Source organism: Cetorhinus maximus, chromosome 21 (genome assembly GCF_964194155.1).
Source record: "Cetorhinus maximus chromosome 21, sCetMax3.hap1.1, whole genome shotgun sequence".
Classification (NCBI taxonomy): domain Eukaryota; kingdom Metazoa; phylum Chordata; class Chondrichthyes; order Lamniformes; family Cetorhinidae; genus Cetorhinus; species Cetorhinus maximus.
The window spans coordinates 28,201,831-28,273,919 of NC_135899.1; the positions used below are offsets into that span (position 1 = coordinate 28,201,831).

The 72,089-nt window shown below is 50.0% G+C and overlaps 1 protein-coding gene across 2 annotated transcripts; it reads right to left on the minus strand.

The window, feature by feature from the left end:
- Positions 1–1,237: 1,237 nt before the first annotated feature.
- LOC144695797 (retinoic acid receptor RXR-beta-A-like) lies at positions 1,238–59,764 on the minus strand. Of its 2 annotated transcripts, none has more exons than XM_078566781.1 (10): positions 59,744–59,764; positions 55,518–55,744; positions 48,012–48,168; positions 44,690–44,869; positions 42,540–42,703; positions 19,729–19,858; positions 18,284–18,416; positions 10,850–10,941; positions 7,366–7,471; positions 1,238–4,190 (listed from the first exon to the last, which is right to left on the minus strand). In XM_078566781.1, exons 2-10 carry the CDS (start codon positions 55,689–55,691, stop codon positions 4,043–4,045), a joined length of 1,284 nt encoding a protein of 427 aa, XP_078422907.1. In that variant the 5' UTR covers positions 55,692–55,744; positions 59,744–59,764; the 3' UTR covers positions 1,238–4,042. The 2 variants fall into 2 exon arrangements, with proteins under 2 accessions (XP_078422907.1, XP_078422906.1); XM_078566780.1 differs by lacking the exon at positions 59,744–59,764 and adding an exon at positions 32,737–32,814.
- Positions 59,765–72,089: the final 12,325 nt, after the last annotated feature.

Genomic DNA, 72,089 nt, shown 5'->3' on the forward strand with positions numbered 1-72,089 from the left:
CAGATGGAATACAATGTGCAGAAATGTGAGGTTACCACTTTGGTAGGAAAAACAGAAATATAAAGTATTTCTCAAATGGTGAGAGGCTGGGAAAGTGTTGAACTTCAAAAGGACTTTGGGTGCCCTTGTTCATGGGTCACTGAAAACTAACATGCAGGCACAGCAAGCAATTAAGAAAGCAAATGTCCTTTATCACAAGAGGTTTTGAGTATAGAATTAAAGATGTCTAACTGCGATTATATAGAGCCTTGGTGAGACCGCACCTGGAGTGCTGTGTGCAGTTTTGGTCTCCTTACCGAAGGAAAGATATACTTGCCATAGAGGGAGTGCAACCTAGATTCACCAAACCAATTCCTGGGATGGAGAGACTGTCGTATGAGGAACGATTGAATAGACTGGGCTTTTATTCTCTGGGGTTTAGGAGAATGAGAGGTGATCTCATTTAAACATACAAAATTCTTACAGGGCTGGTCAGGGTAGATGCAGGAAGGATGTTTCCCCCTGGCTGGGGGAGGGTGTTGAGAACCAGGGGACACAGTCTCAGAATAAGGGGCAGGTCATTTAGGACTGAGATGAGGAGGAATTTCTTCACTCGAAGGGTGATGAATCTTCGGAATTCTCTACCCCAGGGAGCTGTGGAGGCTCAGTCATTGAGGATGTTCAAGACAGAAATGGATAGATTTCTAAATGTTAAAAACATCATGGGATACGGGGATAGTGTGGGAAAATGGCATTTTGAGATAGATGATCAATCATGATCTGGTTGAATGGCGGAGCAGGTTTGAGGGGCCGAATGGCCTACTCCTGTTCCTATGTTCATCGTTGAATACGCCCCCTATCAACATCCTGGGTGGGGGTTACCATTGACCATAAACTGAAGTGGACCAGCCATATATATACTGTAGCTACAAGAGCAGGTCAGGGGCTGGGAATTCTATGTAGAGCCTGTCCACCATCTACAAGGCACAGGTCAGGAGTGTGATGGAATACTCTCCACTTGCCTGGATGAGTGCAGCTTCCCACAACACTCAAGAAGCTCGACACCGTCAAGACAAAGCAGCCCGCTTGATTGGCGCCACATTCATCACTTTAAACGTTTTCTCCCAATCTGCTAATAAATCCTAGTTTTTACAGTAAACCCCTCACCCTGAGAATGAGTAACAGATGCAGAAAGGAGCAAACAATCAGGCTCGCTTTTAAGCTACTAATGAACATTTGCAGCACACGGGTAAACTGGTCGAGGTGCAATGGTTTTCTTTTTAATGGGTTTGATAGCAAAATACAAATCTTAAAACATTACAATGTGATTATTTTGTAAAACATGCTTTAAATATACTCTGAGCTGCAGCAAATCAAAGCTACCTGCAAATATGTAAAGAGCAGCTGATGTAACAGCTTGAAGGAGTGTAGCTTTAAAGGAAAAGTCAGCCCATTTCTCCCTAATTTACCCAACTAGGGGTTTTGTTTTCAGTCACTGGCTTGAGTATGTGAGGCTGCGGGACTTGTCCAGTGACCCACTGGATTAAAGCCACTTTGATAAACTATGCCGAATGTGGGGTGTCAGTGTTGAGGGAAAGAATCTGACTCATTTCAAGCAGCAACAATGGGGGTAGTTACAGCACAGGGTTAGATACAGAGTAAAGCTCCCTCTACACTGTCTCCATCAAACACTCCCAGGACACGTACAGCACAGGGTTAGATACAGAGTAAAGCTCCCTCTACACTGTCCCTTCAAACACTCCCAGGACAGGTACAGCACGGGGTTAGATACAGAGTAAAGCTCCCTCTACACTGTCCCTATCAAACACTCCCAGGACAGGTACAGCACAGGATTAGATACAGTGTAAAGCTCCCTCTACACTGTCCCTATCAAACACTCCCAGGACAGGTACAGCAAAGGGTTAGATACAGAGTAAAGCTCCCTCTACACTGTCCCCATCAAACACTCCCATGACAGGTACAGCACAGGTTAAATACAGAGCAAAGCTCCCTCTACGCTGTCCCCATCAAACACTCCCAGGGCAGATACAGCACGGGGTTAGAGACAGAGTAAAACTCCCTCTACACGGTCCCATCAAACACTCCCAGGACAGGTACAGCACAGGGTTAGATACAGAGTAAAGCTCCCTCTGCACTGTCCCATTAAACACTCCCAGGACAGGTACAGCACGAGGTTACATACAGAGTAAAGCTCCCTCTACACTGTCCCATCAAACACTCCCAGGGCTGATACAGTACGGGGTTAAATACAGAGTAAAGCTCCCTCGACACTGTCCCTATCAAACTCTCCCAGGGCAGGTACAGCACGGGGTTAGATACAGAGTAAAGCTACCTCTATACTGTCCTCATCAAACACTCCCAGGGCTGAAACAGTACGGGGTTAATTACAGAGTAAAGCTCCCTCTACACTGTCCCATCAAACACTCCCAGGGCTGATACAGTACGGGGTTAAATACAGAGTAAAGCTCCCTCGACACTGTCCCTATCAAACACTCCCAGGGCAGGTACAGCACGGGGTTAGATACAGAGTAAAGCTACCTCTATACTCTCCCCATCAAACACTCCCAGGGCAGGTACAGCACGCGTTAGATACAGAGTAATGCACCCTCTACACTGTCCCATCAAACACTCCCAGGGCAGGTACAGCACGGGTAAGATACAGAGTAAAGCTTCCTCTACACAGTCCCATCAAACACTCCCAGGACAGGTACAGCATGGGTTAGATACAGAGTAAAGCTCCCTCTACACTGTCCCCATCAAACACTCCCAGGGCAGGTACAGCACAGGGTTAGATACAGAGTAAAGCTCCCTCTACACTGTCCCATCAAACACTCCCAGAGCAGGTACAGCACGGGTTAGATACAGAGTAAAGCTCCCTCTACACTGTCCCCATCAAACACTCCCAGGACAGGTACAGCACAGGGTTAGATACAGAGTAAAGCTTCCTCTACACTGTCCCCATCAAACACTCCCAGGACAGGTACAGCACAGTTAGATACAGAGTCAAGTTCCCTCTACATTGTCCCCATCAAACACTCCCAGGACAGGTACAGCACAGGGTTATATACAGAGTGAAAGTCTATATTTTAACCCGCCAATACACCTCAGGTGCGTCTGAAGCATGACTTTTACTGATATCTTGACTTTCTCCCACTCGCTCCCAATACTTAAAATGATGACCATCCATGGGCCACGGAGCATCATGGCTGGAGCTTAATCAGACCCGCTCCCCTCGGCCCCTCACACCCACAGAGGGTGTCTGCCTATTGCTCTGGGTATAAGGCCAGCTGCCAGGCGCTAGCTTGTGCAGAGAGCTGCAGGTTCTAAGTACTATCAGCGCTTACCGCTAACACATACAGGCGGCTCCTTATTCATCAATCAGCACCGTGCCACCAGGCCTCCCACCACCCCCCACCCTCCCTCAACCACACAATGTCCCACAGTCTGTGCGAGCCAAGCACGGCTCAGTTTAAATAAATAAAAAAGGACGAGGTTGCACCCACCGATCTGAAGAGCGGCAAGCCCCTCCCCTGGCCGCTGGAAATCCTCGGAGGACAGCGAGCGAGCCACCAGGCGGGCTGAGTGAAGGGGAGAGGGAGAGAGAGGCAGAGAGGAGTGCGGGGTTAGCCAAAGCAGCGAGATGGGTACAGGTGGCGGCCAGGGGAGCACCTCACCAGAGCCTGGGCTGGCGATGGGTCAGCTCGGCCCTTGGGCTGCAGGGCTCCCTTTCCCCTCTCTCCAACGGGAGCGTCTCCACCATCACTCTGCCCGACGATGCGCTTGCTGAGTTCACCAGGTCAGGGCACTGCCGTATCTTCACGATGGCGGACTTGACGAGAGTCAATGCCGTGGCCAAGCGGCCGCAAGGCTTGTAACGACGCATCTCGGAGGCCAGGCATCCGCCCAGCTGCTTTCCTCCCGGACCCCCTCGTGGCGGGAGGGGCAATGCTGTTTTGTTCCGTTCTGGATCCATTGAGAAGCGCCTCCCCCCACCCTCCCCCACTCCCCCGCCCACCCCCACCACCCCTCACCGCCCCCACCCTCAGGACATCTGGTGTGGCGCCTCCAGCATTTCCATGAGGAAGGTGTCGATGGGAGTGTCTCCAATCAGCTTGAAGAAGAAGAGATGCTCCAGGCACTTGAGTCCGATGGAGCGCAGGGCAGGCAGGCGGAGAAGGAGCTTCGCAAACCTGGCGGAGGGGAGGGGGGGAGGGAGGCACGAAGGGGACAAGCAAGGAGTCAAGGTCAGCACTCAGGACAGGTCAGGCACATTCACCTCCCACATTCTGTACCAGAAAACGCTCCGCTGTTTCAGGCCCTCCGCCATTCCACAATACTCATAATAACCCCTTCATCCCAGCTATAACCCCCCCCACCCGCCCACATTACCCCCCAATAAGCCCAGTCCCCCTATAACCCCCATTAATGCCCCATCTGCACCCAATAACCACTATTCCCCTTTATAACCCCATTAACTTGCCCATGAATCCCCCAATTTACCCCCTCAGTAAACCATCCTCCCCTCAATACCCCTCCAGCCCCAATCGCTCTCCCCATAAACCCTTCCAAATCTCATGAACCTTGTCCCACTTCACTCAGTAACAACCTCAATAATCCCAAATAAATCCCTCCTCCATAAGTGCCCTGTCCTGAATCCCTCCCCCATAATCCCTCCCAACTCGCCTTTAATAACCCCTTTCTTCTCAAAAATCCCTGCCCTCCCCCTCAATAATCTCTCCTCCCCATATCCCCTCCCCAAAAAACCCCACCCCTGCATTTCTCTCCCCAAGAACACATCTCCACCCTTTAATAACGCCCCATTAATAAACACTTCCCACCCCCTCAATAATCCCTCTCCCTCCATCACAATAACCCATGCCCTTTAATAATCCCACCCATTCCCCCTCAATATTCCCTACCCTCCCACTCATGCCTTAATCACCCCTCCCACAATCCTGACCTGGACATCACCTTCCTCCACACCTAATGTCTCAGTCAGCCCCAGATCCCACAGCGAAGCCCGGCAGAGCTAAGCATACCAGCCGAGGCTGTGGGGGGACAGGCTTAAGGTACAGCTAACGATTGGGTGGGTAATCCAACCAAGAGCCAAGCACGACTCAGAAATAACTGTCCGAGCACACTGTCCACCCCACACCCTGCCCCCGGGGTACAGAGCTGTCCAAGCATAGTGTCGACTCCACACCCTGCCCCGAGGGGGAGGGAACTGTCCAAGCACACTGTCCACCCCAGACCCTGTCCCGAGGAGAGAGAATTGTCCGAGCACACTGTCCACACCACACCCTGCCCCAGGGGGAGAGAGCTGTCCGAGACACTGTCCACTCCACACCCTGCCCCGAGGGGAGGGAGCTGTCCGAGCACACTGTCCACCCCAGACACGGCCCCGATGGGAGAGAACTGTCCGAGCTCACTGTCCACCCCAGACACTGCCCCGATGGGAGAGAACTGTCCGAACACACTGTCCAGCCCAGACACTGCCCCAAGTGAAGAGAAGTGTCCGAGCACACTGTCCACCCCACACCCTTCCCCGGGGGGAGAGTGCTGTCCGAACACACTGTCCACTCCACACCCTGCCCTGAGGGGGAGAGAACTGTCCAAACACACTGTCCACCCCACACCCTGCCCCGAGGGGGAGAGAGCTGTCTGAACCCACTGTCCACCCCAGACACTGCCCCAAGGGAAGAAAAGTGTCCGAGCACACTGTCCACTCCACACCCTGCCCCGAGGGGAGAGAACTGTCCAAACACACTGTCCACTCCACACCCTGCCCCGAGGGGAGAGAACTGTCCAAACACACTGTCCACCCCACACACTGCCCCGAAGGGGAGGGAACTGTCCAAACACACTGTCCACACCACACCCTGCCCCAAGGGGGAGAGAGCTGTCCGAGCAACTGACCACTCCACACCCTGCCCCGAGGGGCAAGAGCTGTCCGAACACACTGTCCACCCCAGACACTGCTCCAAGGGGAGAGAGCTGTCTGAACCCACTGTCCACCCCAGACACTGCCCCAAGGGAAGAGAAGTGTCCGAACACACTGTCCACTCCACACCCTGCCCCGAGGGGAGGGAGCTGTCCGAGCACACTGTCCACCCCAGACACGGCCCCGATGGGAGAGAACTGTCCGAGCTCACTGTCCACCCCAGACACTGCCCCGATGGGAGAGAACTGTCCGAACACACTGTCCAGCCCAGACACTGCCCCAAGTGAAGAGAAGTGTCCGAGCACACTGTCCACCCACACCCTTCCCCGGGGGGAGAGTGCTGTCCGAACACACTGTCCACTCCACACCCTGCCCTGAGGGGGAGAGAACTGTCCAAACACACTGTCCACCCCACACCCTGCCCCGAGGGGGAGGGAGCTGTCTGAACCCACTGTCCACCCCAGACACTGCCCCAGGGAAGAAAAGTGTCCGAGCACACTGTCCACTCCACACCCTGCCCCGAGGGGAGAGAACTGTCCCAAACACACTGTCCACTCCACACCCTGCCCCGAGGGGAGAGACTGTCAAACACACTGTCCACCCCCACACTGCCCGAAGGGGAGGGAACTGTCCAAACACACTGTCCACACCACACCCTGCCCAAGGGGGAGAGAGCTGTCCGAGCAAACTGACCACTCCACACCTGCCCGAGGGGCAAGAGCTGTCCGAACACACTGTCCACCCCAGACACTGCTCCAAGGGGAGAGAGCTGTCTGAACCCACTGTCCACCCCAGACACTGCCCCAAGGGAAGAGAAGTGTCCGAACACACTGTCCACCCCACACCCTGCTCTGAGGGGAGGGAGCTGTCCGAGCACAATGTCCACCCCACACACTGACCCGAGGGAGAGAACTGTCCGAACACACTGTCCACCCCACACCCTGCCCGAGGGGAAGGGAACTGTCCAAACACACTGTCCACCCCACACCCTGCCCCGAGTGGCGAGAACTGTCCGAGCACACTGTCCACTCCACACCCTGCCCCGAGGGGAGAGAACTTTTCAAGCACACTGTCCACCCCACACCCTGACCTGGGGGGAGAGAGCTGTCCGAGCATAGTGTCGACTCCACACCCTGCCCGAGTGGGAGGGAACAGTCCAAGCACACTGTCCACCCAGACCCTGTCCCAAGGGGAGAGAGTTGTCCGAGCACACTGTCCACTCCACCTCCTGCCCCGAGGAGAAAGAGCTGTCCGAGCACACTGTCCACACCACACCCTGCCCCAAGGGGAGAGAGCTGTCTAAACACACTGTCCACCCCAGACACTGCGCCAAGGGGGAGACAGCTGTCCGAACCCACTGTCCACCCCAGACACTGCCATGATGGAGCTGCTCAGCGTGTGACTCAGAATGCAATCTCATTCACCTGCCTAGCTGGTCCGGGTATTTCTGTTTGCAGTAAGATTCGAGCGAGGCGTAAACCTTCTCTCGGAGAATTTCCACCTCTGCTGGGTTCGACAGCCCCTTCGCATCTGCAGGACACAAGTAGGTTTGATTAGGCATGGGTCCACAACCTTACTACCACTTTATCCCCTTTTGAGCCCTGCACAGGCTCCAAGTCCCTTCAGAGGGGGCTTGACAGGGTAAACACTGAGAGAATGTTTCCTGTTGGGGGAATCTGGAGCTGGGAACAACACGTGTCAAAATAAGTTGTGTCTCATTTAAGGAGAAGTGGAGGAATTTTTTTTCTCTCAGAAGGTCATTAATCTTTGGAATTCCGTTCCCCAGCAAGCAGTGAAGGCCGGGTCGCTGAATATATTCAGGGATGAGTTAGACAGGTTCTTGATTTGCAAGGGAGTCAAGAGTCATTGGAGACAGGCAGGAAAGTAGAGTTGAGGCCACAATCAGTTCAGCCATGATCTTACAGAATGGCTGAACAGGCTCGAGGGGCTGAGTGGTGTGCTCCTGCTCCTATTTCATATGTTCTTCTGTTCCACCTCTATTTCCAACGGGATCGTAACTGGTTCCAGTGTCGCACACAATGTGTGCGCGCGTGTGTGCTTTTGCATGTGCGTGGGGTGTTGGCGTGTGCGGGGGATGTGTGCGCACGCAGGTGCGTAGGGTCTATGCGCCTCCCGCTGCACGCGTCTGTGCTTGTGTGTGTGTGTGTGGGGCATGCGTATGGGACACGCGTGTGCATGTGACTGTTTGTGTCGGTGTGTGCGTGTTTTATTCCTTTACAGGATATGGGCCTCACTGGCAAAGTCAGCATTTATTGGCGATTCCAAATTGCCCTCTATAAGGTAGTGGTGAACTGCCTTTTGAAAACCGAGTGTCTCGCTCGGCCATTTCAGAGGGCAGCTAAGAGTCAACCACATTGCTGTGGGTCTGGAGTCCCATGTAGGCCAGACCAGGTAAGGACGGCAGATTTCCTTCCCTAAAGGGAGATTAGTGAACCAGATGGGTTTTCGCAATTTATTCTCCGTGAGACTCGCCGAGACCAGATTTATTTAAATAATCACATTTAAACTCCCCCTGTTGTGGGGTTGGGATTTGAACCTCCATCTCCAGAGCATTAACCTAGGCCTCTGGATTACTGGCCCGGTAACAGAGCTACTTTGCAGCCACTCCCACCCTCTAACCATGCCTGTGCTCACTGACCTACACTGGGTCTCTGTCAAACAATGTCTCGATTTTAAATTCTCATTTTTATAGAATAATACATGTGGGACATCTGGCCCATGACTGTGCCAACTCCTTCAAAGGGCAACACAATTTGCCCCACTCACCCGCTCCTCCCACATATCTGTGTGATATTTACTCCTTCAAGTCATTATCCAGTTCCCTTTCAAACCAATCTGTATCCACCTGCTTGTCTGTTTCCAATCCCTCCGTGGCCTCTCCCCTCCCCATCTCTGTCACCTCCTCCAGCTGCACAGCCCTCTGCGACAGCTGTGCTCTTCCAGTTCTGGCCTCTCATGTATGCCCAGTGTAGCTGGCTCACTGAATGATGTTCGTGCTTTCAGTTGCCTGGGCCCTGGAATTCCCTCTCTAAACCTCTCCGCCTCTCTAACCCTCCCTGCAGACCCTCCCTCGGTCCAGTCCTAATGCCCCATCTGCCTCGGTGTCAAACATTGTCTGACTATGCCCTACGGCAGCTGGTGGAATTTAAATTCAGTTAATAAATCTGGAATGTAAAGTTAATGGTGACCATGAAACTCTCGCCGATCGTTGTTAAAGACCCATCTGGTCCACTAATGCCCCTTTAGGGAAGGAAATCTGCCGTCCTTACCTGATCTGGCCGTCCTTACCTGGTCTGGTCTGGTCAACCACAGCAATGTGGTTGATTTTGAACAGCCCTCTGAAATGTCCCAGCGAGATACTCAGTTCAAGGGCAATTAGAATTGGGCAACAAATACTGGCCTTGGCAGTGATGCCCACATCCCATGAAAGAATAAAGAAAATATATTTATATTTTATGTATATTTATACACAGGGACCTGTCCTCTGCAGGCAAAAGGAACCTGTGCAGGCAAAATGCATGGAGGACAATAGTTCCCTGGTGCATTCTCCATGGTAATGTCTTCACCAATCAGAGCTGACCTGCCAGCCAATCAGCACCCTTTTCTGATGCGGTATAAATTGTTGCTCTCTTTGAGATTTGATATTCTTGCATTTGTCCTGGTGAATGCAAGACGGAAAGCTTTGACAGCAAGTCCCTTCAGATACTGAGTATCGGATGTAGCACCTCTGAAACTTAGCCTTCCGAACACTCACCGTTACAAATCAATTCAAGGAGCTCACACAACAACGAGGCTGACAGTGAGAAACACACCAAGGATGAGCCGGCTCACCCCGCCCCCCACCTCGGGACGGGCCGGCTCACACCCCCCCCCCCACCGGCGAGACAGGCCAGCTCACCCCCCCCACCCCCCCGCCTCCTCAGGACGGGACGGCTCACCCCCCCCCTCCCTCGGGACGGGCCGACTCACCACCCCACCCTCGGGACGGGCCGACTCACCCCCCTGACCCTCGGGACGGGCCGGCTCACCCCCCCCTCCCTCGGGACGGGCCGACTCACCACCCCACCCTCGGGACGGGCCGACTCACCCCCCTGACCCTCGGGACGGGCCGGCTCACCCCCCCCCACCCTCAGGACGGGACGGCTCACCCCCCCCCAACCCTCAGGACGGGCCAACTCACCACCCCACCCCCTTGGGACAGGCCGGCTCACCCCCCCCTCCCTCGGGACGGGCCGACTCACCACCCCACCCTCGGGACGGGCCGACTCACCCCCCGCCCCCTCAGGAACGGGCCGACTCACACCCCCACCCTCAGGACGGGCCGACTCACCCCCCCACCCTCAGGACGGGCAACTCACCCCCCACCCTCAGGACGGGCCGGCTCACCCCCCCACCCTCAGGACGGGCCAACTCACCCCCCCACCCTCAGGACGGGCAACTCACCCCCCCACCCTCAGGACGGGCAACTCACCCCCCCACCCTCAGGACGGGCAACTCACCCCCCCACCCTCAGGAACGGGCCGACTCACACCCCCTCCCTCATGACGGGCCGACTCACCCCCCCACCCTCAGGACGGGCCGACTCACCCCCGCCCCCCACTTCAGGACGGGCCAGCTCACCCCCCCACCTCAGGACGGGCCGACTCACCCCCAGGATGGGCTGACTCACTCTGACCTGCTCATAACCAGGTTTGTTTCCACAGTCTTGACCTGCACTGAGCAGTGAAGTGCTGTTTAATGAGGCAGACAGGCCTCAGACTTGCTGCCCTGCTCTGCCTGGCTCTCTGACCTAATCCTACCTCACACCGTCAGGTAGAGATCACTGTCTGTGCTCATTCACTAACATTGACTACCCGAGCTGGGCTTGGCTTTGAGGGATCCACGTACCGGGATTGAAGAGAATAATCGCTCGAAGGCAACCAAGCTCCGTCTTGTCCATCTCCATGTCTCTCATCTTGGAGACCAACTCGGTCAGAACCCTGCATGAAGGAGAAAGAGAGGGATATATAACAGTTATAATCTATGGAGAGATGTATCCACTGACATGCAAGTTGAAGCATGTGGCACCGTTAACCACAAACTGCCCCATCAAATACTCCCAGGACAGGTATAGCACAAGTTAGATACAGAGTAAAGCTCCCTCTACACTGTCCCCATCAAACACTCCCAGGGCAGGTACAGCACGGGGTTAGACACACAGTAAAGCTCCCTCTACACTGTTCCCATCGAACACTCCTAGGACAGGTACAGCACGGGATTAGATACAGAGTAAATCTCCCTCTAAACTGTCCCATCGAACACTCTCAGGACAGGTACAGCACGGGTTGGATACAGAGTAAATCTCCCTCTACACTATCCCATCAAACACTCCCAGGACAGGTACAGCACAGGGTTAGATACAGAGTAAAGCTCCCTCTACACTGTCCCCTTCGCATAGTCCCAGGACAGGTATAGCACAGGGTAAGATACAGAGTAAAGCTCCCTCTACACTGTCCCCATTAAACACTCCCAGGACAGGGACAGCACGGGGTTAGATACAGAGTTAATCTCCCTCTACACTGTTCCCATCGAACACTCTCAGGGCAGGTACAGCACGGGGTTAGATACAGAGTAAAGCTCCCTCTACACTGTCCCCATCGAACACTCCCAGGACAGGTATAGCACAGGGTAAGGTACAGAGTAAAGCTCCCTTTACACTGTCCCCATTAAACACTCCCAGGACAGGGACAGCACGGGGTTAGATACAGAGTAAAGCTCCCTCTACACTGTTCGCATCGAACACTCCCAGGACAGGTACAGCACAGGGTTAGATACAGAGTTAATCTCCCTCTAAACCGTCCCCATCGAACACTCCCAGGACAGGCACAGCACGGGGTTAGTAAATCTCCATCTGTATCTACTCTCCAAAAATGTGCTTTACTTACTGAGTCGAGCAGCCTTTTGCTGTATTAACTCAACATTCAGCATTTCCCACACCCAGCAACATCAGGCTGAGGCCTCCCAGTGAGATTGCTCAATCAGAGACAAATTATGGACATTTATATTTGGTGGATAGAATATAGAAACTGAGTCTCTATTAGCTCTGGAGAGTCAAGAGGCACCGACTTACAAACACATCAGGGGTTAGATCCAGAGTAAAGCTCCCTCTACACTGTCCCTATCAAACACTCCCAGGACAGGGACAGAACGGGTTAGATACAGAGTAAACCTCCCTCTGCACTGTCCCCATCAAACACTCCCAAGGCAGGGACAGAACGGGTTAGATACAGAGTAAAGCTCCCTCTACACTGTCCCATCAAACACTCCCAGGGCAGGTACAGCATGGGGTTAGATACAGAGTAAAGATCTCTCTACACTGTCCCCATCGAACACTCCCAGGACAGGGACAGCACGGGATTAGATACAGAGTAAAGCTCCCTCTACACTGTTCCCATCGAACACTCCCAGAACAGGTACAGCACAGGTTGGATACAGAGTAAATCTCCCTCTACACTGTCCCATCAAACACTCCCAGGACAGGTACAGCACGGGGTTAGATCCGGAGTAAAGCTCCCTCTACACTGTCCCCATCAAACATTCCCAGGGCAGGTACAGCACGTGGTTAGATACAGAGTAAAGCTCCCTCTACACTGTCCCCTTCGAACACTCCCAGGACAGGTATAGCACAGGGTTAGATACAGAGTTAATCTCCCTCTAAACCGTCCCCATCGAACACTCCCAGGACAGGCAAAGCACGGGGTTAGATACAGAGTTAATCTCCCTCTAAACTGTCCCCATTGAACACTCCCGGGACAGGTTGGATACAGAGTAAATCTCCCTCTACACTGTCCCATCAAACACTCCCAGGACAAGTACAGCATGGGGTTAGATACAGAGTAAAGCTCCCTCTACACTGTCCCCATCAAACACTCTCAGGGCAGGTACAGCACGGTGTTAGATACAGAGTAAAGCTCCCTCTACACTGTTCCCATCGAACACTCCCAGGACAGGTACAGAACAGGGTTAGATGCAAAGGTAATATCCCTCTAAACTGTCCCCATCGAACACTCGCAGGACAGGCACAGCACGGGGTTAGTAAATCTCCATCTGTATCTACTCTCCAAAAATGTGCTTTACTTACTGAGTCGAGCAGCCTTTTGCTGTATTAACTCAACATTCAGCATTTCCCAGACTCAGCAACATCAGGCTGAGGCCTCCCAGTGAGATTGCTCAATCAGAGACAAATTATGGACATTTATGTTTTTGGTGCTTAGAATATAGAAACTGAGTCTCTATTAGCTCCGGAGAGTCAAGAGGCACCGACTTACAAACACATCAGGGGTTAGATCCAGAGTAAACCTCCCTCTGCACCGTCCCCATCAAACACTCCCAGGGCAGGGACAACACGGGTTAGATCCAGAGTAAAGCTCCCTTTATACTGTCCCCATCAAACACTCCCAGGGCAGGTACAGCACGGGGTTAGATCCAGAATAAAGCTCCCTCTACACTGTCCCATCAAACACTCCCAGGACAGGTACAGCACAGGGTTAGATACAGAGTAAAGCTCCCTCTACACTGTGCCCATCAAACACTCCTAGGACAGTTACTGCACTTGTTAGATACAGAATAAAGCTCCCTCTACACTGTTCCATCAAACACTCCCAGGACAGGTACAGCACGGGTTCGATACAGAGTAAAGCTCCCTATACACTGTGCCCATCAAACATCCCCAGGACAGTTACAGGACGGGTTAGATACAGAGTAAAGCTCCATCTACACTGTCCCCATCAAAAACTCCCAGGACAGGTACAGCACAGGGTTAGATACAGAGTTAATCTCCCTATACACTGTGCCCATCAAACATCCCCAGAACAGGTACAGCACGGGGTTAGATACAGAGTAAAGCTCCCTCTACACCGTCCCCATCAAACACTCCCAGGACAGGTACAGCACAGGGTTAGATACAGAGTTAATCTCCCTATACACTGTCCCCATCAAACGTCCCCAGAACAGGTACAGCACGGGTTAGATAAAGAGTAAATCTCCCTCTACACTTTTCCCATCGAGCACTCCTAGGACAGGTAGAGCACGGGGTTAGATACAGAGTTAATCTCCCTCTACACTGTCCCCATCAAACACTCTCAGGGCAGGTACAGCACGGGGTTAGATACAGATTAAAGCTCCCTCTACACTGTCCCCATCGAACACTCCCAGGACAGGTATAGCACAGGGTAAGATACAGAGTAAAGCTCCCTCTACACCGTTCCCATCGATCACTCCCAGGGCAGGTACAGCACAGGGTTAGATACAGAGTTAATCTCCCTATACACTGTCCCCATCGAACACTCGCAGGACAGGCACAGCACGGGGTTAGTAAATCTCCATCTGTATCTACTCTCCAAAAATGTGCTTTACTTACTGAGTCGAGCAGCCTTTTGCTGTATTAACTCAACATTCAGCATTTCCCACACCCAGCAACATCAGGCTGAGGCCTCCCAGTGAGATTGCTCAATCAGAGACAAATTATGGACGTTTATATTTGGTGGTTAGAATATAGAAACTGAGTCTCTATTAGCTCTGGAGAGTCAAGAGGCACCGACTTACAAACACATCAGGGGTTAGATCCAGAGTAAAGCTCCCTCTACACTGTCCCCAACAAACACTCCCAGGTCAGGTACAGCACAGGGTTAGATCCAGAGTAAACATCCCTCTGCATTGTCCCCATCAAACACTCCCAGGGCAGGGACAGAACGGGTTAGATACAGAGTAAAGCTCCCTCTACACAGACCCCATCAAACACTCCCAGGACAGGTACAGCATGGGGTTAGATACAGAGTAAAGCTCCCTCTACACTGTCCCTTCAAACACTCCCAGGACAGGTACAGCATGGGGTTAGATACAGAGTAAAGCTCCCTCTACACCGTCCCCATCAAACACTCCCAGGACAGGTACAGCACGGGGTTAGATACAGAGTAAAGCTCCCTCCACCCTGTCCCCATCAAACACTCGCAGGACAGGCACAGCACGGGGTTAGTAAATCTCCATCTGTATCTACTCTCCAAAAATGTGCTTTACTTACTGAGTCGAGCAGCCTTTTGCTGTATTAACTCAACATTCAGAATTTCCCAGACTCAGCAACATCAGGCTGAGGCCTCCCAGCGAGATTGCTCAATCAGAGACAAATTATGGACGTTTATATTTGGTGCTTAGAATATAGAAACTGAGTCTCTGTTAGCTCTGGAGAGTCAAGAGGCACCGACTTACAAACACATCAGGGGTTAGATCCAGAGAAAAGCTCCCTCAACACTGTCCCCATCAAACGCTCCCAGGGCAGGTACAGCATGGGGTTAGATACAGAGTAAAGCTCCCTCTGCACGGTCCCCATCAAACACTCCCAGGGCAGGTACAGCATGGGGTTAGATACAGAGTAAAGCTCCCTCTACACCGTCCCCATCAAACACCCCCAGGACAGGTACAGCATAGGGTTAGATACAGAGTTAATCTCCCTATACACTGTGCCCATGAAACATCCCCAGAACAGGTACAGCACAGGGTTAGGTACAGATTAAAGCTCCCTCCACACTGTCCCCATCAAACACTCTCAGGAGAGGTACAGCTCGGGATTAGATACAGAGTAAAGCTCCCTCTATACTGTCCCCATCAAACATTCCAAGGGCAGGTACAGCACGGGGTTAGATACAGAGTAAAGCTCCCTCTACACTGTCCCCTTCGAACACTCCCAGGACAGGTATAGCACAGGGTAAGATACAGAGTAAAGCTCCCTCTACACTTTTCCCATCGAACACTCCTGGGACTGGTACAGCACAGGGTTAGATACAAAGTAAAGCTCCCTCCACACTGTCCCCATCAAACATTCCCAGGACAGGTACAGCACACATTAGATACAGAGTAAAGCACCGCTAAACTGTCCCATCAAACACTGCCAGGGCAGGTACAGCACGGGTTAGATACAGAGTAAAGCTCCCTCTACACTGTCCCATCAAACACTCCCAGGACAGGTACAGCACGGGGTTAGATACAGAGTTAGTCTCCATCTAAACTGTCCCCATTGAACATTCCCAGGACAGGTACAGCACGGGTTGGATACAGAGTAAATCTCCCTCTACCGTGTGTCCATCAATCATCCCCAGGACGGGTACAGCACGGGGTTAGATCCAGAGTAAAGCTCCCTCTATACTGTCCCCATCAAACATTCCCAGGACAGGTATAGCACAGGGTAAGGTACAGAGTAAAGCTCCCTCTACACTGTTCCCATCGAACACTCCTAGGACAGGTACAGCACGGGGTTAGATACAGAGTTAATCTCCCTCTAAACTGTCCCCATTGAACACTCCTGGGACAGGTTGGATACAGAGTAAATCTCCCTCTACACTGTCCCATCAAACACTCCCAGGACAGGTACAGCATGGGGTTAGATACAGAGTTATTCTCCATCTACATGTCCCCATCAAACACTCTCAGGGCAGGTACAGCACGGTGTTAGATACAGAGTAAAGCTCCCTCTACACTGTTCTCATCGAACACTCCCAGGACAGGTACAGCACAGGGTTAGATGCAGAGTTAATATCCCTCTAAACTGTCCCCATCGAACACTCGCAGGACAGGCACAGCACGGGGTTAGTAAATCTCCATCTGTATCTACTCTCCAAAAATGTGCTTTACTTACTGAGTCGAGCAGCCTTTTGCTGTATTAACTCAACATTCAGCATTTCCCAGACTCAGCAACATCAGGCTGAGGCCTCCCAGTGAGATTGCTCAATCAGAGACAAATTATGGACATTTATGTTTGGTGCTTAGAATATAGAAACTGAGTCTCTATTAGCTCCGGAGAGTCAAGAGGCACCGACTTACAAACACATCAGGGGTTAGATCCAGAGTAAACCTCCATCTGCACTGTCCCCATCAAACACTCCCAGGGCAGGGACAGCACGGGTTAGACCCGGAGTAAAGCTCCCTCTATACTGTCCCCATCAAACACTCCCAGGGCAGGTACAGCACGGGGTTAGATCCAGAGTAAAGCTCCCTCTACACTGTCCCCATCAAACACTCCCAGGGCAGGTACAGCATGGGGATAGATACAGAGTAAAGCTCCCTTTACACTGTCCCATCAAACACTCCCAGGACAGCTACAGCGCGGGGTTAGATATAGAGTAAAGCTCCCTCTATACCGTCCCCATCAAACACTCCCAGGACAGGTACAGCACAGTGTTAGATACAGAGTTAATCTCCCGATACATTGTGCCCATCAAACAACCCCAGACCAGGTACAGCATGTGGTTATATGCAGAGTAAAGCTCCCTCTACACTGTCCCATCAAACACTTCCAGGACAGATACAGCACAGGGTTAGATACAGAGTAAAGCTCCCTCTACACTGTCCCCATCAAACACTCCCAGGACAGGTACAGCACGGGTTAGATACAGAGTAAAGCTCCCTCTACACTGTCCCCATCAAACACTCCCAGGGCAGGTACAGCATGGGGTTAGATACAGAGTAAAGCTCCCTTTACACTGTCCCCATCAAATACTCCCAGGACAGGTACAGCACGGGGTTAGTAAATCTCCATCTGTATCTACTCTCCAAAAATGTGCTTTACTTACTGAGTCGAGCAGCCTTTTGCTGTATTAACTCAACATTCAGCATTTCCCAGACTCAGCAACATCAGGCTGAGGCCTCCCAGTGAGATTGCTCAATCAGAGACAAATTATGGACGTTTATATTTGGTGGTTAGAATATAGAAACTGAGTCTCTATTAGCTCCAGAGAGTCAAGAGGCACCGACTTACAAACACATCAGCGCAGGCTGCATTGTGATGTGCGTCTTGAAGGTGACGGATCAGCGTCTGACCCAGTGCAGCCTGAAAGTACCTTCTGCAGTCCCACCCCACAGCCAACACTTTTGGTGGGTAACCGAGCCTAATGGTAACATCACTGGGTTAGTAATCTAGAGTCCCAGGCTAAGGTTCTGGGGTCACTGGCTCAAACCCTGCCACAGCAGCTAGTGGAATTTAAATTCGATGAATATAAAACTGGTCTCAGTAATGGTGACCATGGAACAAACCATCATCGCTTGTGGTTAAAACCCATCTGGATTACGAGTGCCCCTTTAAGGAAGGGAAACTAACATCCTCAGCTGGTCTGGCCTACATGTGACTCCAGACCCGCAGCAATGTGGTTGACTCTTAACCACCTTCCGAATTGGCCCAGCAAGGCACTCAGTTCAAGGGATGGACAACAAATGTTGGCCGTGTCAGTGACGCCCACATCCCAAGAGTAAACAAAGTCAGTGAAGCCAAGGGAACCAACTTTACCCCTTCCCCACCTGTCGAAGATGGCTCCAACGCCGGCGCTGTGCGCACTGTTGCGGTGCACGTGGAGTCCGGTGGCAAGCAGGATCCCATCCCTCACCGTTATCGACCGGTGTGAGAACGAGGCGATCAGGAGCTCATTCCAGCCTGAAGGGAAGAGACGAGGCACATCGTCAGGAAGCACCAGACACCGGGGTGGAGGGGGGGAAGCGCGTGCATTTGGAATGATAATGTCAGTGGACTAGTAATCCAGAGGGGTGAACTAGCGCTCTGGAGACATCAGTTCAAATCCCACCACAGCAGCTGAGGGAATTTTTTTTTGTTCTTTATTCTTTCATGGGATGGGGCATCACTGGCAAGGCCATCATTTGTTGCTCATCTCTAATTGCTCTTGAACTGAGTGTCTCGCTAGGACATTTCAGAGGGCTGTTCAGAGTCAACCACATTGCTGTGGGTCTGGAGTCAGATGTAGGCCAGACCAGGTAAGAACGGCAGATTTCCTTCCCTAAAGCGCATTAGTGAACCAGATGAGTTTTTACAACAATTGATGATAGTTTCACAGTCACTATTACTTTATATTACAGATTTATTAATTGAAATTAAATTCCACCAGCTGCCTCGGTGGGATCTGAACCCACGTCCCCTTGTTAGCCTGGGCCCTCTGGATTACTAGTGCAGCGACATTACCACTACACCATTTTGGAGCCAAATACAATGAATTAATCTGGACTAAAACACTAGTGTCATTAACCATGATCATGAAACTACCAGGTTGTTGTAAAAACCCAGCTGGTTCACTCACATCCTTTAGGAAAAGAAATATGCCGTCCTTACCTGGTCTGGCCTCCAGACGCACAGTAATGTGACCGACTCTAAAGTGCCCTCTGAAATAGCAAGACGCTCAGTTGCAGGTGCCTCACCATCACCTGCTCAAGGGCAATTAGGGATGGGCAAAAAAAAAAATTAGATGCTGGCCTTGCCAACGACCTGCTCCGATCCAGACTCAATCCCGCCCGGGAGGTCAGAAATCCCTCCCACCAACCTACCATCTTCACATCTTTTCAAAACTAACCTTGGGGCAAACGCTACCTTTGTGTATAGCTGCCCTTCCCGGTCTTGTCAATCTCAGCGGTGTGTCCTGTGCCACAGGCCATAAGATTTTCACCTCAGGCTCCCCCACTTGGGAACTCTCTCACCGTTCCTTCACTGTCGCAGGGTCGGAAAAATCCGGAACCTGCAATGTGGTTGACTCTTAACCGCCCTCCAAATTGGCCGAGCAGGCCATTCGGTTCAAGGGCAATTACAGGCGGGCCACAAACGCCTGCCTTGCTAGCGCGTTTTGACCCCCTTACCCACACCCGCCAGTGCCGGGCGCAAAGGGCAGCCGGCCCCACTGGCGGGTTGCGCTCGGTGTGAAGCAGTCCCCCACCCCTCACCCTCATCCCAACCAAATCCTCACCTGCTCTCAGCAGGATGACCTGATCGTCCAGTGGGAGCTCGGAGAAATGCGGGATCCGCTTTGCCCACTCCACCAGCGTGAAGAGCTGCTTGTCCGCCGCCTGGCAGATGTTTGTCACCGGGTCGTTGGGCTGCAGGGGAGTGGAGGAGGGGTATGGGGTGGGTGGGGGAAGAAAGATACTCCTGGTTATACAGCGTTTCGTGCATTGAGTGACCTTTCGCCTCAGGAACGACCCAAAGCACTTTGCAGCCCATTCAGTGCTCTCTCGGAAGTGTAGTCACCCGCTATAGCGTGGCGGGCCAATATGTGCACAGCAAGGTCCCACAAACAGCAACGTAACTGCGACCAGATCATCCGGTTTTTTTTCCTCCTCCTTAGGCGATGTTGGCTGAAGAGATGAACATTGGCCAGGAACTGGGGAGAACACCCACCCCCAACCCTCACAACAGCACCCCCAACCTGGTCTTCTTAAAAATTCTGGTCATGGGATCTTTAACATCAGGCCTGATTGACCGCCTCGGTTTAACGCCTCATCTGAAAGACTGTGACAGTGCCGGGCTCCCTCAGTGCTGCACTGGGAGTTGCTAGCCCAGATTCCACGCTCCCATCTGGAACTCGGACCCGCGCCCACAACCTTCTGGCTTGGAGGGAGATTGGGGGGGGGGGAATGCTACCCGCCAAGCCATGGCTATCGCCTGACAATATGAGGAAACATTCCCCTTCAACATTCGTCCGGCCTACCTTCAGGTTCGTGGCCTATGGGACTTGAAGCTACAATGTTCGGCTTCGGAGGCATCAGTGTTAGCCACGATCCCACAGTTCAGAGTTAGCTGATTCCCAAGGACCAACACACCCTGGCATGTTAACCCCAGAGGCTTGCCGGAAAGGCAGCGAGGTGAATAACCGGCCGGTCCGGTTGTAGCTTTTGGAGGTGTTGGCCAAAGCAGGTGTGAGGGACTAAGACCTCACGCTGTATCTTTTTTTAATATAAAATATATATATATAGATATGGTCATTGCTATCTCTGAAAATTTGAAACTGGGCAAAGACCTAAAATGGCTGAATCCATGTCTCTCTGTGACCCTCGAACAAAAGAAGCTACCTGGCAGTATCAGGGAAACTCACACATCATTTTGTCTGAAGAGACACTGACGACACGTTGTGGGCTGCACAGACCACATTCAAATAGAGCTATACAAAGGCCATCTATATTGCATATCGCAGGCTGGCCAACAGGAATCTGCTAGACTGCTATGACAAAGGACCCCACATGAAACAATATTCCTTTTCTCTACAGTCTCTGCACTGTAAATCTTTCTTTTCTGTATCCCTCTTTTATTGCATGTATGCAAAGGAGGCAACATTGAGACCCTTTTCCCGTGTTTCGAGTGTGTGCAAATAAACTAAACCTTTGAGTTCATCCTATCACGAGTTTGCTGTGGGGATAGCAATAGGAAAGTTGGGTCACACCAAAGCCGAGGGATTGGGAAACATTCCACTATTTATATAAAGGGGGAAGCAAATCAAAAACATATTTCTGTTTACGGATGGGTGGTGAGAGGAGACATCAGGACTGTTTAAATTAACTGCCCCCTCCTGTCCATAACACAGGAATCATCGAATCTTAAGGGCCCAAGAGGAAGCCATTCGGCCCATAATGCTTGTGATGCCTCTTTGGTGCAAACTATCCAATTAGTCCCACAGCTCTGCAAATCTTTCCTGTTCAAGTATTTATCCAATTCCCTTTTGAAAGTTAACGACTAAATCTGCTCCCCCCACCAACCCCCAAAGGCACCGTGTTCCAGATCACAACTACTCGCTGTGTCAAAAGAACTCGTCTCTCCCTCTGGTCCTTCTGCCTAGTGGGTTGTGGGGGGCAGAGAGTTGTTGAGCGAGAGGGGGTGGTGAGGCTGGAGAGTTGTTGGGGGTTAAAACTTCTTGGGTGTGCCCTGAGCAAAGCCGAGACCCACCCTGTGACAGGCTGCATGGTTACAGCAGCATTCGGGCTTCACGGGACAGGCGATTAAGCCACGCCCGCCAAGAGGGAAAACAACAGAAATTTAAAGGGTAAAAGCAAAATACTGCGGGTGCTGGAAATCTGAAACAAAAATAAAAATAAAAATAGCTGGAAAAGCTCAGCAGGTCTGACAGCATCTGCGGAGAGGGATACAGTTAACGTTTCAAGTCCGTATGACTCTTCATCAGAACTGAAGAAAAATAGAAATGAGGTGAAATATAAGCTGGTTGAGGGGGGTGGGACAGGTAGAGAAATTTAAAGGGGCCTTGCAGCTATCAAAACTCAGTCTGAGCTACACGGCTGCCATTGCTGCCTCCCAGTCGGGACCCGTGAAATCTCGTCCCGTGACCCCCCACGATCCACTGGGGGTCGCAACCCACAGTTTGGGAACCTCAGGGTTCCTGCCTCTCTTGCTGGCTGGCAACCATTCCTCCTCATCTCCTCTATCAATGCCCTTCCTCTGCTAGCCAGGGCAGTTCGCCATCTCCCTGCTTTTGAAGTGACACTGTCGGAATTCCATGTCCCCCTCAACAGTGCCCAGGGAGCAGCTGGTGCAGCAGCTGGTATGTGTTCGGCACATTCGCAGGGGGAACAAAACGTATTACCACAGGGCAAGATTCATTGGGTATTGGGGGGGGGGGGGGGCGGTGTGAGGGGGGGAAACTCTGCCGCACAGCTTCAAAAACATACGTCGACTTTCAGATCCATGACCGTTTGGTTGCAAACGGTTGGTTGCAAAATTCTAGAACGGCAAAGCCTGCGGAAACTTCCAGTCTGGAGTAGTGGTTAAAAAGGAGCTACTCGGTGTGAGGGAACTGAGTTAATGTTGGTAAATACATGGTCATTAAAACTAGACGCTGGGGAGGGGTTATCGAGTGACAGTGTGAGGGATTCGTGTTAATAACAGTAGATACGTAGGCAGTAAAACCATCTCTTCACTACAATCATTCCCCTTTGTCTTTCTGTTCCATGGCTACAGGAGAAGGTCAGAGGCTGGGAATCGTGCGACGAGTAACTCACCTCCTGACTCCCCAAAGCCTGTCCACCATCTACAAGGCACAAGTCAGGAGTGTGATGGAATACTCCCCACTTGCCTGGATGAGTGCAGCTCCCAAGAAGCTTGACACCGTCCAGGACAAAGCAGCCCACTTGATTGGCACCCCAGCCACAAATATTCACTCCCTCCACCACTGACAAACAGTGGCAGCAGTGTGTACCATCTACAAGATGCACTGCAGCAATTCACCAAGGCTCCTTAGACAGTACCTTCCAAACCCACGACCACTACCATCGAGAAGGACAAGGGCAGCAGATAGATGGGGACACCGCCACCTGCAAGTTCCCCTCCAAGTCACTCACTATCCTGACTTGGAAATATATTGCCATTCCTTCACTGTTGCTGTGTCAACCCACCCTAACAGCACTGTGGGTGTACCCACACCACATGGACTGCAGCGGTTCAAGAAGGAAGCTCACCACCACCTTCTCAGGGGCAATTAGGGATGGGCAATAAATGCTGGCCCAGCCAGCGACATCCACATCCCAGCTGCGAACTAAAATAAAAATTAGGGTTACTGTGCCTGTACGTGTATGCGCAGAGTATAGCAAGTACGTTTGTTGAGCTGCGGGTGCAGGCAGCCAGGTAGGAATACGATGGTGTGGCGACAGTGGAGACATGGTTCAAAAACAGAGCAGGACTGGGTACTATATTACTGAATACAAGGTGTTCAGGAAAGGCAGGGAAGGATAGAAAGGAGGAGGGGTGACAGTATTGCTGGAGGATTATATTACAGTGCTGGAAAGGGAGGATGTCCGAGAGGGGTCAAGGACAAAAGGTATTTCGTGAGAGCTAAAGAAGAATAGAGGTGCCATTCCAATACTGGGTGTACTCTGTAGGCCACCATCTAGTGGGAAAGATTGAGAGGAACAAATATGTGTAGAGATTACAGCGAGGTACAAACCTATAGAATGGGGAACTTTTTATTATTCTAAAGTAGATTGGGATCGTAATATCCAGCAGCAACAGGCAAGAGTTCAGGAGAATTTGCTAGACCTGTATGCTTCTGGCCCAACATGGAGGGAAGCATTGCTGGTGGTTTTGGGGAACGAGGTAAGACAATTGAAATCAAGTGTCAACGGGGGAATATTTAGGGGCCAGTGATCATATGGTGTCACAAGGTTTAGGTTGGCTATGAAAAAGGGCAAGGAGTAATCCAGAGTAAGAATAATTATATGGGGGGAGGGCCAATTTTAATAGGGCAAGAATGGATCTGACCTACTCATCTATCTCCTCTGCTAATTCCTGCTGATGTCCGGCACAATGAACTTTGAACCTTGGTCTTTATTGCAAGGGGGGGATGGAGTATAAAAGTAGGGAAAGCCTTACTACAACCATACAGGGTATTAGTGAAAACACACGGACTACCGTATACAGTTTTGGTCTCCGTACTTAAGGAGGGACATGTTTGCATTGGAGGGAGGTCAGAGAAGGTTCACCAGGCTGAGTCCTAGGATCAAGGGGTTGTCTTATGAGCAGGATGGGTCTATACTCACTGGAGTTTTGAAGATTGAGTGATGGTTTATTGAAACATACAAGATTCTGAGGGGGCTTGAAGCCGAGAGGATGATTTCCCTCCTGGGGGAATCTAGAACTAGTGAGCGCAGCTTAGAGATAAGGGGCTGCCCATGTAAGACAGAGATAAGGAAGAATTTCTTCTCTCAGAGGGTTGTTAACCTTTGGAATTCTCTTACCCAGGGAGCAGTGGAGGCTGAGTCACTGAATACATTCAAAGCTGAGTTAGACAGATTGTTGATCTAAAAGGGGGGTCAAGGGTTATGGGGGACAGGCAGGAAAGTGGAAGGAAGGCCACAATCAGATCAGCCATGATCTTATCGAATGACTGAGCAGGCTCGAGGGGCTGAATGGCCTACTCCTTATGTTCTTATTGAGGTTTCTCAGCGTCAAACCCAGTAAGGATGGAGAGGGAGTAGCAAACTCGACCTGGCTGGACAGAGCTCTGAACTCAGCTTCCTGAACCATGACATTAATGTTTAGATTGACAGCTATCGAGGACACTCTCCACTTCCTCGAGTGAACTCATTGGTTCATTGTTATTCCATGTTTCCCCTCCTTCCATCTTGCTGGATGCTGCACTCGGGCACCTCGGTGCTGAGTCAATAAATGATTCCTGAAATCTCTCTGCTTGCTGTTTTACCCATGTTAGCTATGCTGGATGCAGAAAGAGCTGCTCGATGTGAAAGAGCCTGGGCTCCTCTCTTCCTGGGTGTGATGGAGTATAGGGAAACATGAAGAAAATTCACCACATTTTCCATCACATTCCTAGGCCATGGAATCCGTCTTGCTGCTTGATTTTCTATGTTTTTCTATTTTCCACGCCTCCCTTTCTGTTATTCTGCTATTCCCATTTACACCACCTCAGGACCCACCTTTTGTTCCTTTGCTTATCCTATCACCGCCGCCTTTTGCCTTGCACCATCGTCCCTTTTTTGTCATTTAATCTCTCCTGTGTTCCACCCTGCCACAGAACTTACCTTTTGACCTTTCCCCCACCCCACTTTCTCTGCCTCTGTACTTGCCTATAACCTGTTACATCTCTAACATCTTCCAGTTCTGATGAAAGGTCATTGACCAGAAAAGCAAACTCTGTTTCCTTCTCCACTTGCCTGGATGAGTGCAGCTCCAGCAACACTCAAGAAGCTCGACACCATCCAGGACAAGGCAGCCCGCTTGATTGGCATCCTACTCATCACCTTAAACATTCACTCCCTCCGCTGCCGACGCACAGTGGCAGCAGTGTGTACCATCTGCAAGATGCATTGCAGGAACTCACAAAGGCTCCTTCGACAGCACCTTACAAACCGATGACCACTACCACCTAGAAGAACAAGGACACCAGACGCAGGGAATGCCACTACCTGCAAGTTCCCTTCCAAGCCATGCATCGTCCTAGTTTGGAAATATATCGCCGTTCCTTCACTCTCCATCATCAGTAAAGTAATGGAAGGGGTCATCAACAGTGCTATCAAGCAGAACTTGCTTAGCAATAACCTGCTCACTAACACCTAGTTTGGGTTCCGCTAGGGTCACTCAGCTCCTTACCTCATTACAGCCTTGATTCAAACATGGACAAAAGAGCTGAACTCCCGAGGCGAGATGAGAGTGACTGCCCTTGACATCAAGGCCGCATTTGACAGAGTGTGGCATCAAGCAGCCCTAGCAAAACTGGAGTCAATGGGAATCAGGGGGAAAAACTCTCCGCTGGTTGGAGTCATACCTAGCACAAAGGAAGATGGTTGTTGTTGTTGGATCAGTCATCTCAGTTCCAGGACATCACTGCAGAAGTTCCTCAGGGTAGTGTCCTAGGCCCAACCATCTTCAGCTGTTTCATCAATGACCCTCCTTCTATCATAAGATCAGAAGTGGGAGTGTTTGCTGATGATTGCACAATGTTCAGCACCATTCATGACTCCTCAGATACTGAAGCAGTCCATGTCCACATGCAACAAGACCTGGACAATATCCAGGCTTGGGCTGACAAGTGGCAAGTAATATTCAAGCTATACAAGTGTCAAGCAATGACCATCTCCAACAAGAGAGACTCCAACCATCGCCCCTTGATACTCAATGACATTACCATCACTGAATCCCCCACTATCAACATCCTGGGGGTTACCATTGACCAGAAACTGAACTGGACTAGCCATATAAATACTGTGGCTACAAGAGCAGGTCAGAGGCTAGGGATCATGTGATGAGTAACTCACCTCCTGACTCCCCAAAGCCTGTCCACCATCTACAAGTGCGATGAAATACTCCCCACTCGCGTGGATGCGTGCAGCTCCCGCAACATTCAAGAAGTTTGACACCATCCAGGCCAAAGCAGCCCGCTTGATTGGCACCACACCCACAAACATTCACTCCCTGCACCACCGATGCACAGTAGCAGCAGTGTGTACCATCTACAAGATGCACTGCAGCAATTCACCAAGGCTCCTTCAATAGCACCTTCCAAACCCACGGCCACTACCATCTAGAAGGACAAGAGCAGCAGATACATGGGAACACCACCACCTGGAAGTTCTCCTCCAAGTCACTCACTGTGGGTATCGCCGTTCCTTCACTGTCGCTGGGTCAAAATCCTGGAAGTCCCTCCCCAACAGCACAGTGGGTGTACCTACCCCATGGCTGCCTTGTTCATAAGCTCCCAATTCCCTCCCTAAAGCCTCACCATCTCTCTAGCTCTCTCTCCTCCGAACAGCCCATATTCTACTCAGGGTCAAATTTCGTGCGACAACACTTCTTTGAAACACCTCAGAGTAGCAGCTACATAAATGCAGGCTGTTGCTCCCATTAGGTCTCGGAACTCAGTCAGACTCTAAAGCTGAGTTACCAGGTTATGTTAGCTCTTAGCAGTAAATGAGATTGAAGTATTGGCTGCAATGAATGATCCAAAATCCGTTGAGTTCTCCCTTAAGAAGTCTACTTGAATAGTTAGCGCAGGCTCTGCATACGTAGTCATGTTTCCACAATATCCAAAAGGCCACATCAATCTTCATTTCACTTAGGGGAGACAGTGGCACGGTGGTATTATCACTGGACTAGTAATCCAGAGGCCCAGGATAATGATCTGGGGGCATGGGTTCAAATCCTTACCTGGTTCTGGCCTACATGCGATTCCAGACCCATAGCAATGTGGTTGACTCTTAACTGCCAGTATTTGTTGCTCATTCCCTAATTGCCCTTGAGAAGATGGTGGGTGAGCTGCCTTCTTGAGTTGCTGTAGCCCACGTGGTGTAGGTACACCCACAGTGCTGTTAGGGAGGGAGTTCCAGGATTTTGACCCAGCGACAGTGAAGGAAAGGCGATATATTTCCAAATCAGGGTGATGAGTGACTTGGAGGGGAACTTCCAGGTAGTGGTGTTCCCATCTATCTGCTGCCCTTGTCCTTCTGGATGGCAGTGGTTGTGGGTTTGGAAGGTGCTGTCTAAGGAGGCTTGGTGAATTCCTGCAGTGCATCTTGTGGATGGGACACACTGATGCCACTGTTCGTCAGTGGTGAAGGGAGTGGATGTTTATGGATGTGGTGCCAATCAAGCAGGCTGCATGTCCTGGATGGTGTCGAGCTTCTTGAGTGTTCTGGGAACTGCACTCATCCAGGCAAGTGGAGAGTATTCCATCATGCTCCTGACTTGTGCCTTGTAGATGGTGGATAGACTTTGGGGAGTCAAGAGGTGAGTTACCCACTGCAGGATTTGTAGCCACTTATCTGCTCCTGTAGCTACAGTATTTATATGGCTGGTCCAGTTCAGTTTCTGGCCAATGGCAACCCCCAGTTGACAATGGGGGAATTCAGCGATGGTATTGCCATCGAATGTCAAGGGGCGATGTTTAAATTCTCTCTTATTGGAGATGGTCATTGCCTGGCACTTGAATGGCGGGAACGCTACTTGTTACTTGTCAGCCCAAGCCTGGATATTGCCCAGGTCTTGCTGCATTTGGGCATGGACTGCTTCAGTATCTAAGGAGTTGCAAATGGGTAGCAAATGCTGGCCCTGCCAGCAACACCCACATCCCGTGAAGGTAAAGAAAAACTTGTTCAACATGGAAATAGCACAGCGGTAAAAAATACTGGAGGCGTTTCAGTGGGGAAACCAGCTGGGAAAACCATAGCACCAAGGCTTTCACCCATCAGAATCCATTGGGTAAGGATACCAATATTGGACAGGAGAGCAACTCGCTCCTGGGACAGGGTGGCAATTAACAATCACAATAGATGCCCAAGATGGGCTCTTAAAGTCAGGACACGGCTCGCTTCAGAAACATACGGCTGCAGTAACAGAAAGAAGATGGGGCTGACACTCTGCATGGAAAAGGTCAAATGGGCCCAGCTCAAAACTTCAATTGAGTCAGTCTTATGGCCCTACATTACAACAGTGCCAACACTTCAAAAGCACTTCACTGGCTGTGAAGCACTTTGAGATTCCCTGTGATCATGAAAGGTGCTGTTTAAGTACAAGAAGATTATGAAAGGGTTTGATTAGAGAGATCTAGAGAAGATGCTTCCACTAGTGGGGGACGAGGGGCCATGAACATAGGCTGGCCACTAATAAATCCAATATGGAATTCAGGAGAAACTTCTTTACCCAGAGGGTGGTCCGAATGTGCAACTTGTTACCACGAGCAAGGGAAATTCAATAGGTACATGCAGGAATAGAGAATGTAAGGATATGTTGATGGGGTTAAGGAGGGGTGAGAGGAGGCATAGTGACAGCATGGACTTGCTGGGCTGAATGGCTTGTTTCTGTGCTGTAAATGCCACAAAATTCCTCTAGCGTAATGGAAATGACATTGTGCATTTTGTCCACTTGAGGCTACCATACACATATGTACCAGCAGAGGGAGTCACTAGGAAGAGATAATAAAGGATTCATGTTTAACAGCTCATGGCAGTTCTAATTTACAACATCTCTGGCCTAAGGTAAAACGGTTTCAGTCCCAAGAACTTCACATTCCATGGTAGGCTAGCCAAGCAGATGCAATCTAAAGTAAACAGTGCATACTATTAGTGTGCGATGTGGCCCCTGGAAATGTGGAGCACACGCTGATATTTCTCAGTGGTTTTTATGCAGCTGCAGGAAAGTATTATGATACATTCTACCACCCTCGCTGGGCCGTGCCCATCACTCAACACTTTGTTATCCAAGATATTACTCTTCTACTGGCTCCCTCTGCAGCTCTACTGCTATAGTACAGCAGCCTCCTGCTATAGTACAGCAGCCTCCTGCAGTCAACAACACATCGAATCCCTATCCCCACATCAACTCGAGCTCCACAAAACATATGACATTTTGAAAGTAGAAAGTTTAACTGGGATCTGAATGTCAAGTTGACAGGACATCAGGGTGTGATGCTAAGAGCAGCAAGCCACGTTATCTTAAAATGTAACAAATACGTACTGAGATCAGATGAAATCAGAGGTTTGAAAGATTAGACACTGGCCAATCTCATTTTATAGAAATCGGTCAATAAAGTATTTTCTTTAATGAAATGGAGAAACTTAAGTGAAGGGTTCATGTTATTTTTTGTTTCTGACTCTATCTAGCCTTTTCCACTCATCTTCCTCTTTTAAAACGGGAGCTGGCGGATGGGGCGGTGAGGTCTGCACAAGAGCGACGGGCCACATTTTCCAATGGAGGCTCTCTCGGAGCTTCCTGCCCAAACCCAACCAACAACTGGGCTTTCCCCCGTCATTCCTCATACCTCCATCCCCCAAACTACCACCATTGCTATTCCAACCTCTTCCTTTAGAAATACTCACAGACCCTATATCCTCTATTGCACTTCACTCTGTGTCAGCCTCCTTAGGCTTAACCTTCCATTCACTCAACCCTTAAATAATTATACTCCACCACCCCACCCCCTCCACCGCCCTCACTGCAGGGTGCATAGCGAGAGGACAAAGGCCAACTCATCCTGTTTTGCATTTAAGAACGAGGGGTGATCTTATCAAAACATATAAGATCCTATAGGGATTTGATAGGGTAGACATCAGGAAGGTGTTTCTACTTGTGGGAGAGACTAGAACCAGGAGAGACAGTTTAAGAATAAGAAGTCTACCACTTAAGATGGAGATGAGGAGAATTTAGTCTGTGGAAATCTCTTCCCCAGAAAGCAGTGGAGGCTGTGACATTGAATTTATTCAAGGCAGGCAGTGCTGCACAGATTTTTCATAGACAAAGGAGTCAAGTGTAATTGGGGATGGGGGTTGGTGGTGGGGGTGCAGACGGAAAAGTGGAGTTGAGACCACAACCAGGTCGGCCATGATCTTATTGAATGGCAAAGCAGGCTTGAAGGGCTGAACGGCTTATTCCTAAGTCCTATATTCCTCTGCTGCTATCTTGTCCCCATTTTCCTTCTGGGATACTTTGATTGCTTTCACAATTCAGCCAACCTGAGCCTTTAGATTTTTAAAAAGGCAATTAACATGGAAAAAATAAAGAGTATTTGTCTGCATTTCCCTGTTTCTTTTCCAGTCGGACTGCTGGTTATAATTTCTGTCCACAAAACAGGGCAACAATTAAAAACAAAAATGATGAACTAACGAACTGTCGCAGCTTTTGTCTTGTGGTCTATAAACTTTAGAAACTGTGATAGGCCAACAGACAGAGAGATGAGGTTACTCCTCAAAATATTTGTTCAATTTTCCAAAGAGGTCGTTTCAAATTGAGTAAACATAAAATTTCTAATCATCAGCTGTTCTGTGAACAGAAATTCTAAATATTCTAATTATAACCAGCAGTGTGGCTGGAAAAGGAACAGGGAGAGATCTGCAAACAAATAAGTCTTTCCTCATGCTAATTTGCCTACTCAAAGGAAATAAAACATGTCAGTTGAATTGTGAAAATCTTCTCTCGATTTTCCTCATCTAAACCTATCATCATAACCCTCTATTCCTTTCTCCCTCATGCGCTTGTCTAGATTCCCCTTAAATACATCTATACTATTCTCTTCAACCACTCCCTGTGATAGCGAGTTCCATATTCTCACCGCTCTTTGGGTAAAAAGGTTTCTCCTGAATTCCTTATTGGAATTCTCGGTGACTCTCTTATATCGAAGGCTTCTAGCTATGCTCTTCCCACACAGGAGGAAATATTCTCTCTGAATCTGCTCTGTCAAAACTTTCCATCATTTTAAAGACCACCATTGGCACACCCCTCAGCCCTCTTGGACTAATGGGCTGGCAAATGTTGCTGCGGCACCAGCTGCAAACTGGCCACTGTTAGATTAACAGCGGAAATCTCACTGAACTGACAATTAGAGACATGACCTTATTGCACAGGGATTAATTCCCCTAAGAACTGCTTCACCAGAGTGTACAACCCGCCTAAGGACATTATGGAGACAGATATACATATACACACATACATACATATACTTATAGGTAGAGATCAGAGTATATTCAATCCAGATACCTGACCCCCCTCTGTCTGGCACGAAGGACCTAAAAATTTACCCTGAACATCAGGCAACACCTATTCTTCTCTGTGAGCGGCAACGAGCTAATAGAATACGTAAATGTTTGTAAATGTGGGGAAATGCACTTTTATTCAGAAAGAAACAATCTTAATTGCTGTTGCAGAGGGACAGGGGAAAGAAGAGGGGGTGCTGGGATCTGAGGGGATGGCGGGTGATTGAAGGGGGGGATGCAGGCAGGGATCAGGGAGGGGAAGGGGGCTGAGAGTGGGGGGGACCCAAGGTCTGAAGGGGGGTGGGTGGAGATCTCGGGGGGGGGGGGGGGGAGATTAGAAGGGGGCAGCCAGATATCTGGGGGGTGGGGCGGTTGAGATCTGAGGGAGGGGGGGACATGTGGATCCGAGGAGAGTGGGGAGAGTCGGGCAGTCTGAGTGGGGGGGGCGGTGGGAGTCGGGCAGATCTGAGGGGGGGGAGGGGGGGAGAGTCCGGCGAATCCAGGGAGGGGGGAGGGGGGGAGTCGGGCAGATCCGAGGGGGGATTGGGCAGGATTGAGGTGGGGTAAGGAGGGTTTGATGGGGAGGACAAGGGAGATGGGGAGACAGTGAGGACGTGTGGGGAGGGTGATTCAAGAGGGGAAGGAGGAGATTTTCCCCTGAGGTAATTGGCGGGGGGGGGGGGGGGTGCGTAGAGGGGGCTCATCTGCAGGAGGGGTATAGCGGGGAGGTAAAGAAAGAAGGAAAGACTCGTGCGCTGTGGAGATGGGCTGCCCTGTGGTCAGCGCACTGGGAGATGGGGGGGCCTCCTAGGAATGAACAGCCGTCCACGCTGTCTCCCTCGAATCTAAATAAATACAACAGCTGGTCAAATAGGCAACCCTGCCCTGAGGATCCAACCAGCCACCATCTCCCCCCCCCCACCCTCCCCCCTCCAACCCAGCCCTCCCCCCTCAGTTACTGCAACAGAAAAAAAAACAAGCCATGAAAGAAAGGGAGTTACTTTTTTGGCTGTTATCACCCGGCGAATAACTGTGGCCTGGGGCTCGGCGTCAGCGAGTGCTTGAGAAATCGCATCCATCTGATGGCAGAGAGACGCATGTTAGGAGCAGAAAGGAAACGGGGTTAAACACAAGTTAACAGGCAGGCCGAGCTGGCATATTGCGAGCAGACTCCCGAGGGGGCAGCTCCTCGAGGCGGGTGCTGCCAGCGAGGGGTGGGCTTGGGGTGTGTTGGGGGGGGGGGGGCAGCAAGTCCCTGGTAAGAGTGGCAAGAAACGCTCCTTTGGTCCAGTTGGACTCTCAATGTGCAGCTCCCCCGCGGAACTGCTTCTGTTGAGGCGGGCTGGGGGTTAGGAGTGTGTTGTGGGAGCTGGGGAGAGGAGGCGGGTTTGCAAAACCCAGGACCAAATCCTGGACATCCGCTTGCCCGCTCCCCAGCTGTGCGATTTTATCTTTAAGCCCGAGGCTGCTTTTGGAACAGGAGGAATAGGAGGAAGGGGAGGCCCATCGGACCTAATCCGCCATTCCACACGACCACAGCTAATCTTCGCTCTCAACTCCATTTTGCCTCTCTATCCCTACATCTCTCGATTCTCTCACAGTCCAAAATTGTCCGTCAGATTTGAACATGCTCAACGGCTGACACCCACAAGTTTCTGGAGGATAGAGAATTCCAAGGATTCACAACCCTTTGCGTGAAGAAATCTCTCCTCGGGCGGAATTTTACGGCCCCTCCCCTCCTCCCGCCGGCTGGATTTTCCAGTCCCAGCAAAGTCAATGGGCTCTTGAACGGCCCTCCACGTTTAACAGTCCCGCTCCCGCTACAACCGGGCCGTAAAATCCCACCCTTCAGCTCGGTCCTAAATGGCCAACACCTTATCCTGAGGCTGTGCCCCCGTGTATCCAGCCAGGGGGAGGCATTTTCTCAGTTCCTGCCCTGTCAAGCCCCTTAAGAGTTTCATCCGTTTCAATGAGATCCCCTATCATTCTTCTAAACTCCAGAGAATACTCGGCTCAAACGTCACCTCACAGGACAGCCCTTTCAGCCCAGGAACCAGCTTAACAAACTCTTGTTGCATCTCTTCTAAGGCAAGTGTGTCTGTCCTTGGATAAGGAGACCAAAACTGTACACAGTGCTCCTACATCGTGGTCTCGCCAGAGCCCTGTACAATTGCAGCAAGATTTCCTTATTCTTGTACTTCAATTGCTTTGGTGAGTTTTGCCTCTTCCCAACCCAGTGAACTTGCTTGGCTGATGAATATTCTACTTGGTGTAAAGACTGGGGACTAACAGAGGGGAGCTGGCTGAGGTGAGGGAGAGGTGGTGAGGGGGTCAGTATTGGGCGTGCTGCAATGAAGGCATCCTTTTGGTAGCACGGTGGGGAGAGAGGAATCCAAGGTGCCACACAACCAGCAGTAGGGGACATTGGGAACTGGGAATGTCGGGGGAGACGGTGGCATAGTCATATTGTCACTGGACTTGTAATCCAGAGGCCCAGGCTAATATGCTCTGGAGGGACATGGGTTCAAATCCCACCAACACAGCTGGTGAAATTTAAATTCAATTAATAACTCTGGAATTATAAAGCTAGCTAGGCTCAGTGATGTTGCCCATGACGATGTTCATCGAATGCTGTAAAAATCCATTTGGTTCACTAATCTCCCTTTAGGGAAGGAAATCTGCCGTCCTTACCTGGTCTGGCCTACACGTGACTCCAGACCCACAGCAATGTGGCTGACTCTTAACTGCCCCCTACTAATGGCCGAGCAAGCCACTCCATTCAAGGGTAATTAGGGATGGGCAACAAATGCTGGCCTTGCCAGTGACGTCCACATCCCAAGAAAAGATAAATTTTAAAAAAACAAGGAAACCTCGTCCTGGGTTGGGGAAAGGACAGAGCCCTAGGAGGGAAGGGGGAAGTGGGGTAGGCGGTGAGCAGGAGTCATTTGCTCACAGGCTGCCACGCAGTCTAGTCAAAGACAGGGATGGAAGGGGGTAGAGTATGCAGGGTGGTGGGGGGGGGCATTGCGAGTCTGAGGGATGGTCCTGCCCAATCAATAGGCAGAGAGTTCCGATCTGCCTCGTTGGGAGGTCCTCGTGGACGACATCGGGGGAGCCTACGACAGATATATAAACAGTTAGATGTTACCAAGAAACAGACATTTCAGTGCAGCATTCCTGCCTTCGACAGTAACCGTGTGTACATCGCCAATCAGCTGAAATCTAACCACGCGTCAGGCTTATCACAGTTCCTCCTCTGTGAGTATGTGCACCCTGCTCGGGAGTGGCACTGAAACACAAGGGTTCAGGAAGCCTTGGGTTCAAACCTCACCCAGGATTGCAAGTGCCAGTGCAAGATTCCCTTTCTGAGCCTCGGATGAACAGAGAAGCAGGGTGCTGCCCTGTTGAGGTGAATCCCTGGGCATTATTAGAGTCAGCGGGGGTGCAGCACTGTTCCTTCCTCAATCAACAGCACCACCATTGATCTCCGGGTCATTTGTGCATTTTAGCTGTGCTCCAATTGCCTGGCACATTTGCCTACCTAACACCAGTGCCTGCACTTCCAAAGCAATTAATTGGCCGGGACATCCTTTGGATGCCGCAGTGGAATTGAAATGAAAGTTCTTCCTTTTCTTACATAATAGGTTGCCGAAAACTTTGATAGCCGACTGAAATCCAAGCCTTGCACACGTTTAACATCATTCCCTTGCTTTTACACTCAATGCCCCGTATCTATAAACATTTTAAGGTTTTGAAACAGTTACACTCCTGCCTTTAAAGATTCACGTATCTACACCGCTGCATCTCACTTATCTTCCACTCAGTTAAGAATCTGACCATTCATGCAGCGTGTTTCCGATCTTTCTTCAACCCCCTCCGTCACCTCCACACAAAATATGCATCGAACTATATCTGCCCCCTACCTGCCCACGCCAATGCCCTGTCCATGCAGGATTTATCATGTCTCTAGCTCATTTTCAAAGCCCTGCCCGCTTCTAAGTAAGCAATGTAAATGCAAACTGAGGGGGTGCCTGTGCAGATCACTGGGGAGTGCCACTCACCACCCATATTGTGCCAGCCCGGCCAGCTCTACCCTTCGCTTTCTGGCCTCTCTCTCTATCTGTGCAGCTACATTCGTACGCCTCCATTTTCATCAGTTTCTTAGGCGGCACAGTGTCAAACACCATCTGGAAGTCCATGAGCAGAGCACACAAGCCCCTTTGTCTCTATTCAGTCATTTCCTCAAAAGCTTCAATTAATTTAGTCCAGCAGACCGAAAACCCCCTCCCCTCGATTACCCCAGGGGGCTTTCCCAGTGTAATCACGCTTTTCTGAATGTAACCCGCACCTTTCCCACTGATCACGGGTTTAATCCCGTGTCACGGGTGCCAGAGCTTGGAGCCTTTGATGGCTGTGTGTTGGTTCTTTGGGCGCGATTCTCCCAATATCAGGGTAAGTGGCACAAACGATCACAGCGTCCAGCACAGTTCAGTTCGAGTTTCTCTCTGCGCAAGTTTTAAAAACATTGTGCCATCCACAAAACTGGACAACATGTACCCCACGCCCCTCCCACCACCCACCCATCCCCCCACCACCCACCCTGCTCCTGACCCACACCCACCACCACCACCTTCCCCCGCAACCCCCCCACCAACCCCAAAGGTTGAATTAATCGCAACTTGGGAGGTTCTACAAATTTTCTTCAAGGATGCCCCAAGAATCAAGCTGAACCTTTTGGGCGCAAAGCCACAAATACGATTTGAAAGATTTTGATTTTTTTTTAAATTTACTAAGGAACTAACCTAACCAGAAATCAGCTTCATATATATATATTTTTTTTTTAAGTGACTTTCACTCATTTAAAATCAGGTTTTGCAGAGGCGGTTATTGACACTGATTAACAACGCATCCACATGCTTTATTAAAAGCAAAGGACCAGTGACAATACCCTATAATGTGTACCACCATTCTGGCTAATGCAGGATGCATGATTTCAGACACTGGTCTAAATGCCCTGGCCAGACTTGCAGCAAAACACACAGCTACAGTCAACAACGATAGGAGATAGGAGGGTGAGAATGAATCCTGCACCAAAATCAGCTTCAACTCAAAAGGCAAGCTTCACTTTCAACAGCTCTTTGTAGCCATAAATTGGCTGCTCTCTGGGATTGAATCCTGTGAGACCAAGGGGAGACAGTGGAGTAGTGGTGATGTCATTGGGCTAGTAAACCAGGGGCCCAGGCTAATGCTCTGGGGACACAGGTTTAATTCCCACCATGGCGACTGGTGGTGGAACTTAAATTCAATTAACAAAATCTGGAATTGGAAGCTAGTTTCAGTAATGGTGATCATGACAGCTATCATCAATAAAATCAATGGAAATCTGCCATCCTTACCTGGTCTGGCCTACATGTGACCCACTGTAATGTGTTTGACTCTTAACTGTCACCTGACTCTTAACTGGCACCTTCCAAAGCCGCAATTCCTACCATCTAGAAGGACAAGGGCAGCAGATAGATGGGAACACCAGCACCTGGAAGTTCCCCTCCAAGCCACTCACCATTCTGACTTGGAAATATATCGCCGTTCCTTCACTGTCACTGGGTCAAAAGCCTGGAACTCCCTTCCTAACAGCACTGTGGGTGTACCTACATGGACTGCAACGGATCAAGAAGGCAGCTCAATTAGGGATGGGCAATACATGCTGGCCTAGCCAGTGACTCCCCAAAAAACAAAGAATAAAAATAATTTTTAAAATGACAGTAATTACTCAGGGGACTGGGTGGTGCCCGCAATCAGATATTGCTCTTGGGCTTCACCGACCTAGATTCCATCTTCATCTTAAACCCCTTATTTTTAAATTATGTCCCTCTGTAGTCTCTCCCACAAGGGAAAGAATGAAAATGCATGCGCAAGCAGGTAATACAGTGCTCAATGTAACTTCGCTGGGGAGGGGCAGGCCACTTTGAACCCATGGGTTCCTGTACGCTGCTGGGATTTCAGCACATCTGTCAAATTTCAACCTAGTTCCTTGCGAGCAGTCTAATAAACCAAGGCTGCAGGGTGAAGGCTGGGCAAACATTTCCGTCAAAGTCCATTCCAACTTGGACATGTATCCACCACTGCATCACTGGATCAAAATACCTTGGAATTGCCTACTCAACAGCAATGTGGGTGTGCCTACACCACGTGGACTGCAGCAGTTCAAGGTGGTGGCTCCCCAGCACCTTGTGAGGGGCAACAAGGGAGGCAGGAAATGAATGCCGGCCTTGCCAAACGCGTAGAGCGAATGAGGACAAGTTAAAAGGAGCTTGGACCTGAGGGTCTTTGTTGGGCTGGGTCCAGCTAAGATCAGCACCATGGGGCCTTTCCATGTCCTGTGTGAGCCACGCCGCCCATTACCCCAAGTGACCAGTCAGGCAGCAGCTCTTAATACACCCCCTTCAAAATACAGAACAGCCAGCATTGCAGGCAGATATCCGAGGGTCAGGCGAGGCCTTTGCGCTGCGTTTCAGCGTAGCTGCTATACATCCATGGCACTCGGGGGAACAATACAGGAAAACCTACAGAGCACAAGTTGCAGAGTCTGTTTGGCCGCTGGTGGTAAATATATACGAATACGTGGATTAGGAGCAGGAGTAGGCCATTCGGCCCCTCAAGCCTACTCCACCATTTGATAAGGTCATGGCTGATCTGATTGTGGCCTCCTCTCTACTTTCCTGTCTACCCCATATAACTTTTGACTCCCCTGTCAATCAAGAATCTATCTACCTCAGCCTTGAATCTATTCAAAGCTGGCTGCTCTGTTGTCTGCCTGCCTCTGCTGCTCTCTGGGGAAGAGAATGCCACAGGTCAAAGTCCCTCAGAGAAAAAAAAATTCTCATCTTCGTCTTAAGCCCTTTATTTTTAAACTATGTCCCTCTGTAGTCTCTCCCACAAGGGAGAGAATGAAAATGCACGTGCAAGCAGGTAATATAGTGCTCAGTGTAACTTCACTGGGGAGGCACAGGCCACTTTGAACCCATGGGTTCCAAAGCTCTCCATTACTGGGTGTCTCCTACCCCACATTTCGGAGCACAACAACAGGGGAGGAGGCCATTCAGCCCCTCTAGCCAATTCCACATTTATTGAGAACAAGGCTGATCTTTGTCCTCACTCCATCCATCAGCCTTGGCCTCCGTAACCCCTAATCCTCACAGCCTGCAGGAATCTGTCGCTCTCAGATTTAAAATTGATCGGCTGTGCTGGCATGCTTCTCGTGGGAGAGAGAGCTCGACACTTCTGCTACCCTTTGTGTGACGATGTGTTTCCAAATTTCAGCCTCCAAATGACGAGGTTCAGGTTTTAAAAGTCACGTTGCGTGTCAGCCGTGGCTCAGTGGGTAGCACTGTCACCTCTCAGTCACAAGGTTTCCAGGTTCGAATCCTGCTCCAGAGCATGAGCAGAAAAAAAGAAATCAACTTCCATTGCAGTGCTGGAGGATTTTCTAATGGGGCTTTAAACCTGAGGTCCCATCTGCCTGCTCTGCAATCACATAATGGTTACACAGCACAGGAGGGGACCATTCGGCCCATTGTGTCTGTGCTGGCCCTCTGAAGCAACAATTTGCCTAGTGCCCCTCCCCTGTATTTTCACCCAGGCACTGCAAATCTTTCCTTTTCATATCATTCTCCAATTCCCTCTTGGACACCTCGACTGAACCTGCCTCCACCAGACCCGCAAACAGCGCATTCCAGATCCTAACCACTCGCTGCGTGAATAGGTATCTCCTCATGTCACCATTGCTTCTTTTGCCAAGTGCCTTTGATCTGTGCCATCTGGTTCTCGATCCTTCCACCAATGGGAACAGTTTCTCCCTATCAACTCCGTCCAGGCCCCTCATGATTTTGAATATTTCTATCAAATCTCCACTCAACCTTCTCTTCTCTAAGGAGAACAGCCCCAACTTCTCCAATCTATCCACGTAGCTGAAGCATTTCATCCCTGGAAACATTCCCGTGAATCTTTTCTGCACCCTCTCTGATGCCTTCACACCTTTCCCAAAGTGTGGTGCCCAGGACTGGACACAATGCTCCACTTGAGGCTGAACCCAGTGCTTTATACAAGTTAACTTCCTTGTTTTTGTACTCTGTGCACCTATTTATAAAGCTCAGGATACTGTATACTTGCTAAACTGCACTCTCAACCTGTTCCGTCACGTGCAATGATTTATGCACATGTACCCCAGGTCCCTCTGCCCCTGTACCCTCTTTAGAACTCTTTCCTTTATTTTGTGTTGTCTCTCCGCATTCCTCCTACCAAAATGAAACACTTCACACATCTTTGCATTGAACTTCATCTGCCACTTGTCCGCCCATTCCACCAACCGTTCTATGTCCTTTTGAAGTTCTACACTATCCTCCACACAGTTCATGGTGCTTCCAAGTTTTGTATCACCCGCAAATCTTGAAATTTTACCCTGTACAACAGGGTGGAGGTCATGAATTCATATCAGGAAGAGCAAGGTCCTGACACAGATCCTTGGGGAACTCCACTATAAACCTCCCTCCAGTCCGAAAAACAACTGTTCACCACTACTCTCTTTCCTGTCACTCAGCCAATTTCGTATCCAGGTAGCTACTGGCCCTTTTATTCCATGAGCTTTAACTTATTGCACAAGTCTATTGTGCGGCACTGTATCAAATGCCTTTTGGAAGCCATGTACACCACATCAACAGCATTACCCTTATCAACCCTCTCTGCTACCTGATCAAAAAAACAAGTTAGTTAAACATGATTTGCCCTTAACAAAACTGTGCTGGCTTTCCTTAATTAACCCGCATTTGCCCAAGTGACTATTAATTTGGTCCTGAATTATCATCATTTCACGAAAACGGATTATTTGGGATCTTGCTGTGTGAAAATTGCCTGCTGCATTTCTTACATTACAATAGCGACTACACTTCAAAAAGTACGTCATTGGCTGTAAAGTGACAGTCGTGAAAAGCGAAATGCAAATGCAGACTCTTCATTCTTTCTTGGGTTTAAACACCCACACCAGGAGGTTCTTGCCATCTTACCACATCAATTCTTAAAAAAAAGCTCAGTCAGGGTCCGCTGCACACCAACTGGCCACTGCAGCTAATCGGCAGTTCAATTATATATCGTGCAGCTACCAGGGTGGTGTGAGGCTAACCAGATGGGGAGCTGGGAGACAGTGGCGTAGTGCCAATGACACTGTGCTAGTAATCCAGAGGCCCAGGCTAATGCTCCGGGGGGACATTTGTAAAAAGTCTGGAATGGAAAGCTAGTCTCAGTAATGCCATCCTTACTCGGACTGGCCTACATGTGACTCCAGACCCACAGTGCCGTGGTTGGCTCTTAAATGGCCAAGCAAGACACTCAGTTCAAGGGCAATTAGGGATGGGCAACAAATGCCAGTGATGCCCACATCCCATGAAATAATTTTTTTTTTCACCTGGGAATTCCTAAAGGACAGGAACCCGAGTGGTCATCACCCTCAGCAAGGTTAGTGCATCTCAGGTAGAGTGGAGACATTTGCGGGAGTCTCTTTAAATTTGCCCGAGAGAGAGTAGGGATAAGATGGCATGGGATTTTCTACACCCCATTACCACGAGGTTGGGAGACAGGTTTGTGAGAAAGTCATCATCTGCCATGTCCCTCCAAGACCTGCTGGACGATGGGCACAGCACCAGGCTCCTCCACGACTCACTGTCGCGTACCACTGTCCCACCAATGCTCCATGGGTGAAGGGTTCAGAGGGCAACTGATGCCAAGGGAACTACATGCCCCTAGCCAAGCCGGGGTGGGGTGGGGAATAAACAAATGTACTCTGGCCTTCGCATGCATCAACAAACATGCCTAGGCTATACCCTCCCCTTTACCATCCCTGTAGCTGGTACAGGCCTGCGTGCCCCTTTAACAGTCTCCAGTCCAAGAAAGAAGCTATCTGAACTGTACTACCACCTGATTCGCACTATGTCCCCACGGAGCAAGCAGTGAGTTTATATGGATCAGGTAAGAGTCTGAGTCTGAGGTACATGAGTGGGAGCACAGCACAGAGGACAAACTATGGATAAAATTAGCACCAGCCCAGGGGGCACACCGTGGGTACAATTAGCACCAACGCAGGGGACACACCGTGGGCACAATTAGCACCAGCCCAGGGGTCACACTGCGGGTACAATTAGCACCAGCCCAGGGGTCACACTGCGGGTACAATTAGCACCAGCACAGGGGTCACACTGCGGGTACAATTAGCACCAGCCCAGGGGTCACATTGTGGGTACAATTAGCACCAGCCCAGGGGTCACACTGCGGGTACACTCAGCACCAGCCCAGGGGGCACACTGCGGGTACAATTAGCACCAGCCCAGGGGTCACACTGCGGGTACAATTAGCACCAGCGCAGGGGACACACTGTGGGTACAATTAGCACCAGCGCAGGGGTCACACTGCGGGTACAATTAGCACCAGCGCAGGGGACACACTGTGGGTACAATTAGCACCAGCCCAGGGGGCACACTGCGGGTACAATTAGCACCAGCGCAGGGGTCACACTGCGGGTACAATTAGCACCAGCCCAGGGGACACACTGTGGGTACAATTAGCACCAGCGCAGGGGACACACCGTGGGCACAATTAGCACCAGCCCAGGGGTCACACTGTGGGTACAATTAGCACCAGCCCAGGAGACACACTGTGGGTACAATTAGCACCAGCCCAGGGGGCACACTGCGGGTACAATTTGCACCAGCTAAGGCCTCCGCCAGCACATCGCCACCCCACATCAAGCCACTCTTACCGAGGCCACCTCACTCCCCGCCCCGTCGGCCTGCAACTCCAGTTTCTGCTCCACTGCCACCTCGGCTTCCAGAATTTTCTCCACCGGCATTTCATCGTTGGCCCCGCTGGTGGATTCCACCTCTTCGCCCCTTTCTCGGCTCCTCTGTCTCTCCTCCTGGACGGCTGGGGAAAGGAGCACAGCTATCGATTCGGACAGCAACATACAGCAAATGAGTTACGCCAAGGTGTACAGAATGGGACAATGGGGATGGGGGTGGGTTTGGAGGGAGGAGCAGGGGGAGTTTCGGAGAGAGGGGGTGAGCACAGAGGGAGAACATAGGGAGGGGCACCGGAGGGAGAAGAGCAGGGATCGCAGGGAGGAGAGGGGGTTCTTTGGGGGGGGGGGGATCGGAGGGAGGGTGGTTCGGAGGGAGGGGGGGATCGGAGGGAGGGGGGATCGGAGGGAGGGGGGATCGGAGGGAGGGGGGTCGGAGGGAGGGGGGTCGGAGGGAGGGGGGGTCGGAGGGAGGGGGGGTCGGAGGGAGGGGGTTCGGAGGGAGGGGGGTTCGGAGGAAGAGTGTGTCAGAGGGAGGGGGTTCGGAGGGAGGGGAATCGGAGGGAGGGGGGATCGGAGGGAGGGGGGATCGGAGGGAGGGAGGGGGGATCGGAGGGAAAGCACAGGGTGGAGGAAGTGGATGTCCTAGCATTGGGCAGAAAGAAGGACAGGATGAGTTTGTTGGACATGGACAGGCAGTTTGTCAACTCGCTGTGCTCACTCATGAACAAGCACCAGCTAAATCATGGACAAGCGGCCTCCCCGCCTCTGGAACTAATGGCTAAAACAGCGAGTTAGCGCCTGAACGAGAACGGGGCAAAATAAATTTTCACATCCACGTATCTTTATATCAAATCAAAAAGCGTGCTAGCTAACCTGTTCAGAATTTACTTTAAACTGGAGGTTAAATACTAAGTGGATGACGCCACAAGAGGAATACACAGAGAGACAGGAATTGCTGCAGTGCCTCCGAGGGTGAGAAGCATAGCGGCAGCTCAGTGGAGGGAGCTCTCTACAGCATCGTCCCGGATAGATCTGTGGGCCAGTGTCTGAACATCTCCTCGCAGGTTAACAAACATGCACCTTCCAATTAGGAGCGGGAGTAGACCCACTTCACCCCTCGAGCCTGCTGCGCCATTCACTCAGATCATGGCTGAGCTGACTGTGATCCTGCCGATACTCTTTGGCTCCCTTGTCAATCAAGAATCTATCTACCTCCGCCTTAAAAATATTCAATGACCCCGCCTCCACCGCTCTCTGGGCAAGAGAGTTCCACAGGCTCAAAACCCTCTTCGAAAAAAAAAGTCTTCTCCTTTCCATCTTAAATGGGAGGCCCCTCATTTTCAAACTGTCCCCTCTAAGTCCAAGTCTCTCCCACCAATGGCACACGCCCTCTCAGCATCCACGGTGTTAAGCCCCCTCAGGATCTTATGTCTTTGAACAGTAATGCAGTGTGCAAGGCTCTGTCCAGCGCCAAGACTGAAGCGCCAGAGGCCTGTTTTTGCCTGTGTCAGGAGGTCATGGGTTCAAGTCCCACTCCAGGGGTTTGAGTATACAATCCAGGCTATGCGCCCAGTGCAATACTGAGGGAAGGTGGCAACTACCGGAGACACTGTCTTTCTGCCGAAACCGAGGTCTCTCGGGTGGATGTAAGAAAGCCCTTGACTATTTTGAGGAACAGCAGGAGCGATGTTCTTCCCCAACGTCCTGCGTCAATATTTACCAATCATCAGGCAGCAGCTACTGTGCAGTGCCCTGGGTCAGGAAAAAAGTGGAGCCAGTGGGAGGAGGCATAGTGGTGGTGGCAGGAAGTGGCCTGGGCAAAATGTCTGAAACCACTGAACATGGCACAAGCAAGAGCGCCAGGCGACTCTGATGGCCCCCCCTGTCCAAGCAGCCCACCGATGGCAAAGAGAGACTCAAGTGGGAAACCCAGACACCTGAAAGATTGGCGTCTTGAGGAAAAGGTCAGGGGTCGAGAGGTGGGGTTGGGGGTGGGGTGGGGGGATGGCGGGGAGAGATCAGGGCAGGTTACAAAGAAATTACATGTTCCCCTCAACCCACCACCCCCATCCCCCACCAGCCTCCTCTCTCTCTCTAGAATCTGAACCTACCTTCACGCTTCATACCCGAGGCCAGACACTTCTGGTAGCGGCAGTACTGGCACCGGTTACGCTGCCGCTTGTCGATAATACAGTCCTTGCTGTCTCGGCAGGTGTAGGTGAGGTCCTTGCGCACTGTCCGCTTGAAGAAGCCTTTGCAGCCCTCGCAGCTGTACACTCCATAGTGTTTTCCTGCATGCGACAGATACGTCAGAAGTCAGGTTCTGGGCCGCTCTGGGTGTAAGGGCGCACCCCACCCACCACCCCCGAGCCCCTTAAATCGAGGAGCCGCTCCCCAGCTTATGAATGATTACCTAACTCAGGGTGTCTTAACAAACCCCTTGTGAGCTGAACTGGACATTGAACTTTAGCTCATTCAATCTCTTCGAGGACAGACCAGTGCGAAGAGGCCAAACGCAAACTATTATTGATTTGGACGCCGAGGGCTGATTCAGGACTCAGTTATAATTGGATTCGCCCATTCGTTCTGTACAACTCGCATTTTACTTTAATGTGAAAATGAGAACAAGCAAGCGAAGCTTCCCCAAATCAGCGGGATCGCTTGCCTGACTCAACATCTAACTGCTGCCCTGCAATCTAACCACCTCGGACCTTTAATGGGATACGTAAGTTACACAAGGGTTACATAAGAAACAGGAAGAGTGGCCCTGAAGCCTGCTCCGTCATTCAATAAGACCAATGTTGATCTGATTTTGGCCTCAACTCCACTTACCTGCCTGCCCCCATAGCCCTCGGCTCCCTTGTCAATCAAAAAATCTATGTAACTCAGCCTTGGATATATTCAATGCCCCAGCCTCCACTGCTCACCAGGAAAGAGGATTCCAAACACTAATAACCCTCAGAGAAGAAATTCCTCCTCACCTCCGTCTTCAGTGGGATTCCCCTTATTTTTAAGGCGTGGCCCCTACTTCTAGGTTTCCCCACGAGGGGAAGCATCCTCTCAGCATTTCCCCGGTGTGGCTTGGAGGGAGCTCGCAGGTGGTGATGTTCCCATGCATCAGCGAACATCCCCACTTCTGAACTTATGATGGAGGGAAGGTCATTGATGAATCAACTGAAGGTGGTTGGGCCTAGGACGCTACCCCGAAGAGCTCCTGCAGCAATGTCCTGGAGCTGAAATGACTGACCTCCAACAACCACAACCATCCTCCTTTGTGCTAGGTATGACTCCAACCAGCAGGGAGCTTTCCCCCCGCCCCCGATTCACATTGACTCCAGTTTTGCTCAGGTTCCTTGATAGCACACTCGGTCAAAGGCTGTCTTGATGTCAAGGGCTGTCACTCTAACCTTGCCTCTTGAGCCCAGCTCTTTTGTCCATGTTTGGATCAAGGAATAGACAATACTTTAAAATACCTTACAATACAATATTTTTAAATATTTGAATAGACAATACTTTAAAGTACAGCATTCAAAGCAGCTCCCCCATAAAAATCCATTAGTTGAAAAATCTCAAAGCCCGATCACACTAATGAACTAACAGGGATTCAAACTGGTTTCACAAACAATTACACGACAAGCATTTGCACAACAAATCAAATGTGTGTATGGGGAAAGCCATGGCGCGCAACACACACTTCATTTTAACACTGCCGAAGTATTCCTTGCCAATTCGCTTCCCCTTCACCTGAAGGATCCCTCCACTCTTTGGGTGCAGGTGAACTCTGGAACCTCACGTGACCAGACTTCACGCGGGGCCAGTAGATTATTGGAAAGCTATTCAACTGCAGAGGGCATCACCGCTGAAATCCGAAGGTCGCAGGAACTGCCTGGGATTTGCTAGAAAGCCAAGAGGAGGCTGGAGCCCAGACTGAGTGACCTTCAATGTGGAACAAAGGCGCAAGGGGCTAACTGTGGTATCTGACCACCACGATTGCAATTAATTCAGCACAAACCATAATTAAAAGTACCTTCCTGCAGGCTAGGTGGTGCCATTCACCAGAGTACTCAAATCAGTGTAGATATAAATCATCTGAATCTCTTGATTAAATTTCAGCCTTTAACTCGCTCTCAAAAATCCATTATGCTATAGATAAACCATCTGAACCACTCAGTTAGATTCTAGTCTGTAACTGCCCCGCCACAATCTATTATTCTGTGCATAATCGGCTTGTTGGGCTAGGCGTATGATTTATCGTTTCAGGGTTTTCGTTGAATGAATACGTGTATAAACATACAAATTAAGAGGAGTAGACCACTCAGCCTCTCAAGCCTGCTCCGCCATTCAATAAGATCATGGCTGATCTGACTGTGACCTCCTGCCTACTCCCGATAACCTTTCACCCCCTTGTTCATCAAGAATCTATCCAGCTCTGCCTTAAAAATATTCAAAGGCTCTGCTTCCACCGCCTTTTGAGGAAGGGAGTTCCAAAGGCTCTCAGCTCTCTGAGAGAAACATTTCTCCTAATCTCGGTCTTAAATGGGCGACTCCTTATTTTTAACCAGTGACAACGCGAGGGGTCCCTGGTTCAAATGCCAGGTGAGCCGCTTTGTGTTGCTTCCTCTAGTCCAAGTCACAGATTTTAGGGAGGCGGTGGCGCAGTGGTAATGTCACTGGACTAATAATCCAGATGCCCAGGTAAATCTTCTGGGGCCATGGTGGAATGGCCAGCTGGTGGAATTTAAACTCAATTAATAAAAAGTCTGGAATTGAAAGCTATTCTCAGTAATGGTGACCATGACAACTGTCATCGATTCTCATAAAAACCCATCTGGTTCACTAATGCCCTTCAGGGAAGGAAATCTGCCGTCCTTACCTACATGTGACTCCAGACCCACAACAATATGGTTGACTCTCAACTGCCCACCAAAATGTCCCAGTAATTCACTCAGTTCAAGGGCAATTAGGGATGGGCAGCAAATACTGGCCTTGCCAGCGACGCCCACATCCCGTGAAAGAATAAAATAAAGCTCCCATCAATTAACTAATTTGCTGATATCAATTTCAGTAAAATCCCGCTGTTTGCAGGGGTTACACGATCGCAAGTGGCCAAATCGCAGACGATGAACGTGCTTTTCAATGGGAGTCTATTCGATAGGTTCCAGCAGTGCGAGGGCAGCATTGGTTTGTGCAGTTACTGAACAGCAAATTGTGGTACAGTACCTGTAAAGGGCAGACTCCCCATTAAAACTTGTAGAGGTCTCTGCTCCATCACGACTGCTTTCTCCTCAGGGAAAGAGCAGAGATGAGAAAGGAAATATGATGGGCGACGCGGTGTACAAAGGTTTTAGTGAACACACGAAGAAGGAAGTTGCGAAAGGTGGGAGCTTCACGGTATCCTATTTAATCTACCTGAATTTCCTTACGCGCTTTTACCTGAAGACCTGTCTCCACAAATGGCACAGACACGTCTCAACGACGATGTGGCAGAGCCGCCTGGGTAGTTGAGAGCTTGGTTCATCCCCAGCGACATGTGGACGTCATCGGAGCTGCTGACTGCGTGCAAACCCGACATGTTCACCGTGGAGTTGATCTGAAAGCAAAAGAAATAAATGCCAACGTTACTCTCTTGTGTGTGTGTGAAGAGAATGGTGCAAAACTCAGCGGGAGTCTGTACGTTTGATGATTCCTTTCAGCGGCGGAGGAGAAGGGTTGGCTGATATGAATGACAGGCAGTATTCTGGAAATCACACGAAGGGACTGGTGAGGACAAGCCCTCCCCCCAGTACGGGTAACAGGCTGGCTTTGATACGGCGGGCAGCTTGGAAAGCTTGTGCATGTTGTTACAGATAGACAGTGTAATTCCCTGAAGGATAGGTTTCCAAGCGGAACAAGGAATCCTTGACTCCGCCGTTTTTCCGCCCACTTGTCTGCGGTACACTAGATACCAGCAGGTTAATTCTCTTACTTTCTAACAATCACTTTTTTCCTAAAATGATGGAATTGCCTGTCAGCTGTGGCTCGGGTGGTCAAAACACTGCAAGTCCTGTGTTAATGTTGGGTTAGCTGTATTGTTAAGATTAAGGATAAATAGGTTTATTGCATCGATTGATTAAGTACCTGGAGCACGTGTAAAAGGGGGCTTTGTTACAGTGCCCCATCAGAGGCCGGCACCCCTCTTAATTGTTCATTTATTGTACTAATTATTGTTTTTTTTTCTCAAAAGAGCAAATAAAAGGGGAGTGCTGGGACACTGGGGTAGTTGGTAGTTTTTTAAATTCATTTAAGGGATGCGGGCATTGCTGGCTAGGCCAGCATTTATTGCCCATCCCTAATTGCCCTTGAGAGGGTGGTGGTGAGCTGCCTTCTTAAACCGCTGCAGTCTATGTGGTGTAGGTACATCAACAGTGCTGTTAGGGAGGGAGTTCCAGGATTTTGACCCAGCGACAGTGAAGGAACGGCGATATATTTCCAAGTCAGGACGGTGTGTGGCTTGGAGGGGAACTTCCAGGTGGTGGTGTTCCCATGTATCTGCTGCCCTTGTCCTTCTAGATGGTAGACGTTGTAGGTTTGGAAGGTGCTGCCTAAGGAGACTTGCAATTCCTGCAATATATCTTGTAGATGGTACACACTGCTGCCACTGAGCGCCGGTGGTGGAGGGAGTGAATGTTTGTGGATGTGGTGCCAATCAAGCGGACTGCTTTGTCCTGGACAGTGTCGAGCTTCTTAAGTGTTGTGGGAGCTGCACTCATCCAGGCAAGTGGAGTGTATTCCATCACATTCCTGACTTGTTCCTTGTACATGGTGGACAGGCTTTAGGGAGGCAGGTGGTAAGTTACTCGCTGCAGAATTCCTAGCCTCTGACTTGCTCTGGTGGCCACAGTATTTATATGGCTAGTTCAGTTCAGTTTCTGGTCAATCGTAACCCCTAGGATGTTGATAGTGGGGGATTCAGTGATGGTAATGCCATTGAACAACAAGGGGCAATGGCTGGATTCTCCCTTGTTGGAGGTGGTCATTGCCTGGCACTTGTGTGGCACGAATGTTACTTGCCATTTGTCAGCCCAAGCCTGTATTCCAGGTCTTGCTGCATTTGGAAATGGACTGCTTCAGTATCTGAGGAGTCACAAATGGTGTTGAACATTGTGCAATCATCAGCAAACATCCCCACTTCTGACTTTATGATGGGAGGAAGGTTGTTGATGAAGCAGCTGGAGCTGGCTGGGCTGAGGACACTACCCTGAGGAGGCAGAGATATGCAATGTGCTGCGTTCTGTGAATAAACCTACCAGCAGGAAAAGGGTTTGTATCTAGATTGATACTTCACCACCTGGCTTGGGATCCATTTAAGGTCCTGGAGCAGGACTTAAAGCATAAAAATCTACGTTGACGGACTGCTCAACTGGTGGAGGGACTGTCTTAACCGAGGCCCTCATAAAGGGTCCACAATATTTCAAAGAAGAGCAAATCTTGGTCAGTATTTATCCCTCTAACCAATATTACCTAGGCGGGTTATCTGGGATCTTGCCATGCCAAATTGGCTGCCCCATTTCCAACATTAAATTGGCAGCAACATCCAAAAAAGAAAGCTCCACCTGCAGAAAAGTATTGCGGGATGCCAGTGAGGCTGTGGAAGGTGCTGTACGGCTGCAAACTTGTTTGCTGTTCTTGTTCACCTGACCTAACTTCTGTCCTTCACCTGACTCTCCTTCTGACTCCATGGCCCTTAACACCCTGACCCCCAGTTCTGCGCTACAGCCTGGAGTTATGTTGTGACGCAGGCTGGGCTCACATAGAACATGTCTCCTATTGGTAAGATCACCCCTCCAAATTGGAGGGAAGACTAGAGGAATAGGCCAAGTGTTTGCAAGAAATTGAGTACAGATGGGTTGGGTTGCAAATTTGCTTCTTGGCTCATGGCTTCTGCTGTACTGATTACCTGTGTGTGTTGGGTCTCATAGTAAATCAATAAATTATAGAAACTTTAAAAAATCCCCTCCCTCAAGAACTGCTCATCCACTGGAAATAGCCCCACAACCCTGTTCAATCCTTCCAACCTGCTATCAACTGAGGTTGTTGGGAAGGCTTGGAATAGCACCTTATCCAATTAGTCCAACCAAACTTGGGGCCAGGCAAGGCCATTTGGCCCCTCGAGTTCGTTCCGCCATCATTTAATGTGATCATGGCTGATCTGTGATCTAACAGCATCTGTGATATGGGGAGATGGTGATGTGGTGGTAACGTCTGTCACTGGACTAGTAATCCAGAGGCCCAGGCTAATGCTCTGGGGAACAAAAAAAAAAATTGCTGGAAAAACTCAGCAGGTCTGTCAGCATCTGTGGAGAGTAAGGCAGAGTTGACATGTGGGCATGAGAGCAGGGTGGAGTGTTGAAATGGCAAACGACAGGGAGGTCTGGGTCATGCTTGCGGACAGACCGAAGGTGTTCTGCAAAGCAGTCACCCAGTCTGCGTTTGGTCTCTCCAATGTAGAGGAAACCGCAATGGGAGCAGCAAATGCAGTAGACTAAATTGAGGGAAGTGCAAGTGAAATGCTGCTGAAAGGAGTGTTTGGGCCCCTGGATGGTGAGGCGGGGCGGGGGGGGGGGGCGCGCGAAGTAAAGGGGCAGGGGTTGCACCTTCTGCGGTTGCATGTGAAGGTGCTGTGGGAGGGGGTTGAGGTGTAGGGGGTGATGGAGGAGTGGACCAGGGTGTCCCAGAGGGAACGGTCCCTATGGAATGCTGACAGAGGGTTGAAGGAAAGGTGTGTTTGGTGGTAGCATCATGCTGGAGTTGGCGGAAATGGTGGAGAATGATCCTTTGAATGTGGAGACTGGTGGGGTGATAAGTGAGGACAAGGGGGACCCTATCATGGTTCTGGAAGGGAGAGGAAGGTGTGAGGGCGGATGCGCGGGAGATGGGCCGGACACGGTTGAGGGCCCTGTCAACCACTGTGGTTGGGAAACCTCGGTTAAGGAAGAAGGAGGACATGTCAGAGGAACTGTTTTTGAAAGTGGCATCATCAGAACAGATGCGACGGAGGCAAAGGAATTGAGAGAATGGGATGGAGTCCTTACAGGAAGCGGGGTGTGAGGAGCTGTAGTCGAGGTAGCTGTGGGAGTCGGTGGGCTTGTAATGAATATTGGTGGACAGTCTACCACCAGAAATTGAGACAGAGAGGTCAAGGAAAGGAAGGGGAGTGTCATTGATGGACCATGTGAAAATGATGGAGGGGTGGAAATTGGAAGCAAAATTAATAAATTTTTCCAGGTCCAGACAAGAGCATGAAGCAGCACCGAAGTAATCATCGATGTACCAGAGAAAGAGTTGTGGGAGGGGGCCGGAGTAGGATTGGAACAAGGAATGTTCCACATACCTCATAAAGAGACAGGCATAGCTGGGGCCCATGTGTGTACCCATAGCCACACCTTTTATTTGGAGGAAGTGAGATGAGTTTAAGGAGAAACTGTTCAGTGAAAGAACAAGTTCAGCCAGGCAGAGGAGAGCGGTGGTGGATGGGGATTGTTCGGGCCTCTGTTCAAGGAAGAAGCTAAGGGCCCTCAGACCATCAGACCCAAGGGGGATGGAGGTGTAGAGGGATTGGGCTCCCATGGTGAAGAGGAGGCGGTTGGGGCCAGGGAACTAGAAATTGTTGATATGATGTAGGGCATCAGAGGAATCACGGATATGATAGGAAGAGATTGGACAAGGGGAGAGAGAACGGAGTCAAGGTAGGAAGAAATGAGTTCCGTGGGGCAGGAACAGGCTGACACGATCGGTCTACCGGGACAGTCCTATTTGTGGTTTTGAGGAGGAGGTAGAAGCGGGCTGTCCGGGTTTAGGAGACTATGAGGTTGGAAGCTGCGGAGGGAAGATCTCCAGAGGAGATGAGGTCAGTGACAGTCCTGGAAACAATGGCTTGATGTTCGGTGGTGGAGTCATGGTCCAGGGAGAGGTAGGAGGAAGTGTCTGCGTGTTGGCGCTCAGCCTCTGCGAGGTAGAGGTCAGTACACCAGACAACAACAGCACCACCCTTGTCAGCAGGTTTGATAACAAAGTCAGGGTTGGACCTGAGAGAACGGAGTGCGGCAAATTCAGGAGATAGGTGAGAGTGGGTGAGAGGAGCAGAGAAATTGAGACGGCCGATGTCACGCTGACAGTTCTCAATGAAAAGATCAAGGAAGGTAAGGAGGGGTCCAGGAGGAGGGAGAATACTGGAGAAATACTTGAAATGCTCTGGGGTCACGGGTTCAAATCCCGCCACGGCAGCTGGTGGAATTTAAATTCAATTAATAAATCTGGAATTGAAAAGCTAGTCTCAGTAATGGTGGCCATGACAACTATCATCGACTGTTGTAAAAATGCATCTGGTTCACTCGGGAAGGAAATCTGCCTTCCCTACCTGGTCTGGCCTACTTGTGACTCCAGGCCCACAACAATGTGGTTGACTCTTAACTGCCCTTAAAATGGTCTCACAAGCCACTCAGTTCAAGGGAGATTAGGATGGGCAACAAATGCCAGCCTTGAAACATCCCATGAATGAATAATAATGAAAGAAAAACGCTATCTGGAGCCTTTGCTCCATATCCCTTAATGCCTTTGGTTAGCGGTAATCTCAGATTTAAGATTAACAATTGAAAGGGCAGTGGTGCTTTAAACATCATCACCCTCTTCCTCCCCATCCTGACTTGGAACTGGCCCACGTGCCTCAGCTGTTTCTGTTTGCGGAAGAGAGTTCCAAACTTTATGTAGAAATGTTTGCTAATTTTTACTCCTGCAAGGCCTGGCTGTAATCTTTAGGCTACATCCTAGTCCTAAATTCCCCAACCAAGGGAAATAGATTCTCCCTATTTATTCTTTCATGGGATGTGGGCATCTCTGGCAAGGCCAGCAAATGTTGCCCATCCCTAATTGGGCCCTTGAACTGAGTGGCTTGCGAAGCAATTTCAGAGGGCAGTTCACAGAATTGTTACAGTGTAGAAGGAGGCCATTCAGCCCATCATGTCTGCACCAGCTCTCTGAGCGTTTTAACTTGGCACCAATCTCCTGCCTTTTTCCAGTAACCCAGCACTTTGTTTCTATTTAAATAATCATCCAATTCCCTCTTGAATGCCTCAATTGAACCTGTCTCCCCGACACTTCCAGGCAGCGCATTCCAGACCCAAACTATTCGCTGTGTGAAAAAGTTTCTCCTCACCTCACATTTGCTTCTTTTGCAAAACACTTTAAAATTGTGCCCTCTGGTTCTCGAGCAGGAACAGTTTCTCCCTATCTACTCTGTCTAGATCCCTCATGATTTTGAAAACTTCTATCAAGTCTCCTCTTAGCCTTCTCCTCTCCAAGGAAAACAGTCCCAACCTCTCCAATCTCTCTTCATAACTGAAGCGTTTCACCCCTGGAACCATTCTCGTAAACCTCTTCTGCACTCACTCCAATGCATTCACATCCTTCCTATAGTGTGGCGCCCAGAACTGTACACAATGCTCCAGCTTGAGGAGTTAAGAGTCAACCGCATTGTTGTGGGTCTGGAGTCACATGTAGGCCAGACCGGGTAAGGGTGGCAGATTTCCTTCCCTAAAGGACATTAGAGAACCAGATGGGTTTTAATGACAATCGATGATAGTTGTCATGGTCACTATTACCGAGACTGGCTTTAAATTGCACCAGCTGCTCTGGCGGGATTTGAACCCTGATCCCTCGAGCGTTAGGCTGGACCGCTGGGTTATTAGTCCAGTGACATTACCGCTACAGCACCATATTCCGTGTCAGTTCTTGCTATATCTGAAGAGGATACCGAGCAGGTTTACCAGGACTGCTGGGAAAGGGTGATCAGCCTGGCTTGCTTTTCTCACAAAAGGGAAAGACCATAATAAGACCATAAGACATAGGAGCAGAAATTAGGCCATTCGGCCCATCGAGTCTGCTCCGCCATTCAATCATGGCTGATAAGTTTCTCAACCCCATTCTCCCGCCTTCTCCCCGTAATCTTTGATCCCCTTACCAATCAAGAACCTATCTATCTCGTTCTTAAATACACTCTCAGTCTTAAAGGTTGAGGGATGGCCCGCCAGAGGTTAAAATTACGCAAGGTTTTGACAGCGTGGACACGTAAAGAGTCCTCTGGGAGCTTGCTGTGCCAAACCGGCTGCCCCATTTCCTACAGTACAGAAGTTAAAAGAAAACTCCACCGGACAAAAAGTGCTTTAGGGACATCGGTGAGTCTGTGTAAGGCGCTGTATGACTGCAATTGCTTTTTCCCTCTTGTGGGGGGAGAACATGACTAGAGGCCATCAATATAAGATGGTCACCAAGAGATCCAATAGGGAGTTCAGAAAGAACTTCTTTACCCAAACAGTGGTGAGAGCGCAGAACTCGCTACCACAGGGAGTTGAAGACAATATTATAGATGGACTTAAGGGGAAGCTAGTTAAGAATACGAGGGAGGAGGGAATAGAGGGTCATGCTTATGGTGAGATGAGGTTGGGGGTGCAGCATAAACATCAGCATGTGCTGGATGAGCCAAATGGCCTGCCTCTGTGCCAAATATCCTACGTAATCCTACACAGTCATGAAAATTTTGATCAAAACCCTCCCTAATCTTGTAAATAGGAGTACAATCCCACTGCTGAAAAAAAGAGACATGCTGTCAAAGCTTTTCATCCTGCACTCATCAGGGCAGCTCGCGAGAATATCAATTGTGAAGCAAACAACAATTTATACTGTATGAGAAGAGAGTGTCGATTGGTTGGCAAGTGGACTCTGATTGGTATAAGTGCTGCCATGGAGAATGCACCAGGGAACAGTCAATATTCAAGTTCTGCACTGCCAAATGATGATACGAACACAATACTAGTTTGTGCAATCTCTCATAATTTAAACACCTACACAATCTGCAGAAATAGGTAGCTGGTGTTAAGGGGGCAGGGGGAGCCAATGCCTACTTACCAGTGGGCTGCTAACTGGACCATAGCCTAGGGAAGGGGTTGAAGGGAGAGCAGGCGAACCCAAGGAAGAGCTGATGACGGAGAAATGCGAGCCAATACTGCTGACAGATGAGTTCACAGAAGACGAGACTCCTGAACCAATGGCGGAAGAATGCAGAGGCGGAGAGCTGCTCATCGTCCGCCGCTGTTGTGGAGAATTCACGGAAGAGCTGTCAGGGCTCCCACAATCTACAAAGCAAGAAAACGGCAGCAACATTTATCACGGGGGAAGCAACAGAAGAACACCTCACCCTTTCATAATTGCACCCAACAAGCAGTCTGTTACGCACATACAACACACAGTCTATCACACCATCTTTTACGTGCACACACGCATGCACAGGCAGGCACGCGTGCACACGTGCGCTGATAGACACAGAGGCGCGCACACACATACACACACACACAGAGGCGCACAAACACACACACAGGAGCACGCACACACACACACAAGCGTGCACACACACACACACACACACACACACACACACACACACACACACACAGAGACGCACACACACAGAGACGCACACACACACAGAGACGCACACACACACACAAACAAGCGTGCACACAAACACACACACACAGGAGCGCGCACACACACACACAGAGGCGCACACACACACACAGACGCACACACACACACACACACACACACACAGACACACACACACAGAGACGCACACACACACACAAACAAGCGTGCACACAAACACACACAAACAAGCGTGCACACAAACACACACACAGGAGCGCGCACACACACACAGAGGCGCACGCACACACACAGACAGACAGAGGCGCACGCGCACACACACACACACACACACACACACACACACACACACACACAGAGGCGCGCGCACACACACAGACAGACAGAGGCGCGCGCACACACACAGACAGAGGCGCGCGCACACACACAGACAGACAGAAGCGCGCGCACGCACACACACAGACAGAGGCGCGCGCGTGCACACACAGACAGAGGCACGCGCGCGCGCACACACAGACAGAGGCGCGCGCGCGCGCACACACAGACAGAGGCGCGCGCGCACACACACAGACAGAGGCGCGCGCGCACACACACAGACAGAGGCGCGCGCGCACACACAGAGGCGCGCACACACACACAGAGGCGCCCGCACGCACACACAGAGGCGCCCGCACGCACACACAGAGGCGCCCGCACACACACAGACAGAGGCGCCCGCACATACACACAGACAGAGGCGCCCACACATACACACAGACAGAGGCGCCCGCACACACACACAGAGGCGCCCGTACACACACACAGAGGCGCCCGTACACACACACACAGAGGCACCCGCACACAGTGGCACACACACACACAGAGGCACACACACACACACACACACACACACACACACACACACAGGCGCACACACACACACACACACACACACACACAGAGGTGCACACACACACACACACACACACACACACACACACAGAGGCGCACACACACACAGAGGCGCACACACACAGACACACACAGGCGCACGCACACACACACAGAGGCGCACACACACACACAGAGGCGCACACACACACACAGAGGCGCACACACACACACAGAGGCGCACACACACACACACACAAAGCCAAACTGTGCTCATTTGTGCGTGTGTGTGTGTAAGTAAAGCAGGACATAAATCACAGCTGTAAATCCTGAACAATCACCAGTCAGAGGAACAGCCGTCTGAGAATCGAATCTATATATCACCCAAAATGCTGGCACTACAACTGCAGACAACACGAGTGTGGAAGCTTCCCTCTATCTCTCAACTGTTAACTACTCAGGGCCACGTGGTTGTTATTACAGGGGAAGTGATTTGACTCACCACATTACTGATTGTACAGAGATATGGTTGCACGTTAACCAGTGCCTCTGCACTCCACGGCCCACATATTCCTTGGACTGTTACCACTACCTTGAGACATTCAGCAAATTGACATCCTGTGCAGAGTTACATCGACAAGCTCACATTATTGGGAAATTCTGAACCCAATTAAACACCCACATAAACAAATACGTCAGGGAACAGTGTAGAAGGAACTTTTCTCTGTATCTAACCCCGTGCTATACCTGCCCTGGGTGTGTCCAAAAAGACATTATAGGGGGAGCTTTACGCTGTATCTAACGTGTGCTGTACCTGCCCTGGGAGTGTTTGATGGGACAGTGTAGAGGGAGCTTTACTCTGTATCTAACCCCGTGCTGTACCTGCCCTGGGAGTGTTTGATGGGACAGTGTAGAGGGAGCTTTACTCTGTATCTAACCCTGTGCTGTACCTGCCCTGGGAGTGTTTGATGGGACAGTGTAGAGGGAGCTTTACTCTGTATCTAACCCTGTGCTGTAGCTGCCCTGGGAGTGTTTGAGGGGACAGTGTAGAGGGAGCTTTACTCTGTATCTAACCCCGCGCTGTACCTGCCCTGGGAGTGTTCGATGGGGACAGTGTAGAGGGAGATTTACTCTGTATCTAACGTGTGCTGTACTGGCCCTGGGAGCATTTCATGGGTCAGTGTAGAGGGAGCTTTACTCTGTAACTAACCCCATGCTGTCCCTGCCCTGGGAGTGTTTGATGGGGACAATGTAGAGGGAGCTTTACTCTGTATCTAACCCCATGTTGTACCTGCCGTGGCAGTGTTTGATGGGGACAATGTAGAGGGAGCTTTACTCTGTATCTAACCCCGTACTTTACCTGTTCTGGGAGTGTTTGATGGAGACAGCGTAGAGGGAGCTTTACTCTATATCTAACCCATGCTGAACCTGCCCTGGGAGTGTTTGATGGGCTTCACTGGAACAATGCAGCAAGCCAAGGACAGACATGTGGGCAAGAGGACAGGGTGGAGTGTTAAAATGGCAAGCGACAAGGAGGTTGAAGCTCAACGCAAACTGGAGGAACAGCACCTCATCTTCCGACTAGGCACTTTACAGCCTTCCGGGCTGAATATTGAATTCAACAACTTTAGATCTTAAACTCCCCCTCCCCCCATCTCCACCCCGTTTCTCCCCCCCCCCCACCCCCCCACCCTTTTTCTTTCAATAATTTATAAAGATTCTTCTTTCCCCACCTATTTCCATTATTTTTAAATCTAAAACTAAAACCTTGTTAGTCTTTTCCACCCACACCCACTAGAGCTGTACTTTGAATATCCTGTCTTCCATTCTTAATTAGCACTTTTCTTAGACAAATATCACCATCTTCAACACCTCTTTGATCCTTTTGTCTGTGACATCTTTTGATTATCTGCTCCTATCACTGCTTGCTTATCTCCACAATCACCACACCCTCAACTTCTCTCTCCCCCACCACCGCCCCCCCCCCCACCCCCCCACCTTAAACCAGTTTATATTTCACCTTTCTCTTAACTATGCTTCAGTTCTGCCGAAGGGCCGTGAAGGCTCAAAACGTTAACTGATTTCTTCTCCACTGATGCTGCCAGACCTGCTGAGTTTTTCCAGGTAATTCTGTTTTTGTTTTGGATTTCCAGCATCCGCAGTAGCTTTTAGCTTTTTGTTTTTATATCTGTGTGCTGTACCGGCGCTGGGAGCATTTCATGGGACAGTGTAGAGGGAGCTTTACTCTGTGTCTAACCCCGTGCTGTACCTGTCCTGGGAGTGTTTGATGGGGACAGTGTAGAGGGAGCTTTACTCTGTATCTAACCCCATGCTGTACCTGTCCTGGGAGTGTTTGATGGGGCAGTGTAGAGGGAGCTTTACTCTGTATCTAACCCCGTGCTGTACCTGCCGTGGTAGTGTTTGATGGGGACAGTGGAGGGGGAGCTTTACTCTGTGTCGAACCCTGTGCTGTACCTGTTCTGGGAGTGTTTGATGGAGACAGTGTAGAGGTAGCTTTACTCTATATCTAACCCCATGCTGTACCTATCCTGGTAGTGTTTGATGGGACAGTGTAGAGGTTGCATTACTCTGTATGTAACCCCGTGCTGTACCTGTCCTGGGAGTGTTTAATGGAGACAGTGTAGAGGTAGCTTTACTCTATATCTAACCCCGTGCTGTACCTGTCCTGAGAGTGTTTCATGGGGACAGTGTAGAGGGAGCTTTACACTGTATCTAACCCTGTGCTGTACCTTTCCTGGGAGTGTTTGATGGGGACAGTGTAGAGGGTGCATTACTCTGTGTCTAACCCTGTGCTGTACCTGCCCTGGGAGTGCCGTATATCGGATCAAAGTGCTCTTGGCAATAATTGTTGTGCAAACACCAGTTGAGGGTGCTTCACTCTGTATCTAAGCCGTGTTGTATTGGATCAAAGTGCTCTTGGCAATAATTGTTGTGCAAAGACCAGTCAGAGATATTGGGTGGAATTTTACGGCCCTGTCGCGGTGGGGGCAAGGCCAGGAAATATGGAAAACCGTTCAAAAGTTCATTGACTTCCGCAGCACCAGAAAATGCAGCCGGTGGCAGGGGCCGTAATATTCCGCACATTGTCTCTTGAGCATCAACACCTGCTAAACAATAAGCAGAAGCTTTTGAAATGAGGGCTCCATCAATAAATAGAAGAGCAGATATGTAGGCAAATTTCAGAGAAGGGTAAAAATACTAGGGTAGTAATAATGGGGGATTTCAACTTCCCCAATATTAACTGGGCTAGTCACAGTGTGATATGTTTAGAGGGAGCGGAATTCTTAAAATGCATCCAGGAGAGTTTTTTAAGCCACTACGTAGAAGGTCCTACAAGAGAGGGGGGCGGTCCTAGACCTAATTTTAGGCAATGAAACTGGGCAAATGGTAGAGGTATCAGTGTGGGAGCATTTTGCAGATGGTGATCATAACTCCTTTAGATTCAAGGTTGTTATGGAAAAGGAGAAGGATGGGCCAGAAATCAGAGTGCTAAATTGGGGGAAGGCCAATTTTAATAAGGTCAGATATGATTTGGCCAGAGTGGACTGGGAGCAGCTACTTTTAGGTAAATCTGCGTCAGAGCAGTGAGACTCGTTCAAGAAGGAAATAGGGAGAGTACAGGGCCAACATATTCCAGTAAAGATAAAGGGTGGGACCAGCAAATCCAGGGAACCCTGGATGCCGGGAGATATACAGGATTGGATAAAGAGAAAAAGGGAGGCTTATAGCAGATACCGAGGGCTCAAAACAGCGGAAGCCCTAGAGGAGTGTAGAATGTGTAGGGGGAACTTAAAAAGGAAATTAGGAGAGCAAAAATGGGGCATGAAAAGACATTGGCAGGTAAAATAAAGGAAAATCCAAAGATATTTTACAAGTACATTAAGAGTAAGAGGATAACTAGGGAAAGAGTAGGGCCCATTAAGGACTATAGCGGTAATTTGTGTATGGAGCGGAAAGACGTAGGTAGGGTTCTAAATAAATACTTTGTGTCGGTGTTCACAAGTGAGAGGGACGACGTGAGTATGGAAATCAGGCAGAAGGACTGTGGTGTAATTAAAGAAGTTAGCATAGAAAGGGAGGAGGTTCTAAGTGGTCTGGCAGGCTTAAAAGTAGATAAATCTCCAGGCCTGGGTGAAATGTATCCCAGGCTGTTGAGTGAGGCAAGGAGAAGATAGCAGGGGCGCTGGCAATAATTTTCAATGCCTCTCTGGTCACAGGAGAGGCGCCAGAGGACTGGAGGACAGCCAAGGTGGTACCATTATCCAAGAAGGGAGGAAGGGATAAATCAGGGGACTACAAGCCAGTCAGTCTAACAGTCTCAGTGGTGGGGAAACTATTGGAATTCTGAGGGACAGAATTAATCTACACTTGGAGAGGCAGGGATTAATCAAAGACAATCATCATGGTTTTGTTAAGGGGAGGTCATGTCTAACCAATTTGATTGAATTTTTCGAAGAGGTGACCAGGTGTGTAGATGAGGGCAATGCATTTGACATAGTCTACTTGGACTTCAGCAAGGCTTTTGATAAGGTCCCACATGGGAGACTGATAACGAAGGTAAGAGCCCATGGTACCCAAGGCAATTTGGCAAACTGGATCCAGAATTGGCTGAGTGGCAGAAGCAGAAAGTGATGGTCGAAGGGTATTTTTGTGACTGGATGCCTGTGTCCAGTGCGTTCCACAGGGATCGGTGTGGGGTCCCTTGCTGTTTGAGGTATATATAAACGATTTAGACTTGAATGTAGGAGGGTTGATCAGTAAGTTCGTGGATGACACGAAAATTGGTGGGGTGGTGAATAGTGAGGAGGATAGCCTTAGATTACAGGAGGATATAGATGGGCTGGTCAGATGGGCTGATCAGTGGCAAATGGAATTTAATCCGGATAAGTGTGAGGCGATGCACTTGGGCAGGACAAACAAGGTACGGGAATACACGATGAATAGTAGGACCCTGGGAAGTACCGAGGATCACAGGGACCTTGGTGTGCATGTCCACCGGTCCCTTAAGGTAGAGGTGGTTAAGAAGGCATATGGGATAATTGCCTTTATTAGCTGAGGCATAGAATATAAGAGCAGGGAGGTTATGCTGGAACTGTATAAAATGCTGGTTAGGCCACAGCTAGAGTATTGCGTGCAGTTCTGGAATCTGCATTATAGGAAGGATGTGATTGCACTAGAGAGAGTGCAAAGGAGATTTACCAGGATGTTGCCTGGGCTGGAGAGTTTTGGATATGAGGAGAGATTGGATAGGCTGGGGTTATTTTCCCTGGAGCAGAGGAGATTGAGGGGGGACATGATTGAGGTGTATAAAATTATGAGGGGCATAGATAGGGTAGACAGGAAGGAACTTTTCCCCTTAGTGGAGGGATCAATAACCAGGGGGCATAGATTTAAGGTAAGGGGCAGAAGATTTAGAGGGGATATGAGGAAGAATTTTTTCACCCAGAGGGTGGTGGGAACCTGGAACTCACTGCCTGAAAGGGTGGTAGAGGCAGAAACCCTCATAACGTTTAAGAAGTATTTGGATGGGCATTTGCGATGCCATGGCATGCAAGGCTATGGGCCTAGTGCTGGAAAAACAGGATTAGAGTAGTTAGGTACTTGTTTGATCAGCGCAGACTTGATGGGCCAAAGGGCCTTTTTCTGTGCTGTAGATCTCTATGACTCTGCAACTCCCCCACTCTTGTCATTGGGCAGTCTCATCTCGAGCCTCAACCTCCCCTGTCCACACACTTCCTTCGCTCTATCAGTACTGTGTTATTTTTTCCTCTGGATGTTCTCTCTTAGCCCTGTTATGCCCCAGTACTCCCTACACTTGTTTCTTGAGCAATATATCCTCAGTTCTGAATCCCAACAGTCAGCGCCCTCGGACCTGCTGCTCCTCACTCCTCTTTCTCACAGAATCTTTACAGTGTCGAAGATGGTCATTTGGCCCATCGAGTCTGCACTGGTTCTCTGAATGAGCATTCTACCTAGTCCCATCCCCCTGCCTTATCCCCATAACCTTGCACATTCTTTCTTTTCAGTTAGCCATCCAATTTCCTTTTGAATACGTCGATCAAACCTGCCTCCACCACCCTCTCAGGAAGTTCGTTCCAGACTCCAACTACCCTCAGTCAAAAAAAAATTTTCCTCACATCACTTTTGCTCCTTTTGCCAATTATTTTAAATCTGTGCCCTCTCGCCCTCGATGTTCTCTTGTCCATACCCCTCAGGATCTTGAATACCTCTATCAAGTCTCCTCTCAGCCTTCTCTTCTTTAAGGAAAACAGTCCCAACTTCTCCAATCTATCCTCATAGCTACAGTTTTTCACCCATGGAATCATTCTCATGAATCTCCTCTGTATTCTCTCCAATGCTTTCACATCCTTCCTCAGGTATGACGCCCAGAACGGGATGCAGTACTCCAGATGGGGCCTAATTAATGTCTTATACAAGTTCAACATGACCTCCCTACTCTACCCTCCCTCATTCCCACAACCTACAATGAGTGGCGATGAAAAAAAATAGTATAACCTGCATTTTTATGGCGACCTTTCACAAGGTCAGGAAACCCCAAAGCGCTTGATAGTCCTCAAAGTACTTTTGAAGTGTAGTCACTATAGCTTGACTGGAAACGCACAGCCAATTTACACACAGCAAGCTCCCACAAACTGCAATTAGATAGTGACCTGATGATCTGCTTTTAGGTGTTGGTTTAGGAATGACTATTGGCCGGGCCCAATATTGCACTTTTTCCAATCGCGCCGTGGGGATCTTTTTCATCCACCTGACAGGGTAGACGGATTTAATATCCCCCCTTAAAGACGGCACCCGTGATGCTGCAGCACTGCCTCAGGACTGCATGGGGAGCGTCAGTCCAGATTTCGGGCGTCAAGTCTCAGGGGTGAGAGCGCGACCCGCCAAGCCATGAGCAGCCTCTCTGGCAGTGCGCAAAGCACACAACAGAAGGACAAGGAGCATTGTAGTGACAGAAGGAAAGGTTGCCATGAGGGAAAACTTGAGGCTCGAAATGAGGGAAGGATTCCCCAGCAACACATGGAGCCATTTTGTATGGACCAGCCAGGAAGCCAACGTCAAGTCAAGGCCCATGAGTTCGGTCACCACTTTTGTGCCACCACTCCCAGTTTCCGATTCGTCAATGCTGTTGTCAGTCATTATCCTCTGGCCAGTCAGAAAAGGGTGGCAACTCAAACGTCACATGATCTGAGGCAAGCGCCGACAACTGGCAAGGCCCTCTCTTCTTCTCAAAGCATTTGAAAATTTAAGGCTGAGCAACTTTGCACTGTAAAATCACAGATTCACAGAATTGTTACAACACAGGAAGCCCATCATGTGGAGTGGGTTTTTTTGTCATTCAGGGTAGTTTGGTGCGGAAACAGTACAACTTACTTCTCATTCTTATTCCTAGCTGACGTACAAATAGACTGCCCAGCTACCCTGCTTTTCACTATCATAACAGGAGAAGGGCAGTCATTTCCTGATGGTCCCTTACATGGAAATCCCAATTTATAAGCACCCGCCAATCTACAAACCTTCCCCCACTAACATCAATTAGCCTCTTGCTGACTCCAGGTCATACTTATTTGCAGGGTTTAACACTTGAAGGCTAACCCAAACACAGGTCCACCAAAATGGCAAAATAATACATGGTACATCACATAAAAGAAATTGCACTTATGTAGCACCTTTCACGATCTCACAAAGCCCATCCCAGGTGCTTTTATATCCAAGAAGTTCTTTTGAAGTGTAGTCATGCTGTAGTGTAGGAAAAGCAGCGGCCAATTTGCGCATAGAAAATTCCGATAAACAGCAACATGGTAATAACCAGATAATTATTTTTTAAAGGGAAGCTGGATGGATGGGGGGATAAGCACTGGCCCAAGACATCAGAGAGAGGTCCCCTTATCTTCTTCTAAATAGTTCCACAGGATCATTTACATCAGTCTGACAGGCCAGACAGGAGTCTCGGTTTAATATCTGAAAGACAGTACCTCTGGCAGTGTAGCACTCCCCCACAGCTGCACTGGGCATGACCAGCCTGGATTATCTGCTCAAGTCTTCACCACATTCCGACTCAGGGGCGAGAGTGTTTTGTGAGCATTCCTGGCCGGGCCAGCATTTATTGCCCATCCCCAATTGCCCTTGGGAAGGTGGTGGTGAGCTGCCTTCCTGAACCGCTGCAGACCATGTGATGTAGGTACACCCACAGTGCTGTTAGAGAGCGAGTTCCAGGATTTTGATCCAGTGACAGTGAAGGAACATCGATATATTTCCAAGTCAGGATGGTGAGTGGTTTGGTGGGGGGAACTTGCAGGCGGTGATGTTCCCATGTATCTGCTGCCCTTGTCCTTCTAGATGATAAAGGCCATGGGTTTGGAAGGTACCGTCTAAGGAGCCTTGTTGAATTGCTGCAGTGCATCTTGTAGATGGTACACACTGCTGCCACTGTGCATCAGTGGTGGAGGGAGTGAATGTTGAAAGTGGTGGGTGGCATGCCGAACAAGCGGGCTGCTTTGTCCTGGATGCTGATGAGCTTCTTCAGTGTTGTTGGAGCCGCACTGATCCAGGCAAATTGCCAACTGAGCCACAGCTAACATAATCTAACTCCGTGCTACTAAAATCAGCGGCCCCACTGTGAACTGGGTCCGGAAGAGAGAGTCATTCAGTCACTGCTTTGATATCGTGAACTCGGTTTCTTTTCAGAAGCTTCGCAATAATCACTGGCCCTTTCTCTGCAGGCTCCTGTGGTCACAGCTCAAACTGGGTTTGTTCTATAACAGTGAAGCCCTGCAGGTACCGAAATAGAGTGTGCTCTGCTAGGAACCGGAGACGTGGTGCATTCTCCAGACAGCATGCATTCGAAGAAACCACAGTGGTCAGGATTAGCAAGCCTATACAAGCATCGAGCACAAGTGTGAGGGTTTGAGGAACAAAAGAAAAAAAAATCAGAGAGCATGCGGGTCACACCCAAATTAATGCTGCTGCTTCCAGACTGCTCAGTTCCAACAACAGCCAGCCGCACTGAAACACTGAGGCAACTTTAAAATCACTGTTTCTCCATTCAACAGCTGACGGCTGCATGCGTTCCCCACCATCGACCCACCCCCCCTACCCCCCCCATCCATGTTACAGCTCGCATTCATCAAGATTGAAATCGTGGCTTGCTTTTATCTAACACTCTTAGCGTAGTAAAGTGCTGCAGGGGCCATTAACAAAGACAGTTTGATACCCAGCCACAAGAGGAGATGCCAGGAGAGGTGAAATTTTAAAAAATACAGAAAATGCTGGGAACACTGAGCAGGTCTGGCAGCAGCCAGGTGGAGAGAGGGGAAAAGCATTAACGTTTCAGGAACTGGGTAAAGATAGAGATTGAGCAGGTTTGGAGCAAGCGAAGGGTAAAATAATAAACGGGAAAGCCCGTGGAAGGGTGAAGGGCAAGAGAGATTCCATGGCAAGAGGTTTCATGAGGCAAAGGCACAAGCGGGGTGACGACAGGACAAACACAGGAACAAAAAGATAAAAATTGCTGTAAAAACTCATCATCTGTGGACAGGAAGACAGAGTTAACGTTCCGAGTCTGTGTGACTCTTCATCAGAACTAAAGAGAAACAGAAATGTGGTGAACAAAGATGTGCCCAGAGGAGGTGTGAATGGCAGGATGCTGAACTGCTGGCACCTGAAAGCAGAGCAAAACGAGAAGCGAGAGAGCGGAAAAAAAAAACATCAAACCAGCGAAGAGAAAGGAAACAAAGCAGGGGCGGAGGTCATGACCTAAAATTGTTGCACTTAATGCTGAGTCTGGAAAGCTGTAAAGTGCGCAATCAGAAGAGGGGTTGCTGTGCCTCGAGCCTGTGCCATGCTTCATTAGAACACCGCGGCAGATCAAAGACAGAAAGTTTTGTACTGAGGGAGGGAGGTGGGGGGAGTGGGGTTGCCAGGTTAGATTCTGTGTTCAAACTCCCTGGAGTGAGTGAAAACTGAAACCATGACTTTCTGATTCAGAGGTGATGGTGCTGCCCACTATTCTCGTTCCTCCGGCCTGGGTATTCTGCTGCGGGGAGGCAACTTCACCGTCTCCGAGGTCAAGGAGGTGGTGGGCGGGCGACTCCTGGTAGCAGACGTAATGTACAAGAACGCTCCACTCCGGTTAATTAACGTGTACGGCCCGGCACAAGGGGCTGAGCGGCTGGAGGTTTTTCAGCAGCTCCCACTGCTGCTGGCGACCTCCAGGCCGGTCATTCTGGGCGGGGACTTCAACTGCATCATCGATGCGGCTGGACGATCCGGCAGGGCCGGAAGCAGATTGGACGCTACGTCCAGATCCCTGATGGAAACAGTTAAGGATGCCAAGCTGCACGACGTCTTCAGCAACCCTGCAGACGGAGCGCAGCGTAGATACACCTGGTCGCGGCCAGACGGGTCCATTCGTTCCAGGATAGACTTCCTGTTTGTGTCCCGTGCATTCACAGTCAGATCCACCGAGGTCAAGCCGGTGTTCTTCTCTGACCACTGCCTCCTACTGGCGGACTGCCACTTGGAGGAAGACCTGAGGGTGGGCAGGGGGGCATGGAAGCTAAATGTGCAACTGCTGACCCCAGAGAACATTGAGGAGCTCAAGAGGGATTACAAAGGTTGGAGAACCGTGAAACCCCTCTTTGAGTCCCTGACACACTGGTGGGAAGTGATCAAGGGAAGCATCAAGAGGTTTTTCATCCTCAAAGGCACCCAGAAAGCTAGAAAGGAACAGAGGGAAATGTCCCGACTCCAGGAAAAGATGCAGAATCTGCTCCGGCTGCAGTCGATGGGGGTCGATGTCAAGGAGGAGCTCCAAGAGGTGAAGGGCCAGCAAGCCTCGCACTTTGCCTCGGAGGCCTCCAAGATCATCTTCCGTTCCAGAGTCCGCTCCGTGGAGCAGGATGAGACGTGCTCACGTTTCTTCTTCCAAAAGGTACACAGAGAGCGCTCTGTGATCAGCAGCCTGAAGGAAGAAGACGGCTCAGTAAAGTCATCACGGTCCGACATTCTGAGGATCAGCAAATCCTTTTATGCCGGACTGTATGACGTGAAGCCCACGGACAGCACGGCCTCCCAGTCCTTCCTGTCCTCTATCACGGAGGTCCTAGACCACAGTACGCGGGAGAGCCTAGACAAACCGCTAACTCCTGACGAACTGACTAAGGCCCTCGAGTCCTTCGAGAAGAGTAAAACCCCCGGAAGCGACGGCCTGCCGGCGGAGTTGTATTCGGCTCTGTGGGACTTGATCGGCCCAGACCTGCTAGAAGTGTACGAGAGTATGCTCCTGGCCGGCAGCATGTCAGAATCCATGAGGAAAGGCATCATCACCCTCATCTACAAGCACAAGGGGGAAAGGGAGGAAATTAGAAATTGGCGACCCATTTCACTGTTGAATGTGGACTATAAGATTCTGTCCAAGGTCATCGCCAACCGGGTCAAATCCGCTCTGGAATTGGTGATTCACCCTGACCAGACCTGCTCTGTGCCAGGCAGGAAGATCTCTGACAGCCTGGCGCTGCTCAGGGATACGATTGCCTATGTACAGGACAGGGGTGTGGATACCTGCCTCATCAGCTTGGATCAGGAGAAGGCCTTTGACAGAATATCGCACACCTACATGGGGGATGTGCTCTCCAAAATGGGCTTTGGGGAGGGAATTCGAAATTGGATCCAACTGCTCTACACTAACATCAGTAGCGCAGTCTCAATCAATGGGTGGGAAACAGATAGCTTTCCGATTAAATCTGGAGTCAGGCAGGGCTGCCCTCTCTCGCCTGTCCTTTTTGTGTGCTGCATAGAACCCTTTGCCGAGTCCATCAGGAAGGATCCGGGCATAAGAGGAGTGACGATCCCAGGCAGTGGAGGCACTCAGGTAAAAGCCTCCCTGTACATGGACGACGTCGCCGTCTTCTGCTCGGATCCGCTGTCGGTGCGCAGACTGATGCACGTCTGCGACCAGTTCGAACTGGCCTCGGGAGCCAAGGTAAATCGTGGGAAGAGCGAGGCCATGTTCTTTGGGAAGTGGGCTGACCGATCCTTTGTCCCCTTCACTGTCAGGGCTGACGGCCTGAAGGTGCTGGGGATATGGTTCGGAGGGACCGGGGCATGCGTTAGAAACTGGAAGGAGCGAGTGGCTATGGTGAAAAGGAAACTGGGCATGTGGGAGCGACGCTCCCTCTCCATTGCGGGTAAGAACCTGGTCATCAGGTGTGAGGTACTCTCGCTGTTGCTGTACGTGGCGCAGGTCTGGCCCATTCCACACTCCTGCGCGATGGCGATCACTCGAGCCATCTTCCGCTTTATCTGGAGGTCGAAAATGGATCGTGTCTGCAGGGACGCGATGTACAAGCCTCTAGATAAAGGGGGAAAAAACGTGCCCAACATCGCCCTCATACTGATGGCCACCTTTGTGTGTGGCTGCATCAAGCGGTGCGTAGACCCTCAGTACGCAAACACCAAGTGTCACTACGTGCTGAGGTTCTACCTGTCCCCGGTGTTGCGAAGGATGGGTCTGGCCACGCTGCCGCGGAACGCTCCAAGTAGTTGGACCGTGCCGTACCACCTGTCCCTGGTGGAAAAATTTATGCAGAAAAACACCTTTGACCACAAGTCCATCAGGCAGTGGTCAGCACGTAACGTCCTAGAGGCCCTGAGGGATAAGGAGAGGGTGGACCCTGTGGGATGGTTCCCCGAGCAGACTGTCAAAGTCATTTGGCAGAATGCCTCATCGCCAGAACTTTCCAACAAGCACCAAGACGTAGCTTGGCTGGTGGTGAGAAAGGCCCTCCCCGTCAGATCCTTCCTACACGCCAGGAGTCTCACCCCCTCTGCACGATGCCCTCGAGGTGGCTGTGGTGGGGAAGAGACCGTTGTTCACCTCCTTGTGGATTGTGCCTTTGCAAAGAAAGTCTGGAGAGAGATGCAGTGGTTGCTGTCGAGGTTCATCCCGAGCAGTTCTGTGACACAGGACTCTGTGCTCTACGGGCTGTTCCCAGGGACACACACCGAGACAAACATCGACTGCAGCTGGAGGATCATCAACTCGGTGAAAGACGCGCTTTGGTCTGCCCGAAACTTGTTGGTCTTCCAGCACAAAGAGTTGTCCCCGACCGATTGTTGCGGACTGGCACAATCCAAAGTCCAGGACTACGTGCTGAGGGACGCACTAAAGCTTGGGGCAGCTGCCGCAAAGGCGCAATGGGGAAGGGTCGCTGTCTAAGACCTTTCTACCACAGCGCACCGAGAGACTGGGAACTGTTTAGAGCCCCTCGGGCTGTACAGATCAAAATGAAAGGCTGTAAATGACTGTAATATTGTTTGTACTGATGCACCTGGTGATACATTTTGTAAAAGTTTAACCTGGATTGTACCCTTGTAATGTTGTTTTTGAAATGGTTTTGAATGTGATTGAAGATTTTTATGAATAAAGTATATTTTTACAAAAAAAAAAAAAGCTACGCATTCTCTTTCCCAACTTTCCCAAAGCCTGCCCCCCATCTACAAACCGCAAGTCAGGAGCGTGATGGAATACTCTCCACTTGCCTGGATGAATGCAGCTCCAACAACACTCAAGACGCTTGACACTGTCCAGTACAAAGCAGCCCGCTTGATTGGCACCACATCCACAAACATTCACTCCCTCCACCACCGGCACTCAGTAGCAGCAGTGTGTACCATCTACAAGATGCACTGCAGCAACTCACCAAGGCTCCTCTGACAGCACCTTCCAAACCCACAACCATTACCAGCTAGAAGGACAAGGGCAGCAGATACATGGGAATACCACTACCTGGAAGTTCCCCTCCAAGCCACTCATCATCCTGACTTGGAAATATGTCGCCATTCCTTCACTGTCGCTGGGTCAAAATCCTGGAACTCCCTCCCCAACAGTGCTGTGGGTGTAAAAGAAGTGTCTAGTGTGATAGTTAATGCATTGGTTTTAATTTTCCAAAACTCCCTAGATTTGGGGAAGGTCCCATTAGATTGGAAGGTAAAAACTTAACTCCATTATTCAAAAAGGGAGGGAGACAGAAAGTGGGAAACTACAGGCCAGTTAGCTTAACATCTGTCGTAGGGAAAACGTTAGAAGCTATTATTAAAGAAACTATAGCAGGGCACTTGGATAAGCTCAAGGTCATCAGGCAGAGTCAACATGGTTTTGTGAAAGGGAAATCGTGTTTAACCAACTTATTGGAGTTCCTTGAGGGAGTAACATGTGCTGTGGATAAAGGTGAACCAGTGGATGTACTGTACTTAGATTTCCAGGAGGCATTTGATAAAGTGCCACATCAAAGGTTATTGTAGGAAATAAAAGCTCATGGTATAGGGGGTAACGTATTGGCATGGAAGGAAGATTGGCTGGCTAACAGGAAGCAGAGAGTAGGCATAAATGGGTCTTTTTCAGGTTGGCATGGTGTGCCACAGGGATCAGTGCTGGGACCTTAACTGTTTACAATTTATATTAGTGACTTGGATAGAGGGATGGATGGGATGGTTGCCAAATTTGCTGATGTCACAAAGATAGATAGGAAAGTAAGTTGTGAAGAGGGCGTAAGGAGGCTACAAAAAGATATAGATAGGTTAACTGAAAGGGCAAAAATCTGGCAAATGGAGTATAACGTGGGAAAATGTGAAATTGTCCATTTTGGCAGGAAGAATAAAAGAGAAGCATATTATCCAAATGGTGAGAGATTGCAAAGCTCTGAGGTGCAGAGGGATCTGGGTGTCTTAGAGCATTAATCACCAAAGGCCAGTACACAGGCACAGCAAGAAATTAGGAAAGCCAATAGAATGTTATCATTTGTTGCAAGGGGAGTTGAATACAATACATTATGCTTCAGTTGTACAGGACACTGGTGAGACCACATTTGGAGTACTGTGTACAGTATTGGTCACCTTATTTAAGGAAAGATATAAATGCGTTGGAAGCAGTTCAGAGAAGGTTTACCAGGTTAATGCCTGGAATGGATGGGTTGTCTTATGAGGAAAGGCTGGACAGACTAAGCTTTATCCACTGGAGTTTAGAGGAGTAAGAGGCAACTTGATTGAATCATATAAGATCCTGAGGGATCTTGACAGGGTGGATGTAGAGAGGATGCTTCCTCTTGTGGAAGAATCTAGAACTCA

Coding starts and splice junctions, on each gene's coding strand:
- LOC144695797 (XM_078566780.1), bottom strand. CDS start 55,691: ATGAGCAGCTCTCCGCCTCTGCATTCTTCCGCCATTGGTTCAGGAGTC. Junction 44,870..48,011: donor TTGTGGAGACAGGTCTTCAG/GTAAAAGCGCGT, acceptor TGTCGCATGCAG/GAAAACACTATGGAGTGTAC. Junction 42,704..44,689: donor CTCGGGTATGAAGCGTGAAG/GTAGGTTCAGAT, acceptor TCCTTTCCCCAG/CCGTCCAGGAGGAGAGACAG.